Source organism: Onychomys torridus, chromosome 12 (genome assembly GCF_903995425.1).
Source record: "Onychomys torridus chromosome 12, mOncTor1.1, whole genome shotgun sequence".
Classification (NCBI taxonomy): domain Eukaryota; kingdom Metazoa; phylum Chordata; class Mammalia; order Rodentia; family Cricetidae; genus Onychomys; species Onychomys torridus.
In genome coordinates this window covers 36,857,995-36,930,083 of record NC_050454.1, presented here as the reverse complement: position 1 = coordinate 36,930,083, position 72,089 = coordinate 36,857,995, and the positions used below count along the sequence as shown (strand labels likewise).

Genomic DNA, 72,089 nt, shown 5'->3' with positions numbered 1-72,089 from the left:
CTATGTAGAATCTTCTAATCAACCAGAACTATATCCTTTGGAAATTAAAGTGAAATAAAGACATTCTAGGAAGGACTGTTGAAACCTAGAAATGGCCACAGATGCTTTATTTAAGAGACTGGTTTATTTTTTATTTATTTTTTATTTATTTATTTATTTATTTATTTATTTATTTATTTATTTATTTATTTTGCTGTGCTGTGGTGGTGCACGCCTTTAATTACAGCATTTCGGAGGCAGAGGCAGGTGGACCTCTGTGAGTCTGAAGCCAGCCTGGTCTACAAAGCGAGTTCCAGGACATTCAGGTCTGTAAAACAGAGAAACCTTATCTTGAAAAACAAACAGAAAAGAAAACACAAAAGAGGCTGTTTTTCTTTTGAAGTGTTTCTATTGTTTTTTTAAAAAAAGGCATCTGATAAAAAAGCAAAATGAGATATTGTGAGATACCTAAAACAGCAAAATGTTTGAAATCATATGATAAAATAACCAACAAAAATAGCAAATAGGTTAAAGAGGGCATGTGGAATTGTGTGTTTATAGCCTTCCCAGATTCTGCATGAAGTGGTTTAATAATAATACAAAGTAGACAGGTTATGCATACACATTAGTGACTCAAATACAACAATACAATGATATAAGGAATTACATACAGAATCCAGTGAAGCAGATAAGACAAGAATGCCTAATCTCTCAGTCTGAAAGAATGTTTGAAAGGAATAAAGGGCAGTAACAACTATAATAGCTTTATTGACGAAGTGGGATAACAAAAGGCAGACATAGCCAGAACTGATTTAACAAGTAAGTCCTGACTATGCTTATTGAAGAAAACAAAACACAAAGTTGAAAGAAAAATATGGAACTTGATATACCATACAAGACTGTGTGATATGCAAAGTCTCATGTCTACAAGTGCCAGAAAGAAACACATTAGATGAAGAAGGATTTACTCTGCTCATAATTTCAGGGGTTTCAGTATATGCTCACTTTGCTCTGATGTATTGATCATGGTATAAGACAATATCATGGTGGCAGGAGCATATGACAGAGGTTGCATGCCTCGTGGTGAACAAGAATCAGAGACAGAAAGACATAGAGCCCAGGGACAACATATAGTCCCCAAGAATGTATTAACCAGGAATCTACTTCTTCCATAAGCCCCACATCTGAAGGTTTCTACTCCTTACAATGTCACAAAATTATGAATTCATCTCGTGAGTTAATCTATTGATTAGTTCAAAAGCTTTATGATTGATTCAGTTTGCTTCTCAGCAATTAGATCTACCACATCTGCCTTTTGAGGGAATATTGCATATTCAAAACATACCATGTAAGGAAGTGATATGATTCCATTTCTATGAGTAAATTTACTTATCAATAGACTGTTACTATAGGCACAGAAGGACAAGACAAAACTTAGGGGGTTGACCACTCATTAAGACAAAATGACTTTAATTGGTTACACATTTACCAATAGAGGTTAGGGTGCTGCAGTTACAAAGGTGAGGGAATTACAGTGATAGGGTCTCAGGGATGAGGTCATGTGATGACTGGGGACTCCTAGAAATGACACACACTGACAATGTCTGGGTCTTAAGATGACCCACAGCAGGAATCTTGGTCTTGAGAGGTGATATAACATGGGCTCCTTATTTGGAGCAGGGCAACCATGTGCACAGCCTACAGCTCCTGAGCCTGGACTCGGGGACTGTGAAGATTCAGGGTTCTCCAGGAGCAAAGATTCTGGGTCTCTGCAGTTTTAACAGAGCCCATTTGGTTGCCTTTCACTAATTTTTTCCTTTCAGGAGACATGCTTCCTGGTTCCAAGATATTTGTAATGGAAGAGTTGGCCCAGCAGCGACAGAGGGTTTTGTTTCCTTCTCTTGTGTAGCAGCCGTTCTGAGTCTCCAGGATCCAGAGAAGCTTTGTCACTTGCGGGGGGGGGGGGGGGGGGGGGGGGGTGGGATGCTCACAGCATGCTTTCTCCCACACTCCCTGTGGGAAAACAAGTATGTGTGTTCACTGAATCATCTCGGTGAGGGGCATGGGCACTCTGCTTCCCTGGGAAGACATCTTGCTCTTCTGCCCAGCCAGTCATAGGTTTTGTTTGTCTTAGAAGAGTAAGCATGCTAGTTAAGTGTTTATTTTTTAGACATATTTTAAAATTTTAGGGAAACACCAAGAACAAATAAAAAGTCACAAGTTCTTAATTAATAGAAGAGAGACAACAGAATACCCTAATACAACAAGCCAGGGAAAGATATTTCAAAACACATTCTTTAAAAAAGCGCAAAGCCACAGAAGAAAGAAAAACTATAGAATAAAGTGCAGTACTATTGACAAAGTCACCACTGACACTGAAGATGGCTAAAGGGTCAATTTGCTCAGCTAAAGGCTTTGCCTTCACAAAACCAAATCTATCTATATAATCTTAGATGTTGTAGCTGTTTAAGGGTTGCTTGTAATTATTAGGAGTGGTCCATAATAACAGTACTGCTTTTAATCTGAAGTAATTATTATAATAATTTTCAAGTATAACTTATTTGAACTGTTCACCTATATATTGCTTTCACACTAGCCACAAACTATTTTAGACAATCATTTCAGTTAAAACATTCTGTTCATTATTTTCTAGCTTTACAACCTTTTTTACTACCCATTTGTTTATGCATTTTCAGTATAATATTGTTTCTGGTAACTCTTTAGAAAGTTTGCTACATGTCTTTTTGTTTATTTCAATTATCAAAACATCAGCTTCATTATTGGAAGAGAGTTACCTATAGGTGAGTAAATTTCAGTAGAGTAGCAAATAATTTTTAAACCAATTTGATAGTCATACATTTAGGCTTGCAAAAGTTAAAAAAACCCATAAATCAAAAAATAACCAACCAAATAAACAAACAAAGACACCCCAAAACAATATCTCAACTTTCCAAACAGGAGAATTTGTTTGGACAGAAAGGGGAGGAATTTTTGTTGAGTTTATGCAGGCTTTTGAGCATCAGCCTCCTACTTTAGGTTGTTATCTTCAGCCCAATGTGATTTTTATTTGATTCAAAGAACCTGGAGAACTTCCTTGTTGAAGACCAAAGTGCACAGAACATGTACCAATTTCTATCAAATAAATGTTTACCCTATCACTAATACTGTCTAGTGGTTTGTGTTAGGTAAACATTTAAAAGTGCTAGTGTGATCTTATTTATCCTGAAAAATTCTCATTTCTTCCCAAGAATATGAATGAAATTCACTAGAAAAAAAAGACTATTCCTAAAATATAGCTGCACCTCATCAATTTTGTGAAGGGAAGCTTGGACTGAAGATGGTGAATTCACTTCACCAAATGATGCTCACATCATGTAAACATAGTGGACAATCCTTAATTTAATTATTGTTGTCTATACTCTAGGTAATAAAAGGACAGCTGGGTGCATGATGAAACAACTTTCTGCTCTTTTCAGAAACACTTATCTTATGTCACGAGGCATGGGAAATGAATTTGTATTCCTTGGAGAAGCTGATTCTAATCAAAGTCAAAGGGAATTGCAATCTCTGATCTAAACACATGGTTAGAACTATGTCATATCAAGTTTGGGGGCTTAAGAAGAAGCCTAGGCAATTGGAAACATGATTAAAGATTAAAGGAATTGGGATTATTTGGTTTGGAGAGAGCATGATTGGGAATTGACAGACCGTGAGTCTTTAAACATGACATACTTATTTGGAGACTGCTGAGCAGCTGTTCCTAGCACCAGTACATTCTGCCTGCAAGACAATTATTTAAAATAGCAGCAAGAGAAATACAGAACAGATCAACGGAAGAACTTACCAATTCTAGTACAGAAATATTGAGGTTTAGAAGAAAGGAATATATATGGCAATTATAAGTGTTTAATGTTTGAAGGAGCTCACATCCAGCCATGTATGTGAGTCTCATACCACAGAGACTGCACAAATATTCTTAGCATTGTATTCATGGCAGTCATTCATTTGGATTGATGGAAATGTTTATTATCATAATAATATAAATCACAAGGTGATTTTTATGGGACCTAAAGCAAAAGAAAGCAAGAAATAATGGCTGCCAGAGTGTCTATTTTCCTTAGAAACCATCACACTTTTCCTCAAATTAAGCTGAAAATGGAATCTTGGCAACATATGCTATGATTCTCTTATTCCATGCTCATAATAAGAAGGTATTTGACAGAATGAGGAAAAGGGATTTCAATGTTCTCCTGATGTTCCCACATTTTCTTTGTGGCTGTTACTAGCTGAAATAGCTATCAACTCTCTGTAGTTGAAATGTTCCTTTGCTCCATTAACCAGAAGAAACAAAGCTAGTTTGAAACAGCAATAAGGTGAATCAGGGACAACATAAGTCCATCAATAAAAGTTTAACATAATAACAGAAAGGGAGGATTCAGATTAGAACCAAACTGGAGATTATAACATAACTGTATTTATCTGTAAAGTGCTCCAACATTTTAGTGTAGAAATATTCTGTACTTGTGTAACTTAAAAAAATGTGACAAAATTAATTTAAATAAATTTCAATGAGACAATTATATAATTATATAAATGTGTCAATTTATATATATACTTCAGTGAGATTTAACAAGCATACACAATTATGTAGCCATGTATACAATGAAGAAATAGAATTTTCATCAGGTTTGTGTGTGTGTGTGTGTGTGTGTGTGTGTGTGTGTGTGTGTTTGTGTGTGTTGAGTGTAGGTGCACAAGGCATAGTGCACATGTAAATCTGTAAGTACATAGATTTTGTGGTTTTACTTTAAGAGCACTGAACCTTGTTTTAAAAGGCAGTAACATTATTTGTTGACAAGCAGAAAAATCATTTGTTGACAAGTTGAACCATTAGTTCATCTATCTATCTGTAACATTTTAAGAAAAGGCTTATAGCAATAACCATCCTTGGATGTTCCAGGACCAAATTCCAGTTCAATTTCCTCCATGATCCCAAGGATCAGGTGTACGCTGACCTTTTGGTTGTGTCAGAGAAAATCAATCACAATACTACTTCATATAGGTTTATATCTGCTTACAGAAAAAGCTTAAGTTTGAAACAAATTGTGGCTAAAGGCAAACATCCCCAAATTCTTTCCTAAACACCATAAACAACTCAATCATGCATCAAAGCACAGGGTACACTCTCAGAACTTCTAATACTGCATAGCCCTCCCCCATCATAAAATAATAGTGTCAATTGTATAGACATGGTCAGCATATTGAGACACAAACTCAAAATATCAAAAAAGTTTCACTAAAATTAGGTATCAATCAGTTCAAAAGTATAGTCACACCCTTAAACTGAACATGTGTAGAAGAAATGTGTGTATATTTATTAAACATATTCCTCTATGTTTGGTTGCTATATTTATGGTTGCCCTCAAATATATATTTTATAAAAGTACATAGCCAGTGAGGCATTCTACAATGTGAGTTCAATTACCATTTAAAAAAATTAAATACACTGAGCTATTCATTGTTTCCACATGGAAATGGATAGTTTGGCTTGGGGGTCTTGGCAAAAATGTTTTATTTGTCTTTAATTTGACTCATCTCCCATTCAACTTGAAAAATTCTCTATGTCATTGGCATTTCCAAAGACATTTCATCAAAATTTCAAAATTTCACTTCATCAGCTTTCCAAGAAAGCTGGAATTTTATCAGGTGCTCTCAGTAATCTCAAACCTAAGAAAATTTCCAAAAGAAAAAAATTCATTTAGATGAGTATCTACAATAAAATGTGTCTATATTTAAAACAATAATCCCAAGGCCCCATCAGCTACTTTAAGTATTCATCAAGCTTTCAACCAGAACATTTTTATGTCCTCTTTGAGTCTTTTTTTTTTTTTTTTTTGGTGGTGAGGGAGTGGATCATGGGTCTCACATTGTACCCAAGATGGCTGAAGTTCATTACATAGCCCATGTTGGCTCCAAACATAGGCTAGTCCTCTGGCCTCAGCTTCTAGAAATTTTCTAAATTAGTTTCAAAAGAGTCATGGTTTAGATAAAAGCAAATAAAAATTTGGGTGAAAATAAAGAAGTACAAATATAAAATGCTACTTATAATTGTTTCTGTAAAAGAGGTAAAGTAGTTACATCTTTAGGGTAAGAATGTAGTAGACTTAATGTTATAATACTTACAATTTTACAACAAACAAGTATCCTGCATTTGACAAAGAACAAAACTTAAAAGTATAGAAAGGGATGTTGATGCTGTAGGGAATAAGTATATACCCACCCCTTCAGGAAGATTTACAAGTATGAGAGTCACAACAAGGTATCCTCCTGCACACAAAAATGGAACATAAAGATGCAAGTAGTGTTATTAGGGGAAGTGAGATAGAAGTAGTGATGTGCACAGAATCATGGCAGTGCATGGTCCCTTCTAGCTCTGTCTTTATCCCATTGAGCACCCATGTCTGTTTGATACCAAATTATGGCATGAGAGAACATTAGAGACCACTTCAGTTCTGACATGTTTCTAGTGACTTTATTCTTAAATGAAATCAAAGGTATTTAAGATTCTTTTTCCTCACCATGTACTGATAAACGAGAGAAGAAAGTGTCCTCCATGATGTGTGCTGTTAGGCATTTTGGGCTGAACTTCTGAACTCCTGCAAAGGCACAGAGACATGGCAGCCACTCCAGGTGGTGGGAGGGTTTCATTGTAACAGAAATTATCTGAAAGACAGGCTGTCACAGCCATGCACACCACCCTCATGGTTGGCATATCAATTTATTGTGCGGAAATAAATGTTTCAAATGCTTTCCAAAGGAATGGAAATGAAAAAGCCAGTAAAGGGATAGAATTACATGAGATCCAGATGAGCAGGATAAGATTCCTATATTGCTCATGAGAATTTCTCCACTATCACCATGCTGTGAAAAAAAACCCAACAAAAAAACAAAAAACACCCAGCATGGACAAAGTTCATTGGCAAATTTTTCAAACTCGTTTTCACTGAAACATGGGCATTGCTAACTCTCAGCCTAAATATTAAAATATCTCAGAATGGATGCATTCAAGTTCCAAAGAGGAGGGTCGATGTTTATTCTCCCCAAGAATTTGTTCTGTCAGACTTCTCTGGATAGTCACATTAGCTTTCAAAATATACAAAGTTATAAAAACAGTAGACACATTTGGTGTTTAAAGATCTTTATATTAATTCAATATTTTAGAAGAAGCATCTGTAACAAGACCCATGCTCTTTCATCGCATTCGCAACTTGCTTATTCTAAGATACAATTCCTGCCACACCCAAGCTACTGCAGAAACACAGGACAAGACTCAAAGGAAGGCTGTTTTAGCCTTGAAATCCTTTAATTTTTACCAGGGTGATATAGTATATTCTAACTTCCAGTGTTCCCAGAATACTGGAGCCTGCTGGGGCATAGAGAGGTCTCAGATGTGTGAGCACATACGTTTTCCTTTTAAATCATGAATTTGGGTGAAAATACTGCCAGATTATAGTTGAGTAGTGGAAATATGGGAAGGAACTAACACCACTAGGAGGCCTTATGGACTTTTAATTTCTAGTCTCAATGATGTTTTTTAACAGAATATACTACATATGACATTTATAAACTATTACTTATATTAAGCTAAATCTATGAAATCATAAAATAAAAGCAATTATTCAAAAGATATAAGCACATAATATTAAAACATGTGCATATACACACCCATTCAAAACAAAATGGGTGGAGAGTCTCCTAGGAGATTTACAGATCCTTTTATTTCAAAATGGTTTTTATTGACATTGAGTGTCCTGAGGACCAAGGCAAAGAGGGAAAGATGCAATGATGTTGCTGCAATTCTTCAGAGGACTTAGAATGTTCAAGGACTGGTTTCCTTCCTTGATTCTCAGGCTTTAGGTATAACTTACTACCTGTCCTTGGAGGGCAGAGTCATTCCTGACGTGGGTCTTCAGGAAACAGGTGTGAAGTATTAAGCTTTGGTATTTCATAGTAAGGAGAGAAACAAGTCACCATCTAAATTTCTGTTTTCTCTAGAAATCTCAACAAGAAAACAGAAGAAAAGATGTAGTGGTATTGTGTTCCCCAAAATATTGTTCACCCTAATAAACTTATCTGGGGTCAGAGACAGAACTGCCACAATATTAAACATGGGGATAGGCAGTGGTAGCACATGCCTTTAATCCTAGCATTCCATAGGCAGAAATTCATCTGTTCAAGGATACAGCCAAGCAAGGTGACTCACGCCTTTAATCCCAGGGAGTGATGGCAAAAGGAGAAAGATATATAAGGCATGAAGACCAGAAACTAGAAGCATTTGGCTGGTTAAGGTTTTAGAGTTTGGAGCAACAGTTCAGCTGAGATACATTCGGATATGAAGACTCAGAGGCTTCCAGTCTGAGGAAACAGGATCAGCTGAGGAATTGGCAAGGTGAGGAAGCTGTGGCTTGTTCTGTTTCTCTGATCCTCCAGCGTTCAACCTTGTTCCAGGTTTGCTTTTATTAATAAGTACCTTCAAGATTCCTGCTACAAAAAGAATCTATAGCTTTCTCCATATATATTGAATGGCGTCCAATCTATGAAATTGAAAGTTTACTTTGATGGATGATTTTATTGCTGGATATTGTTCTTGTATTTTCAGCAAGGCAAAAAACAAGTTTGAATCATGTAGTTTATTGACTCCCTGTTCTGGCCAATGTGACAATTTGGCAGATGGTGGAGTAACAGAGTCTACATTTGACATGTAGGTAGTTTATAAAAAGATACATTGGAAGAAGTAGGTGATAACATGTGAAGTAGGCAGATTGGATTATTCCCACTAATTCTGGTATCCATGCCTGTGGTTGAGATGTTTTGATAGAGCAACCATGTGGGGTTTTGTGGCTGTTGTCCCCAATAATAATTTTATTTATGGACCCACAGCTCTTAACATGCAAAATAAGCCAGGAAACACCAATCATGACAAAGAAATGTTTCAACACAATCAGAATTGAAAATTCAAGCTATTGGCTTTGAAGTTTCAAAAGCCAAGGTCTTCAAGGAAGATTTACAGAAGACAGAAGATATAGGTCAAACAGCCTCTTTCCTCCTAGCCCCAAGGAACCACACTGCTGTACTATGGGAGACAAAGGAGGGTTGAAGGTAGTGCTTTGTCTTATGCCTACATGCCTCTGAGGAGCAGCTATGTGGCAGTAGCCTTGGGATATGTGTGCCTCCTTGGAAGATACAATAGAAGTAATGGATACATTAGGAACTTGCCAATTTCCTTCTTCTTTCTGTTAATGCAAATATATCGCTATGTTATACTATGTATCACAACTATATTAGAAAAAAAAATCATGAAAGAGAAAGAAAAACAGGTCAAGAGGAATCCATGAAGGGACACAAATGTTTTATGAAATTGGTCCTCATATGGAGGCTGAGAATTCCAAAACCTGATGGTCATGCCAGAGTACTTAGGCAAGAGCTGATGTTGTACTTCATGTAAGTCCAAGGGCAGCCTAGAGGCAAAATGAGAGCCACTGTTGCTATAGTCTGGGTCTTGAATGTTCCCCCAACATATTCCTAGGTGTAGTCCCGATGTCAGCACAATTGAAGTGGAGGAACCTTTTAGACATGGACCTGCTTTAAGATCTTGAGGTTGCTGAGGCATGAAGAGGACTGTTGTGCCCTCTGCCCTCTCTCATCTGTGAGCTAAGCAGTTTTCACTCTGCCCACATACTCCAGTCATAGCATGATGCTTTGTGACAGACCCTACGCAATGAGACCAACCAAGCACAGACTGGAATCCCTAACACTGTGAGCCAAACTTCCTCTTGAATAAGTTGATTTTTATTTCAGGTGTTTTGTTATAGTGACGGAAAGCTGACTAACGTCACCCCTTTCTCTGCAGCCAAGAAGTCAAACTTATTACTTGTTGATTGGGTGAGAATTATGGCTATGGGATTGAGAGTCTGGATGGAACAAAGAGAAGGTTTTTAGAGAACTAATTCTGCAAACAGCTGCAGAGAGCCGAGCTTATGCCAGGTGCTTCCTCTCATGCATTGTTTGCTACTGGGAGGCCAGTCTCTGTGTCTTACAAACCGTTCAACTTCTTTGGGAGAGGTCCAAACACAGAGAAACCAAGGCTTCTTGTCAACAACCAGCATCAAACTGAGTGATAGAGTCTGGGTACTGGCTTACTGTCAGAAGCCAATAGAGAAGTACCCGGAGGGAAGCATGTGCTTGTTTGCAGACAAAGAGAGGCTGGCTTGAACTCTTATGGGAAGCTACCATCAATCACCAGTAATAGATTTAGATTTAAGGTGTGTTGTGAGATGCCTTCTTTATGACTTGGATTTTGGACAAAACAGCCAATATTTTCTTTCTTGATTTTAGAGAAAAGTAAGTTACAGTAAAGATGATGGTAAGGAGCCCTAGAGAGGTAGATTCAAACAAAAGGAAAGAGAAGCCTCTGGCAGAAGTGACTCAAGAGATCTGTTTTCTTATCTCTGTTGATTTTTGAGACTGGAAGTCATCAGGAGATAGGGATTTATTGTAAAAGGGGCATTAAACAAAATCCAAAGTATGCTGGGCACCCGAGGGGCAAAATGCCATGTAGGGTCATGTAATGTCATGTAGTACAGTTGAAAGTATAAGTATGAAACTGACTGGTTCTGCTTGAATCCTGTCTCCATCAGTCTCCATCTCTACTGTGTGACCTTGAGCAAGCTGCTTAATCTCTTTCTGAGTGACGTGGTTGAACATGCTGCTTAGCCTCTTTCTGTTCCTTCTCTCACCCTTAAGGTGACCATAGGAACAGTATCTACTCACCAATGTGATTGTGTCTATTATTAGCTACTCTATTGAGAAACTGAGTAATAATATTCTTGATCTCTCACTCTTTCTGTGAGTGAGAACATGGGAGGGGTTTTGCTAAAAATCTTCAACTGTAGGTCTGTGACAGTGTTGCAGTCATGTGTTAGGGCTACTCTGGTTCATCCACTGCTGGCTGATTGGTGCTAGTTTGTAATCAGAGGTATTGGTTTCTTTCTATGTGGGCATCTCCCAAAGATGTTGAAGGGCTTGTATATAGTCCAGTGGCTGGCCTCCCAGTAGCAAACAATGTATGAGAGGAAGCACCTGACACAAGCTATCCTGTTCACAACTGGTTGCAGAATTACATAATACCTCCTTTGCTCTATTCTCTCCAGTAGACTGAATTTTCAACCTGGCACACATTTGAGGGGAAGAGGATGCAGATGGAAGAGTGTAAGGGAATTTACAGCATATTTGAAGTTACACATATAAAGTATACTGAGCTAAATAATGCATAAGTACATTATATGCTTATCAACTAATAAGCGTAGACTATTTGATAGCTCAGTTGCTGGAGTTTAAGAATCACTCTTACTTTTGTATACAGTATTCCCTCACTGTCTAGGGGATGCTGGTTCCTGTATCCCTGGTGATACTAATCTGTAGTTGCTTGAGTCAGTTATATAAAGGGTGTAGTATTTTCATTTAAGCTGTGAATATCTTCTCATGTCCTTTGAATCACCTCTGGATTGCTTGTACTACTTAACACGGTGTCAAGGGTTTGCTACTCTCTGTTATTTAGGGAATAACGACAAGGGGAAAAACCTGCACAGGCTCAATACAGATTGAGTTTACACATATTCAGCCTCTGTTTATTTGGCTCCATGTATGTGGAACACATGAACTTTCAGTGTTGTCTAGGATTTTCCAGTTGTGAAGAACTATCTTATTAATACTAGTAACTTGTCCATGGACTCTTCAGGGCTATCTATATAAGAATTGCCAATAATAGTTATATAAACATTCCAATGGAATATGTATACAGTTCACATTTTTTTTCTAGTTTGTTGTACTGGTTAGGACTCCAACACTATATTAAAAGAGTAGTGATAAGGATTATTCTCAGTTTGCCCCTAGCATTTGAGGAAATCCTTTCTAATTATGGGGTTTACTGAAAGTTTTTTGCATGTTTTTGGTCAGTGATGAATATTTTCTTCTGGACTTAGATAAGAGATTTTCTCAAGAGTAAAAATTGAATTTATTTTTTTCCCAAAGCTGCTGAGGTGAATGGATGATTTTCTTGCCTCATTTATTTTTCTTCGTCATTCATGACTCTTCTCAGAAGGAAGAATTCAGGCCAACCCTGAGGTTTCTGAGTGACAATAGTCAGGATTCAGAAGCATATCAACCCAGAAAGGAAATGTTTGGCTTTCATTGTTTTCACAGATTCCCATTTAGAAAGTACTTTTGTAAGTTGGAAGTTTTGGTGAATCAAGGTTTGCACTTACTATTAAGTATTCTTTTCTACAGTTAGGTTTTTATGCTTTATGTTTGTTATAAATACTCTTTGGAGTTTTGAAATAAATAATCTATTTAAATAAGCCTCCCAAAGTAGTTTTCTATGCAACCACACCTACACATATATTAATTCTCCCCATTCCTCAAATAAGCCAATGAACTAAAGTATAGAGGTAGATTGGCTTCCTAAATTTCCTTTGTGGTAGATTGATTTCACAGCTCTGACTTGTTTTGCATTAAGTGGGAAGGCACACCCACAAAGAGACATGAGTCCTGCTTTTCCTCAGGGCTCTCATGAACAAATCAACGTCACAGGGTTGGAGCCAGGTAATGCATTAGCCTGCAGTCAGTGAGGTAGAAACAAAGCCGTTCTTCATAAGCTTTCTCTCTGAGTAATATAAAAAAAAATAGAGAAAGAAACATGCTTTTCTTTTTTCCCTTGGATTCAAGCCCTGTTGACCTTAAAGATTTTTACCTCTTCTCCTGTTTAGTCCTCTAGCAGGTAAGAATGGCTGGTGGCTAGCCAGCTGGAGAAGTGGATAGGCCTCTTGAAACTCACTTTCCATTCTGACCATGTTGAAAGTAGTTTATTCTCAGGCAGTAGTCAGGATGCTCCAAACATCAGGACCACTGTTACATGAAGTTACAGGTGCCCAGTCTTAACAAATGTCAGACTTGTGCTGACTTGACCCATTGCATCCATGTCTCTCCTAGGAGCCTGATGAGATTGATAGCTTGTTTCATGAAGAGGCTGCATGGGAAAAGTTGGCAACATCTTTGTACATGTTGGCAAGGCATAAAGAAAGGCAAAGTTGGCAAGGGATAGAATACTAATTACTACCAGGCTTGAAGAGCCTAGCATGTGCCAAGCTTTGCTAAACATTATTTATTTATTTTTTAGCACTCTGAGGAGCAAGCATCATTATGTGCAGTTTACATATGAGAGGTTGATATTCAGAGAATATCTACAAATTTCACTTCAGCTATGGATAGAGTAAGTTCTCTCAGATTATACATTTTCATTTATAATTTCCATTACTTGAGCACATTGCTTATGTGCATTTTTAAAAGGACAAGTGAGTTTTAAAAGTCAAATATATCATCAAACAAGACAGAACAATCTATCCCATTTGTGTGCGTAATATTACATTCAGAACTATACTGACATCATGTTTCATTGCTTAAGGAGCTATGATAAGACAGTGTCCTGCCAAGTGTTCCAAATTCAATGTGCTATAGATTTTAATAAATGTGCCCTATAGGCAAAGAAGCAGAATAAAAACGCTTTTATGGATCATTAAAAGCAGCATTCTGGTGTAAAGGAGCTTTCGGATTTTATAAGCTTGATTGGCTGTCACTAGTTTTTAATCACAAACAAATTACCCACCAATAGAAAGCAGGCCAGTTTCAATAACTTTATTGATTTCAAAGACTACCACCTGCATTAAATGTGCTGGTTCCAAAGGAGCAGACTTCTTTTTGACATCATGTTGACATGTGGCTGCTACGTGTCCAAATGTATTTTTCTGAAAAATGTCACTCTGTTTTTATTTCTGCAATTCCTTTTTTCTCTTAACACTACCACACAGAGCCTTTTGGAATTCAAAAATGAACCATTTTTCAACGTGGGGTACCTGCATGGAGTGGAATGGTTTACCACTGTAGACTTCAACTCTGTTCTAGAGAATTTATGAGCAGAGAGGAAAAAGTAGTGATATCCAGAGAATTTGGCCCATAATAATCTGTGGATGCAAATAAACACAGCATTTGCAGTTTAGCAGGAAAAAACTACCAATGAGATTGATCTTAATTTAGAATGTTTATATAATCAATAAAATATGAGAACTATGGTTTTTATTTTATTGCTATAATTGCATTCAGTAAATAAAAGAACTTCCTAGAACAAAATTGGAGGGCTTGGTTGCTTTTGCTTTTGTGGTGTTCATACTTGTGAAAAAGTTGATGAATTCAAGGTGTAGAATATTGAGGAAGGATAAAACAGCACCCTGTAAGGATATTCTTGAAGTCTTCTGCCCAATTTGGTTACATTCTCTGTGTATTCCCTAACTGCCAGCTGCCACATGGTAAATACCAAGATGGCATGAAGGCATTTCAAATACATATAAGCACACACAAAAAGTGAATGTCTTGTGATCTTGCTTTCTGATTTCAAGACTTATTACTGAGGCACAGCTGTACTTATTAAGCACTTGAACAACTTTTTGGAAAAATATCATTTAAGTTATCTGCTCAATTTTAATTGGGTTGTTGGTCTTTTCACTGTGGAGTCATAAGAATTTTAATATATTCTGGAGAATAGACCTTATCAGATACATGAGGTATCATATTTCTATAATTATGTGGATTGTCTTTGCACTATAATGATAGTGTATTCCAATGTGTAAGTTTCTAACTTTGAGCAAGTCCAATTTATCTATCTTTTTGTCATTAATGCTTTAGAGAACAAAACTGTGACTGGTTAAATCCAATGTAATGAAGACTTACTCCAATCTATTCTTCTAAAAACTGTGTATTTGGGCTTTTATACATTTAAGTCTTTGACTCATTTTGAGTTAATTTTAGTATATCATGTGAGCTAAGGATCTAAGATTATTCTTTTGCAAGTGATTACTCCATTTACTGTATTAATTTAATGAAAAACACTATTATTTACCTTGTTTAATGGCTTTGGCCAAAACTTAATTGACTAGAAATGTATGACATTGCTTCTGGCCTCTTGGTTTTATTCATTGCTTTATGCACTAATGCCAGTAACCCACTCTTTCATTGCTGTGGCTCGGTAGTAAGTCTTAAAATCAGGAAGTGACTCCTCCGAGTTGGTTCCTTTTTAAAATTGTTTTTGCTATTTGAAATTATTTTGATACAGTACAGATTTTATAATCTACTATCTACCTTAGAAAAATATGAACTGGATTTTTGGTGGAAATTGCATGAGGACTATAGATCAGTTTGGAAGCTATTGGCCCCTTAACAATATTGACTCTTTGGATGAACATATATGCCTTTCCATTTGTTTATGGTTTCTTTATTTTTTCTTCCACAAATTACCTCATTGCTTAGCCTTTTCTGCCAAGTTTTTTAGTTTGTTTATTATTTTCTCTGCCATCCTTTGTCCGTGACAGCAGCTACTAATAGATTTGCCTTAAAACTGTTTTGACAAATGCCTTCTACTGAGCCTTCTCAGCCCTGGATTGTTCTTAATTAGGGAAGAACAAAAGCAAATCCTTTGGGTAGGTCGATCACTCAGTCGTCAGACTGTCAGCATAATGAACAACAATTCTACAAGAATCATATCTGCTCTATAACCTCTGGTAGTAGGAACCTGAGTAAGAAATACTGTTGCTAAGTGTCTCCATGACTGTCTCTGAGCTAGGAGGTAGGGGATGGGCACAACTAAGATAAAATGCCACCTGACTCTCTCTTACTGAAACTTGAACATTTTTATTGATTAATCACTTGCTGTATACCCTTGATATCGATGGTTGATCCTGACAAATCTTACCATTTTTCTTACTACTTTGGGACATCTCTACTCTATTGTTTTTCCCTGATCCCAAGCCTTGGTTAGGTCTTTGTTAAGGAAGCATCCTCTAAACTGCAGTAAACCAGCACATAAAGATTTACTTCCTGTTCTTGATCATGTGCACTGTGAGTGGGCTCTCTGCTCCACTTCTGCTTCCACCTCAAGATGCAGCTTGAAGGAACAGCTGTGGTTTTTGAGCAATGTCAAGAGTTCAAGCTGAGGGAAAGGGAAGGGCAGATTATCCGCCAATTCTCAGTCTTTTTTTCTGGAAGTGAGCACTCTGACCAGGTGACCAGACAGAGAAATGAGCATTTGAGAACAAAAATATCTATCAAAGACAATTGGAGAATTTTCCTATTAAGGTTATAGTTAAGATTATTTACATGGAATAGCCTTGAGCCTCAAAGTAATGCAAATAGTGAGGTACTTTGCTGTGGGTATAGGGTGTGACAACAACACAGTGGTCCTGAGAGTAAACCATTTGGAACAGTTACTATATGCAGGCAATTCAATATAGTGTTACCCTTTTTAAAGATGAAAAAGACTTGTTTAATAGATCCAAAGGCTCTGCTGAAGTTACCTATCTATTCCTAAAGCAAGAAATCAGGTTAGGATATTCCCCAATAACACTTCACTTTTGCAAACTAACAAAATGCACTGACTATTACATTGTGACCAATAATACCATAGACTAGTAAGATACAAGTAATGGTCATGTTTGCATTGAGGTGACTGTGCTAACTTGAGATGCATTTTCTTTTCTTCTTACTGGATCAAGTAACATTCTGGGCAGTTTAACCTCAATTATTCTACTTTGAATAAATCTGAATGCAATGAGGTGAAGCCTAGAGAGAGAGACTTGCCTGTGGTTTGGCAAGGTGTTCTTCCCACAAGATGTTATTGACAAGATATAATTTTTGGCCTCTACCAAGAATATTTAACATATTTTTATCTGTAAAAATAAATGTATGTGATGGTTCCTATTGTTTCATCTTTAAGACTTTATGAGAAACTTGGGAAATAAAAAAGGAATGATAAGAATGATTCTTTGTAGACTGAAGAAAATTTTAAGATGAAAAAAATTGATGGTTGGATATATTATACTATTATAAGGATGTAGTGGATGGAGGCAATTGGATTGCCTGAAAGAGAACTAACATTAATTTGAATATGTGGATGGGATAGAGGGATCAAGACACACTTGGATACAGGAAAGGATTCCCTATTGATTAATTGTCTGGGGAAAGATCTTGGAAGGAAGTTGATTACTAAGTGTAGGAGGAACACACTGGCTACTTGATGGTAAAATCAAAATCAAACACTAATGGAACACGAGCAGATGATTGCTTTTCCCTTTTAGTGTTAACCTTGATAAGACCTACATCATAACATTAAGAAGTATATACTCTGCTAGTTCTAGCATGTCATCAGGCTTGTCCACCTGTCTGGAAACCGTAACCTCAATATCTTTTTACAGGTGACATCAAGAATAAGGTAGGGGTATCAGAAGCATCACTTATCTCATTGAAAGGCCTGAGAAGAGGGCATTGGAATTGTCTGGTACTTCTGAAGATGCCTGGGGCAAAAAGAAGTTGATTGTCATTTGTTCTCAGCATTTTATTACACAGGTAGGGTAAGCTTATTGATTCACTGAAACTACATTCAGTCCCAGAGGGGAAAAGAATCATATTAGATACACATAGGGAACAGGGAACACATAACTAAACAATCAAAGGCCACTGCCCTTATGAATTTACAAAATAGCAAAAAAAGCAAATAAGAAGCTATACATCTATAAAAAAAAAAGTAGATTGCATTCGAGGCCTCAAAAAATGTGGGGGACAGTGCCAGTTGTTTTTATCTGAATTACTGCTCATATTAGTTGGGTGAATCATCACATTATAATGAAAGAATTGACAGTTAATTGGGGTTCCAACTTGGTCAGCACCTTACCCCATTGGAGTTGTGTTATTCCAGGCAGAAGAAATAACATGAGCATAAATAAAGGAGGGTGGGCTGTCATCTGTAGAGCATGTTAGATTAACCAGAGAAGGAAACGCTTCTAAACTATAAGAAAGAAGACAGAATTTTCTTTGTGGAGTTCGATGATCTGAGCCTTGAATACCAGGATGTAGATTATGCTTTTTGTCTAATAGGCAGTGGAAGATAAATCAAGACTCACCTGAGACATGAACAAAACTAAGTTTAAGGAAAACATCAGTCTAAGTTGCGTATAGAGTAGCCTGAAATGGGTGAAGATTATAGGTCAAGGAAAATTAAGTTAGAGGCCATTTCAGAAGTATGGTATAAGCAATGACAAGTCAATGTGGTGCAAACAGAATGACAGCAGCTTCCAGGTGTCAGCATACAGGCTCACCAGGTGACTCACTCTGGGGAAACTGGAGGAGAGGAATTGGTTTTGATGGTTTGAGCAACAATGCATGAGAGCTTTAAAAAACATCATCAATAATAACACATTCATTAAAATAATGCAGGACCAGAAAAGAAATCTTGAGTTATAGAACTCAATACACACTGTGAAAAACATCTGAATTCTTTAGGTCTTAAATTGAGCAAGTTCAGAGTTATGATTATTAAACACTTTCTCATGATGTGCATCACCCTCAGAGTAGAATTTGAGGGGGCACGGGCTCATTTTGGGGTACCTTGAGTTTGGAGAGACTGTGGGATAGCTACTGTCTTTGTCCACCCTAAAGCACACCTTTCAATTTGGAATAAAAAAGTGGAGAGGTACAGACTACTAGACCATCTAGACCTCCTTTTTCATTTTTGCAAAAATGTTGTGGCAATATAACTTTTTGGCAGAAATGGTGTAATGTGGGTCATAACCCAAATTTTATTTCCTTTGGAAAAAACTGATGCCCATGTGTTAAAATCTGTTTGGGTGAGAGGCAGGTGAGAAAGTCCCTATTGCTATTGTTTAAGGATCTAGAATTACATTTGCTGCATGGCTGATGGTAAGGGTTTGAAAGCGGAAACTTCAGAGGTGTCAAGTTTTCACTGAGGAATTTATGACTTATTAATGAAATCAGTTACCATTGGAAAGACACTTGTTCGGAAGTTAAGGCCACGCACGTTCAGCTTTAGATGGAAGAATAGAAGCTGCACTTCTTTGAACTTTGCTGAGGGGAGAAGGGCAGGAGGAAGACGAAAGGCAGAGGCATGAAGAAGGAAATGAGATAAAAGAAAAACTAGGGTTTTCCTCCGCATCCCATCTATGTGCATTAAAGAGGAAATTCGAGGTAACGACTTGAAATTGCTTCATGTGTAGGTGGCTTCATGTTTAAGCGCTGAAAGGCCAAGGATTTTTTTTTTTTTTTTTTTTGGAAAATTAAGTAAGTTTCTTTTTCTCAAAGGGGCACATTTGTAAGCATTTTTTTTTTTTTTAAGGAAAACAGTATGAAATGCAAGACTAGAGAAAAAATTTTGTTTGTTCATGTCCACACTTACAAGGGTGTTTTGTTGGGGGTTCTGTAGGTGGGTGTGTTGATATAATGTCAGCTTAGAAAGTCCCGTTTTTCCAGATAGACTTGTCTCTTCTTCTAAGTACTCCCTGTACCAAGGGCTCACATATGTCTGCAGGCACAATCTGTCTACCTGTGTAGAGTGTTGTGAAGGGATTTATAGAGCCTACCCATGTGTTCATATTATAAGCCCTGGCACTACTCATGTTTTCCTCTCTTTGTGGCAGGCAGATTCTAAGACAACTCTTAAAGATCTTTCTTCCTAGCATTTGTGGCTGTAAAACCATCTCCCTTTGAGCATGATCTAGATACTAGTAATAAATCTAACAAACTGGGGAAGAATGTGTTATAGACTTTGGTTTCAGCTGGGTTCGCGCACCTATTTGGCTCCCTCAGAGTTACCAGTTGCATTGTGGCAAGTTGCTTGATGGACAAGTCCAGGAGACTAGGAACTTACATCTCCACCTGACACTCAGTGAGGAGGGCTCAGGGCCTTCCAGCAGCCATGTGAGTGATCCTCCCTTAGTGGAACCATGAAATGACAGCAGCGACTGCCAAAACCTCAACTGTTGCCTGGAGAGCCTGGCTCCCCGCCTTGAGCCACAGTCATCCAGATCAACAACGCCTAGAGTCCTGGCTCACAGTAGCTGTGATGCAACAAATGTGTATTGTCTTAAAGTACTAAGTTTTAGGAGACTTTTAATAGAAATATAGAAATAAAAACAAATACATTTTTATATTGCTAAAAAACTGGTGAATCGACTAACACTAAATTAGAAATAGATTTTTTGTTCTTTGTTTTTGTTTTTTCGAGACAGGGTTTCTCTGTGTAGTTTTGTAGTTTTGGTGTCTGTCCTAGATTTTGCTCTGTAGACCAGGCTGGCCTTGAATTCACAGAGATCTGCTTGGCTCTGCCTCCCCAGTGCTGAGATTAAAGGCAGGTGTGTGCCACTGCTGCCCGGTGGAAATAGATTTTTCTTTTAGCAAGTCACACGTGTTTCTGGGATACCACATGGCTCATCTCCATAAAAGTCAAACTTTAAGGACTGTCTAAATAAGAACAGGCTTAGTGATATAGGCCTTTTCCTTTATAGAGTAGGTAGTGCCTCTTCTGATACTGAAATTCTCTGAGATGTATCACTTGGAGTATTTCAGATCAATGAGAATACTGGACACTGCCTTTTTTCTTTCGCTCTTTCATTATTGTTATAACTACCAACTGAGTATACAAATGTAAGGCAATAAAAAGGTTGATAAACTTTCTTTGCTTATGTGAAAAGACTGTTATATCACTGATCCAGTTTACTGCACACTATGTATGTATATATTGTATGCTATATTCAATTATGCTATTCATTTTACTACAATATTATACTAAATCATTAATTGATGGCATTGAATGCGCTAAGCTTTGTAAATTTCATTTATATATTGATCTATTTAGTGACATTTATACTTTAAATTTCTACCATAAAATCTTTTCTTCGAACTGCACATTGTGTTTTGGGTATCTAGGAAATATGCCATGGTGGATCAAGAAGTCTATGAATTTTGATCTCACATGTGTGAAGTCAACTGAACTATGGACTTTTATTTAGTCTTCAAATGATGTGATAAATATATCCATTCACCATTGAACAGTGAGCATGACCCTATTACTGGAGCATACAACAGATAGGATATATAATTAGAATCTATATCAGTTTATTTTGAGTTTTGCAGTTTATGACACGAAGTGTTTCACATTGAAGATTAGTTTACTGAACATTTTAAAAACATTTCTCATTTAAGGAAAATTGCTTTGCCATTTTACAAATTTTAGTGGATTGGAACTATAAATCAAGGTAGTAGCCAGAGCTTCTTTGGGTGTCACAGTCCTCTAGGCACAATCAGTGTATTGCATTTCCTTGCCCTTCCTTTCCAACTTTACAGAATTTGGTGTGAGGAAGAGAGATAGAGGAGTGTTTTCTAAGCTTGTGCCTATTTTGAATATTCACAGGAACCATTTAAGCTCAGTTCATTATGAACATTTTTCTTCTTGCCCTCAAGCAAAACTTTCTGAAGTCCTTTGCAAGTTCTTGCTGTCTTTGGACTGGTCCTTCTTTGTCACATTTCAGTTTTAGAAGGCTGTCTCTTCTCTACCTTCCCTCACCCACTTACCACCAACCCATGTCAAACTCTAAACTCTTTAAAGCAGGAAGTATGCTTTCCTCGCTTATTGTCCAAACCTTAGCTTGATCCCAGTGCCGGAAGGAGGGTAAACATTCTTGACACCACTGTTGAACAAATGAATGAGGAAGGCATGCCCTTCTTTCTATTGTTTACAGGAGTATTCAGAAAATTAGATTTTATGTATATTGATTTACTCTAGCTACTAGGTCATCCACACCATGGAAGAAATATGGAGTACCAAGTATGTACAACATAGTTAGAGGAAATATAACAGCTACAGAAAACCAGAAGATGAATGCCCAGTTCATAAAGATCTTGCCATCTAGCTAGCAACTCTATACCTAATTGAAAACAGGGTTTCTGTCAGGCAGTGGTATGACCAAGCAAACAAACACTTATGCTGCCCATTAGTGAGAGAGGCCTCTGCTACCTTCTTAACCAAAGGCTTGCAATGAATTTTCCATATGCACTTCTTTCATTTTCTTTTGGTATAAAGTTCCAGCAAACATACAAAACTTCTTTGGAGCAAAAAATAAATAAATAAATGAAATTTATGTAGAAATTTATTTAATACTAAGTGATGAGAGACAAAAAAGTCTTTCAGCTCACTCAAACCACATAAAGGACTATAAAAACAGCTGAGCATTCCTGGGCTGTGTTCCCTCTCCATATCCCACTAGCCAGACAAGGAGTACCTCTTCCCTGTGTGAAATCTCTCCTGTTGGACAACCGGTCCATGTCTTGGGAATCTCATTTCCTAAGGTCCTGCCAGTGACCTTCTGTTAAAAAAAAATTAGTTCTTGTAAGATTTTGGCCAGGTAAAGTTTGCTCTGGCAGCCAAGAAAGGGTGATCCTGGGCAGTCTTGTGAAGTCCCAAAAACACTATTCTGCACCACCTTGGAGTCAGAACACGCTTGGCCCTCTGAGGACTGGCTGGGGGAGGCAGAATGGCTGGATAAAACCTCACTGCGTAAGTCATAATTCTATAATCAAATTTGTACTTTTTTTCAACTGGCTTCAGGATGGCAGGGAGCAGTGGTAAAGCCCTTCCAGGCTGTTTGCACGGCTCGTGCCAGAGTTATTTATACTCAATGAAATGGTGCTTTGAGCTGTGCCCAATTACTGGCTCCCCACCTACACCCAAGCCCCATGTAAAATGAAATCAAATCATACACACCTATGTCTTTGCTCTCCCCCCCCCCCCCCGAACAGTCAGTGTTTTATAAGGTTGCCCAGAGCTCTTCTGGCTTTTCTCTTAGAACACATCAACACTGTTGGCTAACTAAGGCTGGCACACTCCTCCAAGGAAAAAAGGTCAAGGGAAGTGAACATCATAAAAAGGTTTTGCTATTCATTATTTAAGACATATTACGTCACAACATGTCTTTAAGCCCTTTTATTGTGTCATATACATTGGGAGGGAGAATTTCATGACAACTTTATGTACACAAGACAAAACAGTCCTTCCACATTTGCAAATACTCTAGTCCATATCCCCAGGCAGTCAGCAAGTTTCAGTAAGGATGGTTCAGGCTCCTGGGAAGTATCAAAGGACAGTGAGTCCTGGTTCTGCTCAAATGTATGCCAACTCTATAGTAAAAGACTTCCAGCATTCCTTCTGCTAGTGTCTTCTTCATTTTTTCTATTTCCCCCTTCAGGTCTGGATCTAGAAAAAATCATCCTGAGTGAGGTAACCCAGACTCAGAAGGACAAACATGGTATATACTCATTCATAGTAGGATACTAGATGTAAAACAAAGATGACTAGACTGCTACACAACTCCAGGGAGGCTACCTAGAAAATGGGACCCTAGGAAAGACACAGGGATCACCCAATGACAGAGAAATGGATGAGATCTACATGAACAACCTGGACAACAGTGGGAGCAATGAAGGGCAAGATTTGAGGGAAAGAAAGGTTAGGGGAGCAGGAGATCCCAGCTGGATCAAGAACAGAAAGGGAGAATGAGGAATAACAGACCATGATAAATGAAGACTACATGAGAACAGGAATAGGCAGAGTGCTAGAGAGGTCCCCAGAAATCCACAATGATACATCCTCTGTAGACTGCTGGCAATGGTCGAGAGAAAGCCTGATCTGACCAAGTCTGGTGATCAGATGGCCAAACACCCTAACTGTCGTCCTGGAACTCTCATCCAATAACTGATGGAAATGGATGCAGAGAACCTTGGCCAGGCCCCAGGTGGAGCTCCAGGAGTCCAATTGTCAAGAAAGAGGAGGGACTGTAAGAGTGTGAATTGTTGAGACCATGATTGGAAAAAGCACAGGGACAAATAGCCAAACTAATGGAAACACATGAATTATGAACCAAAAGCTGTGAAGCCCCCAACTGGATCAGGCCCTCTGGATAAGTGAGACAGTTGAATAGCTTGAACTGTATGGAAGGCACCCAGGCAGTGGGACCAGGACCTGTCCTTAGTGCATGAGCTGGCTGTTTGGAACCTTGGGCTTACACAGGGACACTTTGCTCAGCCTGGAAGGAGAGGACTGGACCTGCCTGGACTGAATCCACCAGGTTTAAATGAATCCCCAGGGGAGTCTTGGCCCTGGAGGAGATGGGAATGGAGGGGAGGGGCTGGAGGGAAGGTGGGGGTGTGGGTGGGAGGGGGGAGGACAGGGGAACCCATGGCTGATGTGTAAAATTAAAACACAAATATAATAAATTTTTAAAAAGGAGAGAAAAAAAAAAGACTCCCAGTTCCATCCCAGTTGCTTCTGGAGTAACAGTGCTAATAAACTGATCTTCAAATCAGTTTTTAGCTACTTCTGGACTAGAGGGAGACTCTAGGCTATCATATTTAGAATAAAGCTCACATCTTTAGAAGTTTTCCATAACTACACTGGTCTTGGTACCAAGATGTTCGTGCCATCTCTGTTTATTCCAGGTCTTAGACTAAAAAGAGGACCTGGGAAGCCCTTTTGAATGTCTTGTTGAAAACTCTTGTGATAAAGAAGCACTTACCCTCTGTGGCTTGGGGAGAAATTACTTCTGCTACTGCTGCTAATGCCATCAGTTTTGTCCCAACTTTAACTGAATTTGATTTATTCTCACAGCTAAGGCGGGTATTCTCATCTGTTTTAACACATTGGAAAAGTGAGACCCTGAGGAATTCATAAGTAACTTACCAAAAGCATTAACTGACTGGTATGAGAAAGAACCAACATTTGAACCCTGCTCTGAAAGCGGATGTTAGTGATTTTTGTAAAGTCACAAAGTATTTTCTACATGAGTTATTAAGTACCAGTAGGGTTTGGCTAATTAATAACCCATTTAGAATTTTGAAATTCATGTTTTAAATAAATGAAAAGGTTTAAAATAAATATATATTTTATATAGCCCTCATCATTCAACTTATTAAAAATTTTTCTCTTGTAGTGCTGGGGAACAAATATTGACTTGTACATACTATGCCGGCACCTTCCTCCTGAACTACAGTTTAGCCCCCATCTAATTTTTCTTAGTGCTGGGGGGTCTTGGGTTATATTTTAACATTGAGATTTGAGTAACAAACAAATAAAAATTATCCCTTGATCTCTTCTATAAAGTTTTCTTTAGTCCTTATTTTTATTTGCTAATGAGGGGAGATAGTAAATAAAAGATAAAATAATCTGTAAACAAGTGACAATAAATTCAATGAAAATAATGGGGAAAAATCTAAGTGAGTTAAAAAATGGGAAAAACTGAGGCATGCTGTGGGATGTTCTGTATGTCAAATGTGTTGCTCTGATTGGTTAAAATAAATAAAATGCTGATTGACCAGTAGACAGGCAGTAAGGATAAGGTAGGCGGGACAAGGAGAAGAGAATGCTGGAGGGGGAGACACCGCCATAAGAAAGATGTAAGATAATGGTAAGCCACGAGCCACGTGGCAAAGTATAGATGAATAGAAATGGGTTAATTTAAGATCAAAGAAACAGATAACAAGAAGCCTGACACGGCCATACAGTTTGTAAACAATATAAGTCTCTGTGTGTTTGCTTGGTTGGGTCTGAGTGACTGTGGGACTGGTGGGTAAGAGAGATTTGTCCTGACTGTGAGCCAGGCAGGAAAACTCTAACTACAGAGGCAGTTTCTGCTATTCTTTGAATACAATATTCTTATTAATTCACTGAGAATTTATTCCATACATTCATGAGATATATTTTTTTATCATATTAAATCTCTACTTTTTTCTCTAATTCATTCCAGGTCTATTCCCTACTCCTCACTCTCTCCCAACTTTGTGTCTTTTTTTTCTTTTATAATCCACTGAGTCCACCCTGTACTGCCCTCACACTCATAATTGAGGGAGGGACCACCCACTGGATAGTACTGGATAGTGGTCAATGTACCAGGGCCCACACCCATCAAGTTATCAGCTCTTCTTCTCCTAGCAACATGTCGATCCTCAGTGAGCTATGAGTGCCCATAAGCTCTCCCCTTGAGAAATGTTGGCTCTTGTGCAAGTCTCCAGGTAACCAGAGCTCCTATGAGTGTATGAAAATAGTAGTCCTGTCCTGTTTCCCAGACACTGTTTGTTCTGGTCCTCCTAGACATCTGGCTCTTACAGTATTTCTCTCACTTTCCATGATAGTTCCCTGAGCCTTGGGTTGAGGAGGGGTGTCAATCAGGTCAATAGTTTATCTCATTGATAAGGTAACATATAAAAGGAGACCAAGAAGAGATGAGAGCATGAGACACATGGAAATCCTGTAGAAAGGTATTCCAGGTAACTCTATGTTGCAAAGATATTAATCTAGGTCCACCTAGATGTGTTTTAGAAATAGCTAGGGGAAATGTCCACTTGGAGTAGAGGGAGAAGAGCTTGAGAGTTAGAAACAGGAGAAGAGGTAGAAAGGAAGATTTGAACAGACATGGTTGGAGAGATAGCAGAGAAGCAGAAACTACGGGGCCAGGGTGGTTATGGTTTTCACAAGAGGCTTGAATTTCATGATGAGACTGGAGGCCATAATTTTGAACAGAGGCAAGCGTCATCAGATGTTGATTTTGAAAAGTGTTAGTCTGGCATTCTGTACCAAATGCAGTATTGAAGTGAGGGGTGGGAAAAGGAAGCAGCATGGATATTTGGCAGGATGCATATTGAAATAAAGATCTGAACCAAGGTGGAGAATCAGTGTGCAGCAATGGTAAAATGTGCCGAGAAGCTGAGGACTGTGGGAGAAGGGTGAATCAAGACGTCGCTCAGATTTTTCTGTTAGTGAGTAGAACAGCGAGATGTTTAAGTGAAGAGAAGGAGGTTGCGTGCTATAACGGACTCTGGGAAATCCCATTATTTTTCATTGGACCTCATGAATTTGAGGTTGTATTTGCTATCCAGAGGCTATGTAAAAGAATCAAATAGATGTTTGAATCTAGAACTCACGTGACAGTTAAGAAACATAAATATAAATTCAAGAGGTACTTGAAAACATGGAACTAGAAAGAAAATAAAATATTTTAGAGGCAGTATTCAAGAATCAAGGTCAGATTCATTTAAATGATGATAAAGGAGTACCCAGGAAGCAAGATCAACTTCTACAAGGAGCAACTGGTGAAGAAGAACAGAGGATGGTGGTTCTGATTGTCCAAGAAGGACACAGGGAATAAATAGCTGTATTAAGATGGGTGATTAAATCCAGTAGTAGAACAGGCCATTGGGTCATCTGTGATGCAATGTATGGTGGTACCTAAATCAAATGAACAAAGCATTTTTATGAGAATTGTTTTTAATAACCAATTTCCTCCAGAAAATTACTCATCTCAACCTTTCCTTTCTAGTATGCAAAATAAAACCCACCTAAACAAAAAGGAGAACATAAGTGAAAAACAAAGCAAGAATCCATATTAAGTAATACAACATTTCAGGTATAAAGATGGGCTGTTTATTTTCTATGACCCCTTCATCTGACTCAGTTTCTATGTAAGTAGGATGGGTATAGTGCATTAACCCTGAAGCAGCTCCCTTTCCAGTTGGAATGAGGTGATGAAGTTGTTGCTAAAATGTAAAGTTCTCAGGGATTCTTTTTGCTGGTTTTCTTCTAAGCAAATGTTGGAGTCTGTCACAAACAGCAGCAGCAAGGCTCACAGAGGGCATTCACGAGCATCTAATGTTTTCACTTGCTTAACAAGGACCACCATGGAGTTGAACAAAATACTTGTTATTTCTTTAAATTAAAAACAGAAATTTCACAGCACCTACTTCAGTAACATTTCTTACAAAGAATATTTGTAGAAGCCCAGGCCAAACACAGAAGTGGCATTGCTCATGACTCATGCCAAGGGTCTTTCAAGAGTCCTGAAATAATAGTCACAGCTTTTTATTGTTTGTTTTTCCCTTTATGATTAGAATATAGTGGACATGCTATTTTCCAGCACCACTGTTAGGTAAAAATGGGAAGTTTACTTTTGGTAACCGTCTATCAGTTCGGACATGAGGTACTCATGTGCCCAGAACCTCAACTTTCCTGTCTTTTGTCAAGTTCTCCATGTCTTTCCTTAGTACCTAAGGACTATGTTTCTCATGCATGAATGCACACACACACACACACACACACACACACACACACACACACACACACACACACACACACTTTTTCAGATTATTTCTGCTCTACTTCATAGATTCATCATCTCTTAGATAATAAATGTTTCCAGAGGGCTCGCTGTGTGTTCAGCAGTGTGCCAGGCATTGAGTGCACAGTGTCAAATGAGACATTTGCTTCTGTTTTTACAGACTCTGGTGAACGGAGTTGGACAAGTCAAAGCTTTCAGAACGTGGTCAGCAATGCTGTGAGTTATATCTGAGCATGAGACTTTCATGTTCTATGAGAACATGGCTTCATGTGCGTGGCATACCTCTCCTAGGACTCCACCCAGTGATTTTCAAGACTTTCAATGTACTAACTCATTAAAAAAAAACCAGTTCACATTTCTATTAAAATCTTTTTGTCAGATTTTTAATTAATACAGTTGTGAATATTTGCCCTCCATAGATAATAGCATCACCCAATGAATAATAGTAGACAATTTAAATATCAAAGCCCCAGAGTGAGATACTGGCTGCCCCGGAGCCTGGCATTACTTGGAACTTCTTTATTTCCTTCATAGACTTCCCAATCTAAATCTGTCTCTTGGGCTCTGCTGGTTTTGTGTTTTTCCACTGTATTGCATAGAAAAGGATATTTCGTCTCCCTGATGAGTTGTTTCTCTTCTGTCTTATTGGCCTGAGCTTTACTCAGTCATGTTCCCTTCTCAGCACTTGCCTGCCATTGCCTCTTGGCCCTATCATTCTACTCCTCTGATGGATCAAACTGTCTGGCTCTAGCCTCCCTGGAGGCTGTTTCTTCCAATACACACATGCCTTTTTGAGTTTTGTACTTTTTTTTCTTTACTGGAAGGTGACAAGTTGTATAACATTTGAAAGAGTGAGAGCCTAAATAAAAGCAATTTCTTGTGTCTTAAAAATTCCCTTTGGCTCTATGCAGCACTGGGTTGCCACTTTTCCAAAGAAAATGGGAGACCTGGATCATTAGTTTACAAACTTTATGAGTCTCAGAAATTCTTATGGGCTATTTTTCATGTCTTGGACTCTGAACCCTCATTTGCAGGATTGGGGCAGTGTTGGAGCAGTGTTGGCTGCTAGTAGAGCAGACACAAAACAAACATAGCCTAAATGGCCATATTATTTTTCTTTCAAGGCACCCTTAGGATATTATTGGTCATAGCAGAAAGACAGGAAGGAAGGCAATATTGATCGCTTTGAAATGCACAAACTTTGACTCCTGAGAGACCATCTTGTGTTGCTAGATGAAAGAGAAGCTAACAAGTTGTTCTTTAGATTGAGCTGATGAAAGCTGATAAATGTGGTGGGACAAAGGTGGGTCAATTGCTGTCTGTCCCAGTTGGCAACCTTGGGGACTCCAAGGAACCAACTCCATTAGGATTGTGGGATAAGACTTGAATTCTTCTGGGACTCCAGAAAATGCATACAGTGAGGGCATTTTGTTTTTGGGTGTCTTTTCAAGTAAACCAGGAAAAAAACTATGTATCTATTATAGGAAATATTCAGTCACTAAGCTTCGGCTAGTATCTGGAATGTAGCGAACCCTTTCATAACACCTAATTTGGTTAATTTCTTATGTAATACCAAGAACATGGTATCTGAAAGGGTCCTTTTATATCATCTGTGCTAACCTCTTCACTGCACAGATGAAGATATTAAAGCTCACAAAGGGATAAAGAAATAATGTCTTTTCCTCATTTATTTCATAGGCCACCATGGATGCTAAATATAGGATAGCAATTGAAAAGCATGCTAAACTTATTTAACCAAATGTTGCATGAATTTGGAAGGATGTTTCAGAAATGAAGATTGAGAGTTCCTTGGAAAACAGTATTATTATTCCAAGGTTCAGCAAGTACTAGATACAAAGTCATGTATAAGTGGTGTGTAGAGCGGCAGGATCTAACAGCAATAAATTGGCTGAGAGACTGGATCATTGGGTCCTTTTTGTTCACATTTTCTTGACCTTTTTGTGTGGTAAGCTTTCCTCTGGGTGTGGTGTAGAACTTGCTGGGATAAAGGTCTTTTGGCCTATGTTCAGACAAAATAAGTCACAACTATCTCACAGCCATATATCACACAAAAGATAAATAAAAGGTGATGGTGTCTTGCTCTGAGACTCTCCCAATCTCTTTCAGTTCAGAGTTCTGGTGCTATTTTCTCAGCCAGACACTTAAATAGGTAGGCAATTTAAGAATAAACATATTTTTATAAATAAATAAATAAATAAATGATGGTAATGCATCAGGAGAGTCGCTGCTTAGCATCAGGTAAGGCCTTAGAGTTAATCCCCCTAGAGCACAAAAAATTAGAAAAAAGAAACAAAAGAAAAAATTAGAAGGTGGAAACTTGATAAAAATGAGTGTGAATTATAATCTCTACTTGGCTAATGATTTCAATTTTTATGTTAGAATTTTATATATAATCACTATGAAATACATATGCATATATATACATATATATATATATATACATACATATATATATATATATATATATATATATATATTAGATATATAAAAGAGAAGTAGTTCCTAAAACTAGATTAAATATAACTGAGTTCATTTTTTTAAAATTGAAACATGGTGCATGTTATAGATTTTTAGGAAAATATAAGTTTTCAAATATTTAGTAATTCAGGATGTAAGACAATTTACATAAAACTAAACTCAGATGTAACAGAGATATTTTTAACTATATGTATTTAGAAAGTAATTTCCTATATATATCTGGGTTGTCTCCCAGAACTTCACATTAAGACCCCATTGCTGAAGATTCCACTTGCTTTGGACACAAAGACTTGGAGGGATGAGCTGGAATTGATCTGGAATCATTTTTCCTGAGAACTAGCACTCACAGAATATAAAGATGCTATGTAAGTAGCTAAAGGAAAAAGAGCAATAAAAAATCTACTAGCAATTATGCCTATGAATCTATATAACAATTGGCCTAGCAAGACATCACCAACTGTTCAATAGTGACATTTATATACTGGAGGTAACTAACAGCTGTGTAATTGGACTTAAGGCCTTCTCAATAGGGGAGATTTCATGACTGGTTCTGTAAACACAGCCACCCACCCCTGGCTGGAGAATCCATAGATCCTAGAGGACAACTTACTACTGTCATTTTCCTAAACCAACACAATTTATAACTGTATTCTTAGTTCATATCCTTTGTCTTAGTTAGGGTTATCATTGCTGTGATTAAACACCATGGGAAAAAATCAAGTTGGGGTGGAAAGGGTTTATTTGACTTACACTTCCATATGGTAGTCAATCACTGAAGGAAATCATGGCAGAAACTCAAACCCAGCAAGAACCTGGTGTCAGGAGCTGATTCAGAGGACATGGAGGATTGCTGCTTACTGGCTTGCTCTTCATGGATTACTCAGCCTGCTTTCTTATAGAACCCATGGCTACCAGCCCACATTGGTACCATTCATAGTGGGCTGGGCCTTCTCATATCAACTAGTAGTTATGAAAATGGTCTCTAGGTTTACCTATAGCCCAATCTTATGAAGGCATTTTCTCAATGGAGACTCTCTCCTCTCTAATGACCCTAGCTTGTGTCAAATTGCCATAAAACTAGCCAGCACACCATAATCCATGCAGCTGAGTATAGCTCTCCCCTCATCAAAGAAGCTTAACAGCTCTATCTATTGTACAACAGATAAAGGTTACTAAAAAGGTCCATGTTAGGTCAAAATGCAGAGAATGAGTGACCATGCAACATCTATACCTAAGGCTCAGGGAATATCATAAAAAAGGGGATGAAAAAAGTGTAAAATCCACAGGACCAGGATGACTGCTACTAGATAGTATCTTCTGGAAATGCAGGGATGCTGCACCCATGAAATCTCAATAATATAGTTGCCTAAACAAGACCTGCATAATGAACATATAAGTTAACATGCCAATATGGACGGAGCAAATTTTGCAAGGTCCCACCTCTAGATCTGGAGCTACAGACAATCAATGGCAGCTAAGAGAGGGAAAATCAACTTTCTTCAGGGTCAAGCCTCCTGAGAGGTTATTCAATTCTAAGTGGTCAGCAGTAAATACATACACATAAGATTCTGTTAGGACAACATACTACAATGAAATTATAGAAGAAAAGCATATATATATATATAATATGAGAGAAAGAGAGGCTCTCATGCCTTATCAAATAAATTTCCCTTCAGCAGACAGAGACCATTCCAGAAAACCACAACCTATCAAAATGCAGAGTTGTGGAGACCAGTCCCAAACTGATACATCACTACACAGCTCCTGTGTTTCAGGCTCAGGGAACATTGTGGAAGAAGGGTACCATCTTAGTCATTGTTGTATTGCTGTGAAGAGACACCATGAATTTAATTGAAGCTCTCTTACTGTTTCAGAGGTTTAGTCCATTTTTTCATGGCAGGGAGCATGGTGGCACACAGGCAGACATGATGTTGGAGAGGCTGAGAGTTCTACATCTGGATCCACAGGCAGCAAGAAGAGAGGCAATTCACTAGGCCTGACTTGAGCCCCTGAAACCCCAAAACCCACCCCAGTGACACACTTCCTCCAACAAGGCCACACCTACTCTAGCAAGGCCTCAATTCCTAATCCCTATCAAGTAGTTATACTTCTTTTTTTTTTTTTCTTGGAAGGTTCTACATTTTATTACTGGACAAACTACTCCCCCAACTTAAAACAGGATCAAGTCTTCAGGTTAAAATGTTGAACTCCATGTGGTAGGATTGCTTGATGACCCACAATTCAGTATCAAATGTCTTGCCATTGTGTGAATCCTCAGAGACCCAGCTTTATTTTTCTCCAGTGTCTTCTCTTGGGGTTGTACCTTATTTTGTTACCAGTTTTCATATGAATCCACTGAGGAATAGGACGATTTTGCTTTTGTTTCTTGGCCAGGAATCACTTGATTCTGAAAGTCTTGTGAGAAGACATGGTGAGAAGCCAAGTCAGGAGTCCTCTGCATGATGGAGGAAGAAAGGAGAAGAGCATAGTTATACTTCTTAATGAATGAGCATTTAAATCTATGAGCTTACAGGGCCGTTCCTATTCAAACCACCATAGACTTGTAGTCATATCACAATGCAAAAATGCATTCTGTCCAACTTCAAAAGTCCCCATAGTCTATAATAGTCTCAACACTCTTTAAAAGTCCAAAGTTCAAGGTCCCCTTTGAGACTCATGGCAATCTCTTAACTGTAACCCCTGTAAAATCAAAATGAAAAAGCAGATCACATACTCCCAACACACAATGTCACAGAATATACACTACCATTCAAAAAGGGAGGATAGGGAGCATAGTGAAGAAATATTGGACCCAAACAAGACCTAAAACCAGCAAGGCAAACTCCAAACTCTGCTCCTCCACGTCTGATGCCAAAAAGCTCTTCAGATCTCCAATTCCTTTCAGTTCTGTTGACTGTAACACACTTCTCTCTCTTAGATGGTTCACACCCAGTTTTCAGCTTTCCTTAATCATGACTCTGGCATCTCCAACATCTTGAGATCTCCAAGTCAATCCAGACTTCACCTTCAGTTTCATACAATGTCCTCCCTGGACCTTTTGCAGGGACACCCCTAACACACACTTGGACTCAGCAGCTTTTCTTAGTCATAGAGGGAGATCCATAACCCCTTTCTTGTATCCTTGGCTCTAAAGCCAGAACCATGTGGCTGAAGCTGCCAAGTTCTGCTGCTTGCTAGGAGTGGAACTTGGCCTCCTCATCAAAATACATTTTCATCAGCTTTCTGTTTTCAATGGTTTTCTTCACTGCTTATGCTTTTCTTTAGTTCCTTTCCACAAGATGGAAGGTTTGCTGGGTGGGGTCTTTCCCTGAGATCACCACTCCTTTATTACCTTTAGCATCAGGCTTAAACTTTTTATCTCTTTAAGCCCTGGACTGAGTTACATTACACTTCCTGGTGCTCCATTTCTCGTCAAATTGTACATCTTGTATTTTTCCTTGATCACTTTGCTCCTTTTCATTATAGATCTGCATAACACTGGCCACTAATAAACCACATGACACAGTCAATGCCAGGCTGTTTCAAATCTCTTTTGTGAATGCTGTTAATCCAAAAAACTCTTCAATTTACCCTCAGGCAGATTTTTCAGACAAGGTGGAAAAAAAAGCTACATTCTTAGCCAAAATATCACAAGAATGATCTCAAGGCTACATACTAATATTTTTTCTCTCTGAAACTTCTTGACCTGGGCTCCTACACTTCAAATAACTCCCAGAACCACTGCCTCTCATGCTCTTACTAAGATGTCCCCTTAGTTCCAGCTTAAAGTGTCAAATCATTATTGTAGTCTAAAGTCCCAAGATGTTCCATATTCCTCCAAACAAAAGTGTAGTCAGCCCTATCACAACAACACCCTAGTCCCTGGCACCATTTTCTGTCTTAGTCATTGTTCTATTCCTGTGACGAGACATCATGATGATGGCAGTTCTTACAAAAGAAGGCATTTAATTGGGGCTTGCTTACAGTTCCAGAGATTTAGCCCATTATTGTCATGGCAGGGAGCATGGTGGCACATAGGCAGACATGATGTTGGAGAGACTGAGAATTCTACATCTGATCCACAGGCCATAGGAAGAAAGAAGAGCCACTGGGTCTAACTTGAGCTGCTGAAACCCCAAACCCCACCCCCATGGCACACTTTCTCCAACAAGACCACACCTACTCCAACTAGGCAACACTTCCTAATCCCTATCAAGTTCCACTACTCCCTAATGACCAAGCTTTCAAATATATCAGTCTATGGGGGGTAATTTCTGTTCAAACCACCACAAAGAGGAAAGACCCTAAGAGCCAGAGGATCAAGGAGTTTGCTTGTGATATTATATCTCTTAGTAAAATCCAAAGCTATGTCCATAAAGTCTCACCAATGTGACTGTCTAAACTTCATGTGTTCACATGGAAACTCAAACAAAAGAAATAAGACAATACAATTTAATCATGTTGGCAAAACTTAAAAGGATGAAAAATAGCCAGTATTGGCAATATCCTTGGGAAAGAAGTTCATAAATAAGAAAGTGTCTTAAGTACTTTGGAGTGTAAAGAGTTTCAACTCTGGAGGATTTGGAAATATCTATTGTAGGTGAAGATATCCATATCCTAGGTCCTCAACCCAACAGCTCTAGATATAAAATACATGCAGGGAGAAAATAGAAGCGTGGCTAATGCAACATACTTCGAAGTAACTGATTTTCCTGAAGTGGCCACAAATGAAGAAATATGTGTTGTAGAAGTATTCAGTGATTAAAATGTTCAAAGAAAATCCATATTTTGCTAAGTAACAAAAATATGGCTATTTCGGCTTAAAACTACATTTGCTCAAATCAAACTCATCACCTACCTGGTGATGAGTCACTACTAAAGCCTGTCTGTATTTTGTCCATATTTCTGCTCAGCAATCCTTGTTGTGTGTCTTTACCTTCAGGCAACTTCCTGTGTGAATTTCTAGGTGCCTCACTTATATACAACAGATTTTTGTCAGCAGATGAAGCCATTTCTTTGTATTTTGAGAGGAATCATGTCATGTGGCCCTACATAGTTCACTTGCTGAGATATTAATAAAATTATGATGATTTGAAACAATTATTCCACACCTTGATATGGAAATGAGTCCCTCTGCCTGAAAGAACGGAGCCATCAACACAGTAGTACTCCTCTAAAAAAGAATAGAAAGGAACCAATTTATGTTCAAATGATTCTGAGCTCAGCTCTAACAGATAATAACATCACAAGATGTAGAAAGGGATTTGTCAGAATGTGTCCTTGTAAACAGGTTGAAAGTATCAGATACAATGTTCATGTTGTGCAAAAATGTAAATAGGTACAGGGAAAGGTCAAAATCCCTGATATGTAACTGGAGTTATAAATTCCTAGCCTGCATTCTTTTGCACTGTGCCCATCTATGGCCTTAAGGTTTTACTTAAGAAATATGTAACTGAAAGGAAGCAAGAAGTGGAGGTAGGCATCGGCAACAGCCACACATTTTATTTCTTTTAATAAAGGAACAAATGGGGCAGTATGTTAACATTTGTTAACTCTCAGAGGCAAATGAAATCCATCATTTTAAACAACAACAAAAATGATTCGGAGCTGAAGCCCAAGGTACACTTTGTTGTGTTCAAATTCCAGTGTGTTGATTATCTGGCTTTTTGCAAAAAAGGAAAACACAATTTCAAAGTAGAAAATTGGTACATTTTAACCCAAAGCAAATATATTTACTTTGGCAGAACTGTCAGTGATTTATGAATGATGATTAAAATGATCAAAATGTTACCATTTCATTGTTACAATTCCAAAAAGGCCATTCCCAGCGTGAATTCCCAGACAAATGTGAATGTGGATTTTGGCTATTTTTTTAATTGCTGGGGTATTTTTGGGCTATTCATTCATGTAAATCACTAGGGAACAGGTAAGATCCTGTTTCCTTTGGAAATTAACTCCATCATGTACACACCCTAAAAGGTTATATGTGGGCAGATCCCCTGCTTCAACTTTAGGAAACATATTCTAGAACAGAGTTTCTATTTTTTCCTTTCCTTTCCTTTGGTGTGTGTGTGTGTGTGTGTGTGTGTGTGTGTGTGTGTGTGTGTGTGTGTGTGTGATTTGTATTTGATTATATTTTGATTTCCCTTGAAAAAATGTCATGGAGAGAAACCACCACCTTCATTGAACCTAAGTCATCAAACACACACAAGGAAACACACCTGTTACTTCTTGATTCCTTTTCTCCTCACTTACAGTGACAGATTCTATATAAAGGAAGAGGTTGAAGAGCCTATGAACCCCAGGGACCCCTGCCTTTTGGCAGGTAGGGACCACAACAAGAAAAAATTCTTTTAGGTCACTAAGTCTTCTTGTTTGGAAAGTAGCACATGCTTTTTATAAAGTTCACTATCTGCTTGTTTTCTGTCATCAGTGTTCAGAATATACAACAAAAATAGTTTCATAGAACTGTAGGCAAGGTTGGTGACTCCTTGTTTTACATTTCAGAGCACTGGCATCCAGGAACCCTTCACCATTGGAAGCACTGTGGTTGGAAAGAGTTGGAGGAGAGCCCAGTGCAACCTCCCTCCAGCTTCCCATTTTCCTACTGCCCATCAGTCTATTGGCCAGAAGCAAATCCTGAGTTGAATACCAGAGCGGAAGCCCAGATTTGGTGTGGTCTAAACTAAGAGGGGTTTCTTCTTTTTGTTCCTTCATTTTTCCCCAGCACTCCTTCCCCAAATCAGAAAAGACTATTTCAGAGCCCTCCATTTGAAGCTGTAGGTAGACAAGCCTTACCATAAAAAGTTCTGGTACCCTGACTATTGTCTAGACATCAGGTTAAAGGAGAAGTTACTGCTGAATCATGCTGTACATTCTCAATTGCTTTCACTCAACAATAAAAGGCCGTCCTTCCTTCCTTATGCTCCATACACTTATAATCACACTTATTGGTGAAATTATTAAGGCCACTCCACGTAGTTAAAAGGGAGGTTTATTTTGTGGGGTACTTACAAATGAAGGGGTAGGTTACAGGGTCTGGCAAGGGTATAGTGCAGTCCGGCTGTGTTCTCTGGAGAACTCTGCTCGGTCTACCTCCAGCGTCCAGAGTCCGGGAACCAAGCGAGTGACCTCTTCCCGATCCTTGGTCTTCTGCTTCCTCCTCCGCCCTGCCTTGTGGGCGTGACCATTACCGAAGCCTCAATGGGGGTTGGAACTTCCAGGCCAATGCTGGGATGGCTATCTACTACACACACTAGAAGTATTTCTATTTGTTTATAACTCACCCGCCCTGTCTGAAGTTGTTCATGAAGGCTATGTTATGGGTTTGTATTATTAACCTTTAGGTAGTACTATAGTATAGTGATTTTAAAGAAATATTTAGTGATGGGTGTAATTTAAATGATACAGGAGAATGATATTGGAGGCTGTTTGGGAGACAAGTAGAAAAGGACCATTTTCATTTAATTCAGAATGATCTCAGCAGAGAAATTCCACTGTACACTCACCTTAAGTGAACCTTTTAGCCATGGTCTAAGTGTTTACTTGAGTTAACACCAAACTTTTAGGCCTATCTGTTCAGCATTTCAGTGATTCTGTATAGTAACATTTTCCTCAACACATAGATTTTGATGAACTTCTAAATAGAATCAGTCTGAGATTTCAATTGAGAGGGTGTATATGTGATTCAGGCATTGCTTTTGTTTATAGGAAGATCAAGTGTGAACAGATTCTGTCTGAAGCCTTCTTTTTAAAAGACCAAAGAACTTCTACATGTAAAGTTTTATTTATTTTTATACAACTCCTGCAATAGAAGTAAAGATTGGGTTTTAATTATTTCCTTATGTTTCATGCAGACGATATACTATTATTTTATGGTAAGTGAAGACTTCAAAGTATTAACTCAGAGTAAAATAAAGGAAATCATTGTGTCTTTTCCTGAAGACGCCCATTGCCATCAGCTTTGGCAGGCCTGTGTCTGACCTTTTGTTCTTTCTATTATCTAAATACTTATTTGGCTTTTAGATCCCAGCCATGTATGCCTGGAATTATTACTAAGCATAGCCATCAGTTTCACACCACTTTACAACTCAGAAAAGGGAAAATGCGATGCATATGCTGTTTCCAAAACTATCTTCTTATTGACAGCATGGGCCACTGTCTTTACCCTTTAAAGCACTCAGACCTGCCATGCTGTATGAATGAGTTGGCTAGCAAGTGCCTCGATTACCAAAGAGTCTAGGTCACAACACTGTGATATCTATACAGTAAAAATAGAGCAGAAAGGACGGTCTTTTTCTATCCCAATTCTACTGCTGTCTATTGGATTTAGTATGGATCTAGTCCTAACTGGAAAAGCATAGATTTTAACAGTTCTCAAGAGCAAAAACAAAAACCAAGAGATATTTCTAATAAAATTTGAAGTCATATGAATCCTATATCCACACCCTTGTTTGAGCTTATAAGAATATTGGCATACCATAATCTCAAGAAAGCTAATAGTTTGGGTTGGCTATTACTTATATCTTTAAGAAAAGTGCAAACAGGGCTGGAGAGATAGCTCATAGGTTAAGAGCACTGACTGCTCTTCCAGAGGTCCTGAGTTCAATTCCCAGCCACTACATGGTGGCTCACAACCATCTGTAATGAGATCTGGCGCCCTCTTCTGTATACATAATATATAAATAAATCTTAAAAAAAAAAAGAAAAGTGCAAATAACATATTATTGAGGTTCATGGCACTTAGAAGAATCTTCAAATTTGGAGTCTATAGTTATATCTATAGTTAATCTGGTGTAATTAGGATCCTGGAAGCAGAGTCTTCCATTCCAGAAGTCCTGGTTCACTGGAGAAGACCAATAAATTTAGTTTCATCTCTCACCCAGAGATATGAGAGAATCTGCCTAAAACGTTGTTATGAGCCTTAAAATTGTACATTAGAAACTTGAAAAGTGAGTAAACCACACATTTAATAGTCATCCATTTAATAGCTGTGTAAAAAGTAATCCACATGTGCCAGGCTCTATGATGGGCAGGCCCACAGCCATTTATCAGATAGTCAAACATAAATACAAATAAAATTATCATGTAAAGAGCTATCAAGGAAAGATGCATAAAATCATTTACTCAGGGAGTTGACTTAGTCAGAGAGTTCACAAAAGCTTTCACAAAGAAGATATATGTGAGTTAGTCAAGGATAGGGAAAGAAGAACCATTAACATATTCTATTAATACAGAGTTTTTAAGTACTAAAGTCTGAAGATATCCAGTTTGGTGGTAAAACTGGAGGGAACATGGGGAAGTTGGTGGGAAGTCTCACCATGAAGGGTCCCACCTGAGAATTTTTACTTTGCCTTTAAGTCAAAGCAAAATGAGAATTCATTATGAAAAGGTGAGGAATGTGTGTTACATGATTATACTTGTACGATGTTGAGTTTGTGAGTGTATTGTGTTAATTTGTATGCAGGTGCATATATGTGTGTGACAGATTTATGTGTATGAAGGTCAAAGTTCAACCTCAAGTGTCATTTCCCAGAAGCTATCTTATTTTTTTCAGGCAGGATCTCTCACTAGGAGTTGGGGCTTACAGATTGTGATGGTCTGAATGAGAACAGTTTCCATAGACTCGTAAGTTTGAGTTCTGGGTCACCAGTTGGTCAAACTGGAAAGGATGGGAGGTGCTGTTGGAGGAGGTGTGCCACTAGGGCAGACTGACCTTGAGGTTCCAAAAGAACATGGGATTCCCAGTCTCTCTCTCTCTCTCTCTCTCTCTCTCTCTCTCTCTCTCTCTGTCTCTCTCTCTCTGTCTCTCTCTCTGTCTCTCTCTCTCTGTCTCTCTCTCTGTCTCTCTCTGTCTCTCTCTCTCTCCTTGTCTCTCCCTTCTTCTCTTCTTTGCACCTGTGGATTAAGGTGTAAGCTCTCAGCTATTACTCTAGAACCATGTATGCCTGTCTGCTACTATACTCCCAGACATGATGCTTGTGGACTCTAACTTTCTGGAATGTGATCCCAAAATTGAGTGCATTCCTCTATAAAACTGGTCATGGTGTTTTATCATGGCAATAGAAAAATGACGAAGACACTGATTAAGCTAGCCAGAGAGCCCCAGAAATCCACCCGTTGCCGCTTCAGATTACACTCACATGACATTGTTTGTGGCTTTTGATCTGGGTTCTGGAGACACCTAGTATGTGCTTTACTAGCTGAGATGTCTTCACATCCCTATGTTGTTGGATTTTTAATGATTACTCGACTATGACTAGATTAAGGGGGGAGAGAAAACGATCAAGTGGAATTCTACCCTGGAGTCCAGATATCATGGTTAGAATTTATGCAGAGCTGATCAAAAAAAGAAGTAAATAGATTCAAGAGATATTTAGGAATCTCCCTTGAACTGTGATAACCTCACGTGTCCTGGTCTTTGCGTGTCTTTTCATTTCTCTCGGATCAAGAAATTTCTCTTTGTTTCTAAGACTCCACCAAAGAAGTCCCTCAGACTCATATTTGAATCCAACATGACTTGGTTTGTCTGCTTTTGCTTATGGTTTGTGCTTTATGGTCTCTAAAATGGGCTGCTTTCCAAGCTCTTTGATTAATTCCATCTGGAGTACTGTCTAAGCATAACCCACAGCCTGCTATACCACTGTGAGTACAAGCCTATCAGATACAAAATGCCACATTCTGTCATGACAGATCAGGGTCCCATGGTTTAGTACTTACCAGGAAGATGGAAACCAATTACAGCATTTGAACCATGGAGACTGACAGCAGATGCCTAAGTGTTTGCTATTTACTGCTTAGCAGGGCCACAGAGTGACCCAAGTCTACTGAGGTGTAGTTAATTGTCCTGCATCCCTCGTGTATTTTCTTTAACTAGGTGTAACCAATGCTAGTTCATTTTATAGCATGAATTAATGAATGAGCCCATCAGAGGTAAGAATCTACATTTCTTACTCATTCAGAGTAAAAAAAGAAAATTTAAAAGAATACTTATATTCCTAAATTCAGGCAATAATTCATCAGAAGAGGAAGAGGAAAAATCTGGTTGAAACTAGAACTGTGACAGGAACAGAAGGAAACTGGAAAGAGGGGGGAATGATGGAGGGAGAGAGGGAGGGAGGGAGGGAGGGGAGGGAGGGAGGGAGGGAGGGAGGGAGAGAGAGAGAGAGAGAGAGATATTTGGAGGTATATTGGTCAAAATGAGTTGATTCTTAGTCTGGCAGAGAAAGAAAAGACTGGATAGAATTGGCCCTTAATCTGATGGAAACAGTGTGACTATGTTTGCCCCAGCTGGGCTTAATGCACCTCCGAGGGCTGCTGGGACTGCCCTATGTTTCTTGAAGTTTAAGCTTCTGGATTGAAAACCAGTCTAGACATTTTATTCTCAGACTTTCCAGAGGAAATTCAGATCAGTAACCCTACAAGCATGTCAAATTGAAAACCTGCATTGTTCTCACCTTATGACAGCCATTTAGGCCGTATCCAATACAATTCAAAGGAATGGGAGAACTCTTGCTACTTTGTGAGAAAGTAAATGTTTCCTTAAACTCTTTCTATGAGGATTACATGAAAAGGGGGAAACTCTTTATCTGCTTGTTTAAATGTTGACATAGAAACAGGGACAGGGAATGTGAGAATTTTCGTCTCTGTTTCTTGTCATTGTTAATTATAGTTTCATATGAAAGCCACAATCTTGAACACTGGAGAAAAACATGGATAGGAAAAACCACCAAAGATAAACAGGTTTGTGTGCAAATTATACGTAGGGGATCAGGGACAAGATACTTAATCTGGATCTCCATTATGAAAGAAACAGTTGTATAAATGGTTTATTTCTATGTGGAGTACTCACTAATGCCACTTAAAATGGATGGTTCATTAACTTTAAAAAATAGTAATACACTTTGTAATGAGTATTAAATATTTTTTAAATAAAGCAAGATATTAAAGGCTTAACTTAGATTTTGTATTATCATGAAAAGCATTTTACCATTCTGTGTAAATTATGGTGGATAGTAGACCAGCTACCCAAAAGTTATCAGTTCTCTCAACACATTTTGGTTGTTTTTAATCTATTTTCAAGAATAATTTCAGTGTGTGTGTATGTGTGTGTGTAGTGGTAGTAGTATTAGTACTACTACTAGTAGTAGTTGTAGTGTTACTAGTTTAGTGGAGTTTCTTAATCTTATCTTAAAATATGAAGATAAGAGTATATTGAATTATATTTAAAGCTGTGACTGTATACTCTTGTAAACTCAGTGCTTGAGAGGTGGGGAAATTATGAGATGAAGATCAGCTTGTAATACATAGCAAGAGCCTAAAAGGAGAAGGAAAGAAGGAAGGAAGGAAGGAAGGAAGGAAGGAAGGAAGGAAGGAAGGAAGGAAGGAAAGAAGCTAACACAAACTCACACATATATGTAGCTGAAGTTTTCCTGGTCCCACCTGGCTCCTGTGGTCCCTCACTCCTGCAGCTGCTCAGACCCAAATGAACACACAGAGGCTTAATATGTATTAAAACTGCTTGGCCATTAGCTCAGGCCTACCACTGACTAGCTCTTACACTTAAACTCAGTCCATTTCTATTCATCTATATGTCTCCATGTTTTCCGTGGCTTTACCTGTGTGCCATTACATGCTGCTCCCTGGATGGCAGGCTGGCGTCTCCTGACTCAGACTTCCTTTTCCCAGAATTCTCCTTGTCTGTTTATACATGCATATATAAGAAGAAGAACTATCCTTATAAATCCCCAAGAAACAATGAATTTGTTAAGAAATAACATCTGAACACCTAGGTATTAAAATAAAAACCAATTTCAAATATCTGAAACCTCTAAATATAAGAAGCAAATTTTAAAGCGTTAAAAGGAAATATAGGCTAAGTTTATAATGTGGAGGTTAAAAAGTAGGTATAACAAGACCTGGCAGTTGAGAATGTATTGAATGAAAGTACTTGTCTTCATTCAAACTATATTTAATAAGCACCATGAATCTAAAAAGAAGCCAAAAGTAATTTCATATATTTAGTATATCTAACTGACATCTTTTTATTTTGAGTATATAAACAATTGTAGATGAATGAGAAAAATACTCCAGTAAGGAGAAAAGACAATTTATGAAAGCAAGACGATTAAAAAAATGGATGCCCAAATGGCTAATAAAATTGAAGTAGAATGCTAAACCCCACAAATAGTTACTTTGAAAGTTAAAACTATATGTATATTCGAGTGACTTTTCTTTTCTTTCTTTTTTTTTTTTCCAACATAGGATTTCTCTGTGGAGCCCTGGCTGTCCTGGAACTCACTCTGTAGATCAGACTGGCCTTGAACTCAGAGGTCCTCCTGTACCTTCTCCCGAGTGCTGGGATTAAAGGCATGCATTGCCACCACCACTTGGCAACCCATCTTTTCAAATACAGCAAACCAAAGCTATAGCTTTTTCTGAGTCTAGGTTACCTCACTCAGGATGATTTTTTCTAGATCCATCCATTTGCCTGCAAACCTCATGATGCCATTGTTTTTCTCTGCTGAGTAGTACTCCATTGTGTATATGTACCATATTTTCTTTATCCATTCTTCTGTAGAAGGGCATCTAGGTTGTTTTTAGCTTCTGGCTATTACAAACAATGCTGATATGAAAATAGCTGAGCAAATGCCCTTGTGGTATGATTGAGCATTCCTTGGGTATATGCCCAAGAGCACTACAGCTGGGTCTTGGGGGAGATGGATTCCCGATTTTCTAAGGAAGTGCCATATTGATTTCCAAAGTGGCTGTACAAGCTTACATTCCCACCAGCACTGTAGGAGAGTTCCCCTTGCTCCACATCCTCTCCAGCATAAGCTGTCTTCTGTGTTTTTGATCTTAGTCATTCTGACAGGTGTAAGGTGGAATCTCAAAGTCATTTTGATTTGCACTTCCTGGATAATTAGGGATGTTGAGCAATTCCTTAAATATATTTCAGCCATTTGAGCTTCCTCTGTTGAGAATTCTCTGTTTAGTTCTATAGCCCTTTTCTCAATTGGACTGTTAGGCATTTGGATGTCTAATTTCTTGAGTTCTTTATATATTTTGGATATCAGCCCTCTGTCAGATGTGTGCTCACTCACAGTAGGATACTAGATGTAAAACAAAGATGACTAGACTGCTACACAACTCCAGGGAGGCTATCTAAAAAACAGGACATTAAGAAAGACACAGGGATCACCCAATGATAGAGAAATGGATGAGATGTACATGAACAATCTGGATGACAGTGGAAGTAATGAAGGGCAAGGTTTGAGGGAAAGAAAGGTTAGGGGAGCAGGAGATCTCAGCTGAATCAAGAACAGAAAGGGAGAACAAGGAATAACAGACCATGATAAAGGATGAACACATGAGAACAGGAATAGGCAGAGTGCTAGAGAGGTCCCCAGAAATCCACAATGATACATCCTCTGTAGACTACTGGCAATGGTTGAGATAAAGCCTGATCTGAGCTAGTCTGATGATCAGATCAAATGGCCAAACACCCTAACTGTCATGCTGGAACTCTCATCCAATAACTGATGGAAGTGGATGTAGAGATTCTTGTCCAGGCCCCAGGTGGAGCTCCAGAAGTCCAATTGTCGAGAAAGAGGAGGGACTGTAAGAGTGTAAATTGTTGAGACAAAGATTGGAAAAGCACAGGGACAAATAGCCAAACTAATGGAAACACATGAATTTTGAACCAAAAGCTGAGGAGCCCCCAGCTGGATCAGGCCCTCTGGATAAGTGAGACAACTGAATAGCTTGAACTGTTTGGGAGAAACCCAGGCAGTGGGACCAGGACCTGTCCTTAGTGCATGAGCTAGCTGTTTGGAACCTTGGGCTTACACAGGGACACTTTGCTCAGCCTGGAAGGAGGGGACTGGACCTGCCTGGACTGAATCTACCAGGTTTAAATGAATCCCCAGGGGAGTCTTGGCCCTGGAGGAGATGGGAATGGAGGGGAGGGGCTGGGGGGAAGGGGGAGACTTGGGCAGGAGGGAGGAGCACAGGGGAACCCATGGCTGATGTGTGAAATTAAAACACAAATACAATTTAAAAAAAAGAAAAAAAAACTATAGGTTTATAAAGTTAATGAGTACTGAAGATTCTCTTTTTCTACCATCAATTCTTTTATATTTTGAGATTATACTATAATTATATCATTTCCCCTTTCTTGCTCTCTTTCAAATTAATGGCCTATTTTTATTAATTTTTACACACACATGTATGTATATTATATATATGATAGCAATATTATACAGACTGAGCAGGTTATATTTATGAAGATTCTTGCATATTGATAGCACACAAGTCAGAGTGGTAAAGCCACCCTGGATGAAATTCAGCCATAGTTATTAATCGTAACTTGATGTGCTGGTTTTCTGTTACTACTATAAAAAATTACTATAATCAATATGACTTTAAACAACACATTTGTAAGCCTACAGCTGTAGAAGTCACAAACCCATCATTGTCTCATTGGGTTGTCTACAGGACCACATTGCCTTCTGGAGATGGCAGAATCTGATTCCCATGCCCCCTCCCAGCTTCTAGAGGCTTCATATTCCTTCGTAGAAATGTCTGTTCTACTCTTTAAGACGGGTAACAGCTGGTTAAGACTTTATCACATTCTATAATCCTAACCATCTATTCTGCTTTTAATTACAATTTCAGGTCTCATGTGATCATATTGGTACTTCTTGAATTAACCAAGATAGGCTCTATTGTGAAGCTCCTTGATTTTACAACTCCAAAGTCCAACTAACATACTCAGTGGTCCCAAGACTGGTTTTGGAGAGCCATTATTCTACTTAAAACATATATAGGCTCCATTTGAACTAGTAACTCTATTTCTCAGGTTTACAAGAACTATTGCAAATGTGCTTGAAGAAAAAAAAGTCACAAGTATATTCACTGGAACCATTTTGTACATCATGAAACATATTTCAAATGTATGAATCCATAGAAGAGTAGATAAACATATTATTTCATTAATACAACACAATGGTGTTTAGAGTTTGTAAGTCTGAAACACAGTGTAGATCAAAATAAAAATGAATAGTATGTACTGATGATTGGTAGGCATGCACATAAATTGACAAATGTACAGATCTAGAATAGAACTATTAATGAGGACATATTTGTTAGAGAGTATTATTATCTCTGTGAAATAGGGCATAGCAAGAAAAAGAGATGCATTCATGGCATAATGTTACACTTGTTAAAGCCAGAGGGGCTACATGGTTTCTGGTTTTTGTTTTTGCTTTTAATCAGCTTGATGCAAGCTAGTAGTTGTCTCAGACAAAGAAGTCAGTGGAGAAAATGCCTTTGTCCATAGGTGAATCTGTAGAACATTTTCTTGATAAATATTGACGTGGAAGAGCCTGTCCCACTAAGATTGTGTCACTCCTGGGTCCTGAATTACATAAAAAAGCAGCTGAGCAGGAGCAAGCCAGTAAGCAGCTTCTGTTTCAGCTCCTGTCTCCAGGTTCTTGAGTTCCTGTCCTGACTCTCCTCAACGATGGACCGTTACCTGAAAGTGTAAGCCGAATAAACCATTTTCTCCATAAGGTGCTTTTGGTTATGATGTTTCACACCAGTAGAAAGCCTAACTAAGGTAAATTGGTTCTCATTAAAATATTCTCTGTGCTTTTTGTATTCTTTAGGTATATTAAAGGATTGGTAGATTTAGGAGTTAGGACATTTGATTAAAGGTATCTTATGACAGGAGCAAAGGCTAAGGAAAGAAAAATAAGGAATTGTGTTTAGATTAGCTGGGATTGGTGAAAAAAGGTTTTATAGACTAAAAACTCACAGAACCCGAAAGCTAAGTTTGGCTCTGTTTTGGCTTAGGTTGGAAACTTTGGGTAAGTTATTGGCATTATCAGATCCCATTCCTCCATCTCATTATAGGTTTGCTGAATCAAAAAATCATTAGCCTATTGGAGGTATAAGTTAGTTTAATCTCATGGTTTTTATTCATGTCAATGTATTTTTATTACTAAAATATGATGGGTTTGACAAAATTCATCTCCCTAAAACTTGCAATCCCATCTAAGGAACTTGTATACCCACAAACTCTTATCTAACTTTTTACTTAAAGCAACTTACACCCAGTCTTGGGGGGGCTGAAGGCTGGCCCTTGAGTATGAAGTAGGATGGTAGAAAACAACCTACAGTCCAGTTTTGCAGTGCAATTTTGAGGACTTTTTCTTTTTGGTGGTTTCATAGGACCACATTGAGCTTCTTATCTGTTGGATTTCCTTGGACAACATGCCCAGTGGTAAGCTGTGACAATACGTTTCCAGAATACTTATTCTCTCCAAAGAAGCCTACTTAATACCATCAAGTTACAGTAACTGCCTGTCTTAATTTAGGAACAGTGTTAGACCATGGGGTAAATGTTTCCTGGCAAAATGATATGGCTATACAAATCCAAACCATGTGGAGAAATCTCCTTGCCCATGCCAAAGTGGCCCCCCCAGTCTACAGAACTCTGAAAGCATTCCCTTCACCCAAATCTGTGCCACCTCACACATGCTACTTTTGTCCTATGTACAAAACCAACTCAAGGACTGCCCAGGTTTTGTACCTGATTCATTTCTTCAGACCCTGCTTGGCATGCCATTGGGAGAAATGTCTTCTTCAATAAGAACAAGCCACTTATTTACTTCTGATGACATGGATTCTTGAGTGCTACTTTGACTAGACACGTATTGCCTAAGGCAACAGGCTGGGTTCCCTGGCCCTCAATTGCTCAGCCCTACTTTCATGTCCTAGTTAGTCAACTTCGGAAACAGCCAGAAGTTGTCATAAGCCAAGTTCTTCTAAACAAAAAGCATTCAGAAGTCCTGTTTGCTTCCAGTTAGTAGAAGACTCCAGCCGGATATTGGACCCATCAAATATCTTTAATAACTGAAAGGGAACATATTAGATTCTTGTTTTATTTTTTTGGATTGCTAGCACTATATTCTTTTTAGCCATGAAATTTTTATATCTTTTCCTTTAAATGTTGGTTTTATTGTTTTGTATATGGGACAATATTTTACAGTGTGCTTTGTAATCTCATTTATACTTGTAAAGGTCCACCAAAGTGGCTCTGTAATGGATACATCACAGGTCTGCATTGAAGATGACAATATTTCAGATGTTGAAAGACTCTACTTCCTTGTCCTTGTCTTCCATCAGTTTCCTATTCACTTCCCCATATTCTTTGAGACATTGACATAAGACTCGTGGATTTTTTTTCTACATCATTACAAGTTCATGTGAACAATTTATGCAACCTCTGGGTCTTCAAGTTCTTTTACTTTTCAGCTATAAACAGCATCCTTACAGTTTGCATTCCGTGCAATATCTGCCACAATTCCCCCTAAAGTCACTAATTTGGGTTACTCACTCCTTTCATCATCTCGGATCATCCTCGTTTACTTATTCATGAATATTTTTGACCCTCTGGGATTCTCCAGTTGATTTTCCTATTTTCCACTTCTTTGTACTACCTCTGTTCTTATTTGCAAACAGGATTAGATGATGCAGCAATGTGTTGGTAAAATCATGAGGTAGCTCTCCTCCTTTGACAGAAAGCTCTCATCTGGCATCAACTCAATCATCTACTTGGAAAAATCAGGCCCTGTGATAAATTTATACTAAGGAAATCACAAACCGTATCTCTTTCTCAGGTCAACTTTTCATTTTCCTTCTATCAAAGATTATTTAAAAGTTCCCTATCAATCATTACTATGGTGTGAATGTAAGCTTAACCCCCTAAATTGACAGAATGATGCCTAATTCATTGTATTAAAACATGGTGTTTGGGGAGGTTAATGAGATCAGATGAGAGGAATTAGCATGAATGAAATTATTGCTCTTACTGAGCATGGTTGCTCTTTCCAGTATATGAGCACATAGCTTTGTAACAATATTTAGGAAGAAGCAGGCCTTTACCAGACATTGGGCCTATTTGGCACCTTCATCTTGAACTTTTATGTCTCTAGAACTAAGAGCAATGAATTATGCTGTTTACAAATACCCAGATTAGAGTATCTTTGTTTTAGTAGTCCATATGAACATGACAATCTTCAAATTTCATAACTTCTTTCCCAGCCTTATTATGATTATTCATTTTTTACTGATATTACATTAAGCCATACAAAGAACATCAAAATAAACCTCAAAATAGTGAATTAATTCCTAAATATCCTACCACAAATCTTCCTGTGCCTGTATGTACATTATCTCTTCTGTTTACGATTCTGAAAAAGGATGTAATCTTCCTGAAGAGTGAGTGTTTTTGCTCCATCTGGACTCTAAGTTCCCAAGTCCCTAGCTTTTACTGATATCTACCACGCTACTACTTTACATGGAATTGTCAATCTCCAGCTTGATATTAGGTCTTTACCCGCCTCAACCACTCAGTTGTCCAACTTTTCTAATCAGTTCTGATCTCAATGAGATTGAATGTTTATCAGCCTTTTGAGCATTTCTGACTGTGATGTAATAAGTTCATCAATATTCTAAAAAATGTTCTTTTCCCCACCAGTTTATAGAGTTATTTGTGGATTCTAAATATAAACATGTTCTTAGCTGAATATAACAATAGTGTTATTAGTTCTCAGCTTGACTTTTAGATTTGTTTATAAAGTTTATTGTCATCTAAAAGTCTTCTTTTGTTGTAACCAAATGTAACAGATTTTTCTTTAATGGTGTGTGGAATTTTTGTTTCTTCTAAAAACTTCCTCTGTTTTCCAGTACAATGATGTTAAATATTAATATATTTGACAGAGAAATCCATGTTATATTTTATATAAGATTTTAAAGTCAGAGTACTTTAAGAGTATATATATATATATTTATATATATATATGTATATATATATATATATATATATATATATATATTCTCAGTTCTATGCTTTTATTTAAATAATGATTTTGTAGCTTCACCAGCTTGCTTGTTTATTTTCTGAGTAGAATTTTATTTGTCTTAAAAATAAATACATCAGAGAATTTCTTATGTATCAAGGTGTGTTATATAAAATAACCCATTTATTTGGTGGAAAAGGATTTAATCTCAATGTAAAGGCTATTCTCTTCTTTCTCTTTGGGCCCTTCAATCCATAATATAGAACACTAACATTTAACTCCCTTAGCAGACAGTCTGTGCTTATGATATGAAGTGAACACAGGCACTACATATTTTGAATCCTCTTAATTTTTCCTAGTTGTAATAAATCAAAATTTTATTTCTTGGTTCCTAATTTTAGTGTTAAGGTCAACATCTTTGCTTTGTTGTTTGATATTAACAAGTTTTCAAATTGGCAGTTTGCTTTGGTTGAATGCTATTCTTGCAAAACTATTTCTTTAATGAAGGAAACATAAAATTTGTTTTTTTTTAATAGTGACTGGAAAAAGATGTGGATGACCCACAAAGTCATAGGAGGACAGAAGAAACTTAGTATTTTTTTTGAAAACATGTTTTCCATGATCCAAAGACTATTCCCACTTGCTTTTTTTTTTTTGTTTCTCCATCATGTTATTATTACATTCTTTTAGCCAGACAAGCATTGCTCTCTCTTGTTCTAGACTATGAATTTTTTTAAAAGATCAGTTCATGGCATTGGTATAAGGAATTCCTACTGCATCCAATCCAGCGGAATGTGTAATGAATTAGTTTTACTGAAAATGTTTTCTGCTTTTACACTGGAGTTGTAGAGTATAAATGCGAACTGATGAGCTCATTTGTATGAATATGAATTCTTGGTATTGAATGACTGATTAGGGGCCTAATCACTAGGGAAGACTATCTCTCCATCTTTCACCAAATCATTCATTTTCTGTAGTTCTTTGTCTAGGGGTGCCTCCCCTGTGAGGCTTCCACATTAGCATAGTTATTGTCATTGTTCAAAGTTTAGTTAGGCAACCACTATCATAGATGTAGTTTCTCTGTCATTTATATGATGCACAATGTCACAGCAGACTTCCTGGTCTTCCAGCTTTGTGCCTGTCCTCAGTCTCACTCTGCAGACCATGCTGGCCTCAAATTCACAGAGATTTGCCCGGCTGAGCCTCCTGAGTGCTGGGATTAAAGGTGTGTACCATCATTGTATAGCCCAATTATTTTTTTCTTTATTCATTTTTTTAAATTAAGAAATTTTCTATTAATTTTACATACCAACCACAGATCCTCCTCTCCTCCCTCCTCCCACCCCTAGCCTTCCCCCTAGACCACCCTCCATTAACTCCTCCAAGGCAAGGCTTCCCATGGGGAGTCAGCAGAACCTGGTTCCAATTCTTCTTAGGTAATATTTCCTGAATAATAGCTATAGGGGTTGTATTTTATATGTATCTATTGGGAACTCAGCCCCTCACAATTAGTTGTTCTCTGCATTTTGACCAGTTATGGTTTTCTATAATGTCCTCCAACTGCTGCAAAGAGAAACTCTTTCAATGAGGGGTGACAGCTACATTTATCTGTGAGTATAAGAGTGTGTTTTAGAATGCAATCAGGAATTATGCTAGTCCAGTATGGTGATGTTTAAGGTTCTCTGCTAAGAACTACAACCTCAGTAGCCTTGGAAAGTTGGGTAGGGTATCAATATCATGCACGATTTCCTTCCTGTTAAGAAGGCCTTAAGTCCTATTAGACAGCTGTTTGACACAGCCAGCCTATGAGGGCCACAATTGCATCTTTAGGAATATCTTGCCTTGCTGGTCATTGTTATGGTTTGTAGGCATCGCAGCTGGGTATGACCATTGATTGCTTCCCTTCCTTGGTAGTTTGCAGAGAGCCATCTGGTATTATTACAAATTAGACCTCAAGAAGGTTTTTGGATAAGATTCAGCTTGAATCTTCCAAATTCTGTGTCTAAAATCTGTGATGTCTTCAACAATAGGGTCTTACCTTCAACCTCTGGGAGATAACTAAAGTCAATAGCAATAGCTGACATTGTTTTGGGAGTTTCTTGGAATTCCCTAGCAACAACTGGAAAAGAGGTCTCGCATGCCTGGTACTGAGGCTTTTGTAAAACAGATTGTGGCTCTTGCACGAAGCATATATTTATATATGTAAGTATATATACATATATACCTATATATGTATGTTTTCATATATATGTGTATGTCTATATTCTATTATATGTGTATCTATGTACATATATTATATTATACATGTTGTATATTTATAATGTAATTTTAGCCAATATAAAATAATATGATTCCTTAAGAAATTTTCAAACATCCTTAGCTCCTCTGGGTTCCTCTCCTCTCTAACACCTCTTCATTTGCCTAAGTGGCATTGGAAGCTGCAGTGTGTCATGCAGTAAACCCTTTCATCCACTCAGCTTTACTTGTAAATGTTCATTACAATGTGTTGTTGCTCAGGTTCATGGCCCTGGCTTCTGGTACACCATCAATACTGGACCTTCACCAAAATTTCTCTTGGATATCCTGCTGTTGCCTGGAGTCATGGAGATCCTGTGGCTATAGTTCTTCAGGACCAGTCTGGCAGGTCATAGATGGGGTAGATGTTGGTGGGTGGGTCAACACTAAGACCTGGATGTGGGACTGGGTGGTAGCTGATTTGGTCAGTCCAGGCTACTGGAAATGCCTCTCTCAATCAAGAGGTAGAGCCAGCTCTTCTAAGCCTATGCCCAAGAGTTTTGTTGTTTGTTTGCTTTGTTTTGTTTTTAACACTACAGGGGTAAGGGGTTGATATGAAGGGACTGGGAAATGAGCAGGATTTGTATGCATGATGTGAAATTCCCAAAGAAACACTAAAAGATTGTGTTTTAAAAATCCTCAGCATTGTTTGTCTCTCCTCCTTCTCCTTCTGTATTAGCAGGATGAAGGTGATAAGGAAGGTAGTTCTGGAACAAAAAAGGGGGGAGTTGAATTGAGGAGGGAGATAGAGGCCAATATAGAAATGAAGTGATATTTCACTGTGGGTTTGATTGACATTTTCTTGACAGCTAGTGATATCAGACATTTTTCATATATATATTGGAAATTTTTATGGTTTTTAAAAGAAATATTTGTTTGGGTCTAGGGACCATATAAATTGGATTATCTGCTAGTTTTATTTATTATTTTACATAGTTGAATTCTTTATATGTATAGATGTTGACCCTCTTTCCTATGTATAGCTCATAAATGTTTCCTATGATTCTCTACGATAATTCTTCATTCTCTGTATCCTTTGTTATGTACAAGTTTTCTGGTCTTGTCATATATATGCTGACATAGTTGTGACCTTACATTTAGGTTTTAAATCTATTTTGCATTGACTTTATTAATGTTGAAATACAGAGATCTAGAATACTGCTTCAGTGTGTGGAAATACAATTTCCCCATCATTTATGGAATAAACTCTACATCCAGTGCATGTTCTTGATAGCTTTGTCCAAGATCAATTAACTATAGATACCTGAGTTTATTTCTAGATCCTCAATTCTTTTCCACAGTCTCTCTGCTTGGGTTTTGCTCATGAAAGGCTTTTTTTTTTTCTTTTGTAACTGATACAACTTCTATTATTATTGATCTGTTCAGGGTTTTAATTCTTGATGATTCAGCCTTGAATATACAGGCTTAAAAATGTATCCATTTTCTTTTAGGTAATATAGTTTGTTAGCAGAGAGTTTATACTGTCTGATATCCATTTGTTTTTCTGTGGTATTAGTTGTTACATCTCATTTTCATCATAACTTATTTACTTGAATCTTCTTTCCTTCCTCATTCATCAGCTAAGGATTTGTCAATTGTCTTTTTGAAGAATCAGCTTTTTGTTTTGCTGATCTTTTTTTACTTTTTAGACTATCATTAATTTCTGCTTTGATTTTTCTTTCGTTTTTGTTTTGTTGTTTGTTTGTTTTTAGAAAGAGTTAATGCTTTATTTTAGAAAAAAGTGCCCAATAATATTGCTATGAGAAAATGTCCTTTGAGCTCTGAACATGATGACTAAAAATACCTTCTGCCAGAGGAGGGCTCAGAGCTTTGTTGATCTACCAGGAGCTGTCGTCCCTTATCTGTACCACAGGGCTTTGGAAAACCATTGCTGCAGCCACAGAAGAAAGCTTAGAATTATTTTCCATGTTATCATTAATTTAAGGAGTGATAGGAAGTTGCATTCATAAAGGAAGTGCCTTGATAGTTCACACTGTACAGTGATAGTCCTGGTGAGCTTTCCCTGCCTGGCCTCAAGTTGCTGACTCCATTACTGATCTTTCGACCTCCCTCTAGTGGTCAGTTTTATTTTTAATATTTTCATTTTATTATTATTATTATTATTATTATTATTATTATTATTATTATTACTATTATGTGTTTTAATTTTATACATCAGCCATGGGTTCCCCTGTCCTCCCCACTCCCGCCCCCACCCCCACCTTCCCCCCAGCCCCTTCCCTCCATTCCCATGTCTTCCAGGACCAAGAAACCCCTGGGGATTCATTTAAACCTGGTGGATTCAGTACAGGCAGGTCCTGTCCCCTCCTTCCAGGCTGAGCCCAAAGTTCCAAACAGCCAGCTCATGCACTAAGGACAGGTCCTGGTCCCACAGCCTGGGTGCCTCCCAAACAGATCAAGCTATTCAATTGTCTCACTTATCCAGAGGGCCTGATCTAGCTGGGGGCTCCACAGACGTTGGTTCATAATTCATGTGCTTCCATTCTATTGGCTATTTGTCCCTGTGCTTTTTGCAATCTTGGATTCAACAATTCACGCTCTTGGAGTCCCTCTTCTTTCTCGACAGTTGGACACCTGGAGCTCCACCTGGGGCCTGGCTGAAGATCTCTGCATCCACTTCCATCAGTTATTGGATGAGAGTTCCAAGACGACTGTTAGGGTGTTTAGTCATCTGATCACCAGACTAGGTCAGATCAGGCTTTCTCTTGACCATTGCCAGCAGTCTACAGAGGATATATCATTGTGGATTTCTGGGGACCTCTCGAGCACTCTGCCTATTTCTGTTCTCATGTGGTCTTCATTTATCATGGTCTGTTATTCCTTGTTCTCCCTTTCTGTTCTTGATCTAGCTGGGATCTCCTGCTCCCCTAAGCTCTCTTTCCCTCAAATCTTGCCCTTTATTACTCCCACTGTCGTCCAGGTTGTTCATGTAGATCTCATCCATTTCTCTGTCATTGGGTGATCCCTGGGTCTTTCCTCTGCTTTGATTTTAATTATTTATTTCTACCAATTTGGGGTTTGATTTGCTCTTATCTTTGTATATACTTGAGATGCCACAAGAGATTTCTTTACCTGAATTCTTTCTCCTTTCTGAATGTGATCAATGATTGTTAAAATTTTCTTGTTCAGTATTTTTTTCACTGTGTCCCATTGATTTGGTATGTTGTGTAGCGAAAAATCTAATTGGTCTTAATAATAAGAACCCAGAGTCAGATGTCAGGGTGAAAGCTGAAAGATCAGAGTAGCAGAGCAGCCAATCACTATAAAGTTTTCTTATCTCTAGAAATCCTTTGACTGAAAGGGGGCCAGGCTCCTGTCTCCACCTATCCTTATCAATTCCTCTGTCCACTCAGCCATATCACTTCCTGTTTCCTCCTCCCAGGGACTGGGATCAAGGGCCTGAGGTCCCAAGTGCTGGGATTAAAGGTGTATGTCCCCACTGCCTAGCTTCTAGTGGCTAGCTCAGCACTCTAATCTCCAGGAAAGCTTTATTTGTTAGAGCACAAACAAAATGTTGCCACAATGTTGTTTCTCCATTTCCATGTTTTAGAAAAAATTTTAAATTACTTTCTTGATTTCTTCTTCCTTGGTACACTGGTACAGAGTACATTGTTTAATTTTAATGTATCAATGTAGTGTCTAAACTTTTCTTTTTTATTCATTTCTATTTTGTTACATGTTACTTGAAAAAGCACTAGGGACAGTTTCAGTTCTTTCAAATATGTTAAGATTTGCTTTGTCTTCTAACTTATGACCCATGGTTGAGAATGTTTAATTGGTGAGAAGAACACATATTCTGTATCTACTAAGTACAATGCTCTATATAGATATTGGTTGTGTAGAGTTGGACTGATATTCAGTTTAACTCTGTGGTTTCTTTAGAAGTTTACCACATGGACAACCTACTAATTGATGAAAGTGGGGTTTTAAAATATTTTTATATTAGAGTCTAACTCTCCCTTCAGGTCTGTTAATATTTGTTTCACATATTTAAGTGCTCTGATATTGGGTGTGCATATTTAATTATTTCCTCTTGCTAAATCAAAGCCCTTCTCTTAATAGAATTATCATAATGATCCTAGTAGTTTTTACTGCATTTTGTCTCTTTTAAACATGGCCACTCTCTTGGAGCCTATGGAATTAATTAATTGTCTAGTATTAGAGAAAATGTTGGCAAACACAGAACTTCATATTTTCTAACCTTTATCATATTTTCTTTAATCAACTTACTATTTGTGTTCAAGTGTTTTTCTCCACATTGGGACATTTTGGTGGCTGGATCCCTCTATTGCAGTATATATTCTATTTGATACCCAGTTGTATGTCTTTTAAGTAAGCTAAACATCTTATTTTTCAGGACTTCCTTTACTTTTATGTGAAATTCTCTGGTATGCTCAGCACCTATAATACTTGGATGGGGATGGTTTCTATGAAGATAGCAATCAAGTTTTAGAAAAAAAATGAAACCAAACAATAATCCCTTTACTCCAAAGCTACTATTGTGCATGCATCTGTTTTAAAGATGTTTCTCAGTAAGAAGACCATGTAGGAATAACACTCAAATCTCCCTTTATGATTAAAAACATTAATAAATTGTTAATTGATTCTTTAGGGAGTTTCAATTAACAATTTATTTTTCCTAATGGTGTTGGGAAACTAAAAAAGAGTCAAAATGTATTTCAAATTAGATATTTTGCAACTGCTTCTATTTATATCCATATTGCACCAACAAAAGTCATTTCTTTATATTTTCTTTACTTATACTCTTTGTAAAGTGTAAGATTATTGTAAAACACTAACAACATACATTTCACAAACTTTGAGTTACTTTTAAATTGCAACTAAAAAGGGTAAAAATTATTTTGCCAAGTGAGCATTTACCGTAGTGTGGAACACAACTGTGAACTACTCAGATGGAAAATATCTCCAAACCAAATGTCTTCTTTCGTTGTCCTGATTATGATTCTTTTTAGTAGATTCAATCAATTAACACCCCCCCCTTTTAAAATCTTCATCTTCTGTTTAGCTTAAAGCATCATGTCCAAGACAACTGATATTTATACTTCTTCTTCTCTTGCTTGACTGAGCTCACTAAATTGTCATGGATATGACTTTAGAATTTTCTCAAACAGCTTGAGATAGTTCTTCCATCTGATTAGAATTTTCATACAAGATGAAACCCATTTGCTATCTCTGGTTTAGATTACATATGTGTAATGATCATATTGTCACAAATAAGAACTTTGATTAGTGTCTGAATAAATTCTAAGTCATTCTTGATGACATCTGAAGAACTGTCTGGAAACAAAAAGACAATTTAAACTAAACTGGAAATTTTAGGGACAAGTTGTACAAAAGAAAGGAAGCAAGGTTAACAAGTATGCCATGAAAGAAACATCTAGTTGAATCCCCGCTACTCTAGGATACTATATTGTGTTTAGTTGATCTTTCAAAAATATGAAAACAAGACTCGGAAATGTTCTATCTTGGTACCAGGAATACCATATCTTTTCCACTGAAAACTACATATTTTAAATATGTTATTTCTGTTATCAAAAGGTCTTATGACATATCTCAAAATAATTTCCCTGATATCATTGTGATGATGTATGTGTGTGTGTGGATACACACACTTCTGAATGAGTGCACACATGTGAATGGAGGCCACAGGTTCGCATTGTGTATTCTCTATCAAGGAGATATATATATATATTCTTAAATATAAAATCACTTAGAATATTCCAAAACTGATGAAATTACATAACATTCATATGGCAGAAGCTCAATGAACTCAAAGACAGAATTTTAAGGATTCCTAATTTAAATATATATATATATATATATATATATATATATATATTTAAAAGGTAGAGAAAATAAATAGGTGATATGATATGGATAATTTTATCAGAAGAATAAAATACATGAGAAGAAAGGAAATTCAAGAAATAAAAGTTTTCACTATATGAAGTTAATAATAATACACAAAGTAAACATCTAGTTGGATAAAGCAAAATGCATGACTTGTAAATGAAAAAACATGTCATGGTAAAGTGTGCAAATTAAGGACAAAGAGGAAGCATAATGAACACACAAAAGAAACATATGACCATGATGAATACATAATCCTGCAGTTGGATATCTAGAAGGAGAGTATGGGACAGTAACAGTAATTAAAGGGAAAATCACTTAGAATATTCCAAAACTGATGAAATTACATAACATTCATATGGCAGAAGCTCAATGAACTCAAAGACAGAATTTTAAGGATTCCTAATTTAAGGTGAATTATGGTAAATAAACTCTAGGAAAAAATTCTCAAAAAATTCAAAGACATGTTCATGATATGCTGAATGTCATAACAGTATGGCCCAAGAAGATTTTTCAGTAGAAATAAAGGCTGACAGAAGATAACAATTATTATCTTTAAAGAGCAAACACTTAGACTTCTGCTTGTAACTAGCTTTGAAAATGAGGACAAATTGGGGGTTCTCTTAAGGCCATATTGGGAGAATCCCTAAGAAGTTCCCCTAAGGATGTAGAAAGCTGGGAGAACATCAGGTATCTTTGTTGCTGCCCACTAAAGAGCTGAGTTCAGAGGAACAGATATCAATACTTTACCCACTGTTGTAACAAAATGCAAAGAAGTAACTTCAAGTGGCTCACAATCTCAAGGTAGAGCCCATCATAGTGGGGACTGCAAAACACCAAGAATGTAGTAGAGTCCATGTTCCCTCTGAAACCTCCTTAGCTGGACCTCTACTGTCTGTGTTTTTCTCTGCACGAATGTCTTCCAAGTTCCCACCAGAATGGCTCATTAAGCTCTTCTTATAACCTCTGAGGGCTTGTCCAGTTCAAAGTTCTAAACTCTTCCACATTCCTCCCACAAACCAGTTCCAAAGATTCCAAAACCACATGGTCAGGTTTATCAAGCACATTTAGTCCCCAGTTTCTGTATTGGTTTGTTTTCCTGTTGCTGTGATAAAATGCCCTGTCAAAAGTAATGTGAACATTAAAAGATTTATTTTGGCTCCATTTCAAGGGAACAGTCCATCTTGGTGTGAGCATCACAGCCACAGGTGCTTGAAGCAGCTGTCACATCATGTATCTAATAAAGAAGTAGAGAGAATGGACACACCTTTGGAAATATTGCTTTGTTTTTGCACTTTTAAGTATATGGCTTTTTACAGAAACAATCTATGTTTCTCATTTTTGGTTATGAACTTAGCCTTTAAAGGCTGAGCCATCTCTCCAGCCCCATTCTACGTTTCTATACAGGAACAATATTGTCTTAGAAAACCTTCAGTTTTACTAAAAGAGACTGTTATGTTAATTATTATTCACTATAATAACGTAATTTTAATTTGTTTGAATGACTCTGTTACCCATTGGATTTAGGGTAATTCAGTATGTTAAAGCATTTATTTTTAGAAACAGTTTAAGAAATAAATCTAATACTTCCAATTGTGGAAGTATTTATAATTTGAAGATTTCTAAGAGAGTATATTCACAAACTGTGGATTAATGCGATATATATTTTTAATCATCATCACTTCCTTCCTCCTTCCATCCCCCATGATGGCTACTCCCACTACAAATACTTTCCCTGCATTCATGTTTTTTGTTTTTGATTGAAATCCATTGAGTTTACTTAGCACCATCTGTGTGAGCATAGGTTTGGAGCTATCGATTGGTGCCTGGTGAGCTTCAACAACTAAAGATAACACCTGCCTGTAGCTGAAGTTACAGCTTCTGCCCTTCTTCCAGAATCTTTAAGTGATCATTCTTCTGCATGGAGGATAAGGCCATAGGCCACATGTGCGCCCCCAATCTACGATTGACCATTGAAAAGCACCTGCAATCCTTTTTCACAAAAATGCCTAATTGAATGTGGAAATTATTTCAGTAATTGATATTTCTATCTAATTGTTTTGCTCATTCTTATATTGAAGACCCTTGACAAACTACCAGGCTCATAGAATCTCTCAGTAAATACCTGTTCAATGAATGATTAGATATAATAATTATTGCTTTAAGAAAAATCTTGGTCCCTGATTTCATAATTCTAAAATAAAATTTTAGAGTGAATTTTAGTTAGAATTAAGCAATAATGAAATGTTATGAGTCACAGAAGAAAATGATGTACATGGTAAAAAAATATGAACACACACAGTTATAATTTAACTATCAAGTGATTATTCTGAAGTATCAGAAAGGCCAGGATTGGGTATCTATTTTATATCTCTTTTTTCAGAATCTGTTTATAATACTTACTGTTGAAAAAAAGTTATAAAATTAAAATTGTGTTTTCAATGGCAGCCTTTAAACAGTAATGACTTTTTCTAAAACAAGTCAAGATATCAGAGACATCTATGTATCCAAAAATTCCTATAACAGGAGTTAATTTCAAAACATTCTCTTTAAAATGTGATGATGCATTTTCTTATGTAAACAACAACAGCAGCCATATAGAAGAAAAGAGTGAGGAGGCTGCTAAATATTTCAAGTAGATAGCATCTGTTGTATTAAAAGAAATACATCTGTTTTTAAATTCTGTGGCATTCCAACTAGCCTACAGGGAAAGAATTATAAAGGATGTTTTTCACACAAACACATTTAATAAAAAAATCTGTCACTGTGGAAAGAAAATCTATGCTTCTCTTCCAGCTATTCTAGTCATAGGAGAAACCTCAGAAACAGGATGCTTGCTTTCCATAAGCCAGCATCAAGCCTAGACAAATTTTCAAATTAAAGCAAAATCTAATCAAGGTTTATTTTATGCCAGGGGCTGAGCAAGCATTAGTTCAGTAACCCCGTGAGTTGTGTATAACTGTGAATACTCAGAGAAAAAGAAATTAAGAGACTTCCATTCACTAACTGATGTAGATGTGGCTAGAGAACAACAGGGGGTGGGTCTTGAATTCAAGTATGACTCTAGAGTTTTGGGTTTTCTACTCAGGCTTATTTGAAAGCATTCCTCCTCCTTTTTAAAATTTCGGTTTCTTTGTAATTATTTCCCTCACTGGAATCCCTAAGAATTAATTTTCTCTACTGGCATCATTCCGCTTAACGTTAAACACTTTCATTACAGCTACTGTGGTAGACAAACTTGTAAATTTAGTGGGTAATTTGAGACTGTTTTCCATCTCCTATTATTGTCTTTACCCTTACCATCCCCTATCATGATCATGCAACAACTTTGGCTAATCATTTTCCAGGAATACTAAAAAAAAAAAAAAAAAAAAAAAAAAAACCAACATATTAATAGTTGAAAGAGTCTCATAATAAATTATATCCCTCTATGTTTAATTTTTCTGGTACACTTACAAGCTTACTTTTTTTTCTTTCAGGTTGACTTTAATTTTGTAAATGGAATTATACTATAGAACATTCCCCAATCAAAAATTACCGTATTAATTACAATTCCTCTCAAACACATTTTTTTTAACTTCATGCTCACATATGCTGTTTCCTTGCTGGGTGAAACTGAAGGCTTCCTTTTCAAAGGCAAAACCCCTAGAATTGTAGTGGTTCCTCATTTGCACCTTCTTGAATTTGGGATTCCAACTTGTTTGTACAAATGGTCTTCTTGTAGTCCATTTTCTTCATTTCACTTTTGTGTATTCTCTCCATACAAAGAGTATAGTAATATACAATGGAATGTCTTCAAGGATTAAATGAGATAATAAAGTACAGGTCACACCGTTAGCAGGCACTGTTAATTCCTTTTCTTTCCCTTTCCTCGGATTTTTTATTCTATGCCATTTTCTTAATGTATTGCTACATATTTGTAGCTCCTTTTTTGGGCTATTATTATTTATTCATTCATCAAAACCCTTCAATTAAGACAGGCTTATTTTGAGCTGATTCTTTTTAAGCATGAAGGCTTTTCTTAACAATAATATTTCTCTGGGAAGTGGTAGCTCACACTTTTAATCCCAGCACTTGGGAGGCAGAAGCAGGCATATCTCTGAGTTGGAGGCCAGCCTGGTCTACAGAGTGAGCACCAGAACAGCCAAGGCTATACAGAGAAACTCTGTCTCAAAAAACCAAAAAACAAACAAACAAATAAAAAACTGAGAACAACAACAGCAACAAAACCCAATAATCTCTCTTAATACCTTATTTCTCCCTCTTTTCAAGAATTGCATAGCCTGGCACTGTATGTAAACAAAAGATTAAATTTCAAAAATGAGTAAGTCATCATTATATAACTCATTTACAACTTGAGCATCTCAAAGAGAAAAACTCATGAAATTCATATGTCCTACAGCAAAAGGGTAGAACACAGTTTCCTCCTTTTCAGCATTTCCATAGACAAAAAGCAAGTCTGCATTGAATTAGTGACCAGTGACTGTCTTCAGCCAAGATGGAGATATTTTTCAATCCACTGTGACTTTTGAAAGATGGGATGCCTTATTACAAGACTTACTTCCAGTTAACTTTATATTTGTGTATATTCTATGGAATTATAGTAGCAAGAAAGAATAGCAGAATATTTGAGATAGTTATAATGTTCAAAAATGTCATAAAGAACAAATATTATCACTGGCAATAGAGCATGATGGATTGGAGCTCAGATTTCACTATGTTACTAGTGCCATTGTGTTATTTTGAAACTGGTCCCCAAATTTTTTTGGCATAGAATATATGTCCCATATACCTTTTTATGAATTATTGATGGAGAGGTCCCAAAAGCTCCCAACCCAACTTAGGCTCTTGCCATTCCTCTTAGTTGCCCACTTGTAACTAGATGATAATATCCTGTTATGTTACTGAAGACACCACAAGCTTTGATGCCTAATATAGAAAAAGCAAGCCAAAATGGACCTGGAAGTTTCTTCCCTGCCAGCCAACTGTTATAATTCCACAAGGTGTAACACAGGATCCTAGGAGATATGGGGGGCTGGTGTAGGGGGGAGAAAAGGCATCAATAGTCTTACCCAGTGGGACTTAGGGGACCAACTTACCAGCCAAAGTATGCTGATTTATGCAATAGTGACACTACTGTTAGGGAGGTCACCGAATAGTCTCTGATTGGATTTAGACCACTCCAAAGAAAGGAAACCAAACCTGAGGAACTTGGTCAAAAACCGACAGTGAAGGGGATTGTAGATTCAGTTAAGAGACTGAATACTATTTTTTCATTAAATTGACCTAGCATCAAGCTGCCTTCTAAATATTTATGCTTATACCAATTTCCAACACTTTCTCTGCTTTAGACAGAGAAGCCTTTCTTTCTAACAATAAATGCAGAAATTTGTGGCTATGAACATTACTGAAAATAAGTGATGGGTTATATTCAGCCCTAAAGAAGACATTTATATCCTCTAGAGTTCAGGAACCATTGTCAAAGAGGAGGTAGAAAGAATGTATGAGATGGAAGATAGGAAGAAGTACTGCTAGGTATCACTCCTCGTTTTTTTACTTTTTCTGAAGCATGAAGGCAGTTTTCTTACTGAAAAAAATTTTAAAGAAATTCTCCCAAGGATAGCATCTTATAATTCTTGGCAGCTACCCAGAGGAGGAAGATGGGGAAGAGAAAGAGAAAAAATGCATTTTGAGCTGAAATTGAGGCCGCCACAGAGCAGACAAGCAGCCACATGGCAGGCAGAGGAACTGTACAGAAAGAGTCAGGAATTTCAAAGTACCAGCAAAAGCACACTTAAGGCCTGGTCTTCATCTGGAGGAAACAGACAGAGAAAAGAGAAAAAGTTGTCTTTCTGAATTAAGACTCAAAAAGGTGGCAGGCCCAAGTGAAGGTCATGGTGACTTTGGAGCATCTTCATAAAGCATAGGGATTCTGGAAAGGAAAATGCATGTTATCTCATTAAAGAAATAGTTGTTTCTCCTAAGCTTTAGGTTTAGAAGGATCTCACGTAGCTTATTAAGCTGGATCTCACTTCCTGAGAGATGGTCCCTTGGCCAGGTGATAGACTTATCAGATAGGATTAATTTTTTTTAATTTAAGAATTTTTTATTCATTTTGCATGCCAACCATAATTCCCTTCTCATCTCCTCCCATCACCTCTCTCCAGCCTCTCCCCCGAGACAATCTCTTCCTCCAAAAGGGTAAGGCCTCCCATAGGAAGTCAGCAAAGCCTGGTACATTCAGGTGAAGCAAGACCCTCCCCAATGAATCAAAGGTGAGCAAGGCATCCCACCATAGGCAATGGGCTCCAAAAATCCAGCTCATGCACCAGGGATAGATCCTGATCCCACACACAGGGTCCCCTCACACTGTCTAAGCTACACAAATGTTTCCCATATGCAGAGGGCCAGAATTAATTCTTAGCAGCAGAGACAAAGGTATTTCTCCACTTCGAAGTAGATTCCATTTCTTACTGTATTATTTCCCCCCTTTAGAGAGGTAATCCTAAAAAGATTTAGGATAAGGGCTAAAGTTGTGGAAATAGATATAGCCTATTTTTACCATGAAAATGTAGGGATCCAGTCCCAAAGTCATTTACCAGAAAGGAATAATTTCTGAGCTAGAGTGTTGTTTCCATGTGTAGCATCCAGGCAAAGGAGCTCATTTCGGAACAAATAAGAAACTAGAGCTACCCTCTGGCCTTTCAAGCCAGATAACCAAGGAGACTTCTGGAACATCTGCCTCCAGATTCCATGCCGTAAAATGCCTGTCTAGTTTCTACCTCCTGTTCTTGTCATTCCCCCTCTGAAGAGGTGATTTTTAACTGCCATTTAGGGAATTGGGGCACTGACTGAATTTGGCTTCATCCTAGCAGGGCCATTGAGTATGGCAGTTGGGGTAACCTTACAGTAGGTCTACCTAAGGGTCCTCAAAATTGTATCAGTGGTTCTATTCGTATAACAGCAAGGAAAAGTAAGGTAGTTCTTAGAATGTTCTCAGAATGAGACTTGAGGGAGGTATAAGGGCAAGAGTTGTAAACATCCCAAGCCCTAGGCAGAGAAACAGAAGAGGCCAGAACAAAAGACAATTTTTAAATGTCTCAATCAAAGTTCATTAGAATCTCTTGATGGATTCAAAGATTCATCTATCCATTGGGCTCTTTTTTTCCCCCCATGGATCTATTTTCTCCTCTGAAGAAGAAAGACCCGAGAGTAAGGAGCCTAGGATTCGCTTGTAGACAATGATAGCTGTTGGAAGGGCCAGAATCACAGATGGCTTACAGAGAAGGAGAATGGAAAGATACTGAGCAGCAGTTTTGCTAGTTAGCTTTCTGTTGCTGTGCTAAAACACCATGATCAAGACCAATTTATAGAACTGAGAGATTAGAATCCATCATGGCAGGGATTCCTGAGAGCAAACTGTGACCATGGTGGTTGTAGAAAGAAGAAGAAAGCATATATTTTCAACTGTAAGCATGAATGAAAGAGAGGAGGGATGGAGGGCAGAGAGGAGTGGAAGTAGGGTGAGGTTACCCAGAGCTAGAGTTTTTCTCTCCGGGTCCAGCCAAGCCCCGGCAGTCCTGTAGCCCACTTATAAAATAAACATACAGACACTTACATTATTTAAACTGCTCGGCCATTAGCTCAGGCCATTGCCTAGCTCTTGCACTTATACTCAGCCCATTTCTGTCAATCTATATGTCGCCACGTGTTCCGTCGCTTTACCTGCTGCCTTTACACGATGCTCCCTGGATGGCAGGCTAGCGTCTCCTCCTCTCCACCTTCCTGTTCTCTCAATTCTCCTCTCTGCTAGTTCCCTAGTTCCGCCTATACTTCCTGCCTGGCTACTGGCCAGTCAGTGTTTTATTTATCAATCAACCAACAACAGCAGTTACCTAATCTCAAAGCCTGTACCCGATGTTACACGACCATACCTTCTAAACCTCCACAAACAACATAAACCTCCATAAACTGGGAGCCAAATGTTCAAACATTCAAGCCTATGGGGGGGGGGGTATTTCTCATTTAAATCACCAGAACCATCATTTGACCTTTAGGTTAAAAGAATAATAACCTTGTTTTTCTCTGTCACAGGTCTAGCACATAGCTGCTATAGTGTTGGAACTGAGCCACGTTTTAATGGCCTGTATCTAAGTAGCATTTAATTTATTAAGAAGAAAGTAATTAGTGAGAAATAGGTGTCAAAATAACATCTCATATGGATTTAAGTCTAATGTCTGTGGAATGTGATCTCTTGGACCATTTAAAAAAATGTATCTGTATCAGTCATTTTAATCTTTGGTTATACTTTCCTATTGATTGTTTAGGAACATATGGGTAGCCCAAATTAACCATTTTTCTTTTTCCTGTCAAAGAAGATTGAGGTCCTTGTCTTCAGGGGTGCATAGGATTTGAGAGGGCACATTAATATCAATACTTTTTTTAAGTGATGTTCTCAAAAGTTATTGATTTGTTCTTAGTAAACCATTGGCTTAAAGGAATAATAATATATATATCAAATTAGTGTTTGTGTTTTGTTGAAGATTATGCAGTAGTAGCAAGTATCAAACTGGTATAACAAACCTGTTAAAATAACCTGAGTGTATAATAACCACACTCAGAGGCCCACTGGAGTGATTAAAAGAGACAGCATTTTGGCTCTTGATCTCCAAGGTCAACTAGGTCCCAGGGAACAGTGAGGCATCTCTTCAAAGGTCCTGTAGCTCTAGTGAATTACCTGTCACCTTGTTCAGAGAATCTGTAAAGAATCGACCAAGTTTAAACAGTGTACATCAACAAAAATGGAGGGTAAACAGGAAGGACAATGTCCTCAGTGTTCACAAATGAAGCCATGGACAAGCAAGGCCTTTGACTCATTCTCAAAGAGATGGAACAATGGCTATAAGAAAGATGAAATATAATTTTTTGGGCAAGGCATGGATGGAGGTGGCACTAATGAGGCCCCATCTCTTCAAGGATGAATTTTGCTATTAGTGCATTACGTGAGAGGAGAAAGCATTACCTTCAGTTGTATATCCACTGATGAACTGACCAGGCTTCTGTTGTACAACATTCTGGATAGAGAACACTTAGTTAGGTATGGGGATTAAAAGAATTTAACCTGGGACAGGAGAATATATTCTAATTTAAAAGAAATAATCTCAATAGCATCCTCAGCTTTTCAGCCTTTAGGGTCTCCACTATACCAGGGTGACCACAATGCTGTTTTTATTGTATTTTACTAATGGTATATTTCAATGAAGGAAAATACAACCTGTTAAGTGAATAGACACTTGGACTCATTTCTAATGATTATCTCTGCCAACAAGGAAGTTGAGGATTGAAGAGTTATGACTTATCCAAGCCCTCATGGCTTTATGCTGACAGAACTTGAAATAAAACTTATCTCTGCTCTTATTTTTAATGCAGTCAATTCAGTTATAGCAAAGGATACCAAGAAAAGAGCATCAACACCAATATTTTCATTTCTTATGCCATAATGGTACTAGATTGACATGAGTCACAGAAAACCTTTGAACTGTGTCATAAGTGTTCATAGTCTCCTTGTTTTGTGCACATAAAATGTGTGATGATTTAGTGCTGTTAATTCCTTGATTGATTTACCATTCAGATGACATTTCAAGTATTGCTTATTTTAAATAAGTGGAACGTCTCTCCTTTTGCTTTTTAAAACTGTTACTGGCAATAACACAGAATGCTTTCTTCTATTATAACTGTGAAATTCCATATAGTAAAACTGTCCCTGATGGTTGAGAGACATGTATTGCCTTTATATAATACCAGTGCAATAATCTCTTGTGAGAAATTAAAACAATTGGTTGCACCAAGACTCAGTAGTGCAGTGTTATCCTGAATTCAAACACAGATAAATGCAAATGAACATGGCCCTCACTTGTGTTTCCACTGACTCCTGGGGTCATAGCCTGAAAAAACTGAGCTGCTTGTGGAATTCATGTTAGTCTATGGGAGGTGAAACAATCAGTGATGGGAAATGAGTCTGAGAACCAGTTTTATTTTTAGCTTTTGTGTTTACAGAAAATTTAAGTGTTAAACATTTCAATCTTGTGACTGGTATGGAACAATTGTTATTAACTACTGATGATAATTTCCTATAGTTTTGTGAATTGCTTGAAATATTTAACATGCCAAATTTGTTAGTTAATTTGAAAAGGGCATAATATGTCATTTCCTTCAAAGACTTCCCTCAATAACTGCTTTTTAAAGTATATGTTTTCAAAGTATGTGTTTTCAAAGTATATGTTTAAAGCATTATTCAAAATACAATCATTAAAATAAAATATCTTGGTAATTTTAGGAAACTGAATTGAGCCCATTTAAAATATGACTATGCTCTATGACTCATGACTAAAATATGATTTAATTAATATTCACTATTTCTGCATGGAGCAGTTCCAGGGCATCATTTATAACATTTTAACACAAGCCAAGGACCCATACTCTTAGTCTGCTTCAAAGAAAAAGGTTAATCTTAAACTTAAACTTTAAATCTTAGAGATGAGAAAAAATAAAACTATCACAAGTTAAAAATTCAAGAATGTGCAGACTATGTGAAAAACTCCAACCCAAATCAAAGAAATAGGAAGAAATGTGAGTTAATAAAAAGTAACAAGGGCTGCAAAAGAGTCCAGTCTGGAGAGAATACCACTTTGCTTGGTAAAACATGGGGGAATGTCACATTCATACCTACTCAGCCTTCCCAAGTATTCCATCTTTCTGAATCATTCTCAAATCTACCTTTTTTAAAAATTATTATTATTATGTGTTTTAAATTTTACACATCAGCCATGGGTTCCCCTGTCCTTCCCCACTCCCGCAACCACCTCCACCTTTCCCCCAGCCCCTCCCTTCCATTCCCATGTCCTCCAGGATCAAGGCACCCCTGGGGACTCATTTAAACCTGGTGGATTCAGTACAGGCAGGTCCAGTCCCCTCCTTCCAGACTGAGCAAAGTGTCCCTGTGTAAGCCCAAGGTTCCAAACAGCCAGCTCATGCACTAAGGACAGATCCTGGTCCCACAGACTGGGTGCCTCCCAAACAGATCAAGCTAGTCAATGGTCTCACTTATCCAGAGGGCCTGATCCAGCCGGGGGCTCCATAGCCTTTGGTTCATAATTCATATGCTTCCATTCGCCTGGCTATTTGTCCCTGTGCCTTTTGCAATCTTGGATTCAACAGTTCACACTCTTGCAGTCCCTCCTCTTTATTGACAATTGGACACCTGGAGCTCCATCTGGGGCCTGGGTGAGGATCTCTGCATCCACTTCCATCAGTTATTGGATGAGAGTTCCAAGATGACTGTTGGGGTGTTTAGTCATCTGATCACCAGACTAGGTCAGATCAGGCTTTCTCTTGACCATTGCCAGCAGTCTACAGAGGATATATCATTGTGGATTTCTGGGGACCTCTCGAGCACTCTGCCTATTCCTGTTCTCATGTGGTCTTCATCAAATCTACCTTTTTCTTGTGTGTGTGTGTGTGTGTGTGTGTGTGTGTGTGTGGCTTAAAAGTTATCTTCAAAAATGTAAACTGGATAAAGTGCTACCTTTTTCTTAAACCATGAAAGGTCTTTGCTGTATCACTGAGTATGTCTACCATGGCACATGGGTTGATCTCTGCTTGCTCCTTCATCTCCTTCCCATGCCTACCTCTCATTTTCGACAATCCCCTCCACTCCAAAGTGCTTACTCCTCTTCTATTACAGGCTTAGAACATTCTCCCCTTGATGCTAGTTCGCCCACTGCTTCTCAATATGAACATATATATATATATATATATATATATATATATATATATATATATATTTTTTTTTTTTTTTTTTCACCAAAATTCCTTCTGGCATTTAAAATCAGCTTATGCACTTATTTTCTTAGCAAGTTCTTTCTTAAGGATCCAATTGAAATCATTACTATTCCACCTTGTTATGCTGTGATATTTTACTTGTAGATGCTATCAGGAGTTGACATTATTTTGACTTTTATTTGTTTTATACTGTTTCTCTTGTCCCCTCTCTGCCTTGTTCCTTGCCATTTTCCCTGTCTTATTCTTTCCAACAAAATCTTTGCTTGGCACAGAGTGAATCCTTATTATATTATTAATGATGAGACTAGTCTCATCAAACTTTTCTATTACTTTTGCCAATAAATTTCAGTTTTTAATCCCTCCAGAAATAATCAAAAGGAATTTCTTTTTATATTGATTTTTTTTTCACCAAGAAAACCCAACCTTAGTCAATATAAGTAATTGTAGGTCTGGAGAATGTGAGCAATCTTCTTGACCAGACATTTACCTTGGTGTTAGGAAAGCAGTTCTCAAAAGGTATAAGACAAACTAGGAATGGCCACACCGCCAGAGTCTAAAGAGGAAGATGCTTCAGAGGGATGGAAGAATTACAGTGATATTCTGATGATACAGTCACTGATGACATTTTTTTTTAAAAATGAAGCCCTAGGTACTATCTAGTATGAGATCATATTTTACAAAGACAAATAATAAAGACTGAATAAACACTGTATAACCAAGAATAAAAATGAGAATGATATAAATTTGCAAGAACCCTGAGTCAAATGGACAGAGCAGTCCAAAGAAAAAAGAATAAGGGAAGACACAAGTGTCATTCAAAAGTTTTTAAATTAGTCTATCCAGAATGAAAAGAGCATACAAGCTAAATTTGGAAAATGATTGTATTGGTTTTATTAGTAAAAGATTTAAAACCCTGAAGCCAGTAAGATGGCTCCATGGGTAATGGTGCTTGCCATAAAGTCTGATGACCTGAATTTGATCTCTGGATCCACATGGTAGATGGAGAGAGCTGATGCCTACAAGTTGTCTTGGGAGCTTCACAAATGAGCTATGGCATGGGCCTTCCCCCAGGACAGAAATGATGGAATGCATTTTTTAAAGAAATTCTGTTATTGCTTTACTTCCAACTTATGTATTAAGAGGAAGAATTTCATAATGAACAAAAGAAACTGGAGAAGAAAATAATAAAGTGTGACTTAGAATCAGACATATGAATTAATGAACTCAATAAAACCAGAGTGTCAAAGCAATATAATGTTTAAAGAATCCTATTGAATAATGTAGAATCTAACAGATTGAAGAAAGCTCAGTGTAATGTTCACAAAGAATGAAATACAATCTCAGACATCCTTACTTATTTTTGGTAAAATTCTAAAGCATACAGTGATAAATGAATTAGTAACACTCAGTATGTTAAGAGAAACAAGTAAGACAAGACAGCCACCAAACATAATTTCCTTAACAAAGAAGCTTGAAAAATGTTCAGATAATTGAAGTTAATCAAAACTCACCAGATTACAGTGTTTATTATAACAATGGCTTTCCAAGAAAAGGCATGAGATGTAGAGTTTCTAGTCTTTCATGGTATTGTCATCTTAACAAAAGTATA

At 37.7% G+C, this 72,089-nt stretch overlaps 1 pseudogene; it reads right to left on the bottom strand.

The window, feature by feature from the left end:
• Positions 1-32,743: 32,743 nt before the first annotated feature.
• LOC118593668 lies at positions 32,744-33,070 on the bottom strand (annotated as a pseudogene).
• Positions 33,071-72,089: the final 39,019 nt, after the last annotated feature.